The sequence below is a fragment of the Triturus cristatus genome, chromosome 2_1 (genome assembly GCF_964204655.1).
Source record: "Triturus cristatus chromosome 2_1, aTriCri1.1, whole genome shotgun sequence".
NCBI lineage: Eukaryota > Metazoa > Chordata > Amphibia > Caudata > Salamandridae > Triturus > Triturus cristatus.
In genome coordinates this window covers 374,134,189-374,206,277 of record NC_140581.1, presented here as the reverse complement: position 1 = coordinate 374,206,277, position 72,089 = coordinate 374,134,189, and positions in this window count along the sequence as shown.

Here is a 72,089-nt window from a genome sequence, read left to right as displayed (position 1 = left end):
CCTAACTCTTTCTTCTTTACCTAACTGGTCCTGTTCAGGTCTTACCACAATTGGGAACATATCAACAAGGGGTGGAGATAATATTATCGCCGCTTTAGAGCCCGGTTTCGGGCGAAAAGCGTCGATAATATTATTGCATTATCAACAAGGACACGCTAGCGCGTGTTTCCTTGCAATAGCGCCCCTTGTCAGCACGCCTTCCATCGCATCGCTAATGAGATGCAACCCAGCATATTGACAACGAGGGTTAGCGATATTTAAAATCACGTTAATTATGCCTTAACGCAGGAATTTAACATCTGTTAAATTCCTGACTAAGGCATACCTAACATGGGGGTGGATTTTGTGGCTAAGACCACAGGCCCTATCATCTAGGATATAGCCGTTTTTCACCATGGAAAACAGCGATATCCACACTATCTCTGGAATTTTTATCGCCTCGGCGATGCGCGTTGTTGATAACGCGCTAACCGGGTGATACATTCCAGAGAACGCCAGTGATAAATTTGCAAGCGCTAAGCACGCTTTGCGATATTTATCGCCGGCCCTTGATAATATGCCCCTTGGTTCTTCTGCTGCCTGAACGTGTTTTTCTATACCTGTCTGTCCCTGCTCAGGTCTTTTGATCGATCTGCTTGCCTAAGTATGTTCTTCTTTCCCTGTCTGGTCCTGCTCAGGGTCTCCACTAGCTTTATTCACTTCTTCCTGAGCGTGTGCTTCTATACCTATCTGGTCCTTTCTAGTTTCTTGTCTTTCTAATCTGGTTCTGCTTCTTTTTTGAATAATCACCTCAGGTATATCAATCACTGGTATCCAGTCCTCCTGACTTGTGCTCGGTTGTTCTTTGTCAGCCTCTTCAGAATCTGTTACTCTAGATTCTTCAACTGCACAACTTTCAGCAGCCTCAACTGTTTGTGTCAGTTGCGGTCTCTTTTCAGCAGGGGCTGGAACCCTTTTTGTGCGGCTAGCATGAATCCAATTTGGCAAACCTGCACACTTCACTGCTGTTGCAGTGACAAGTATGACTTGCCGTGGATCATCCCACCTGGGTGCTAGGCACGACTTTCTGGTGTGCTTCTTCACTGTCACCCAGTCTCCGGGATTCAAATCATGCGCCTGATCCGGCTGCCTGGCAACTGCGTCTTCTCCAACTTGGTGAGAGACAGAACGCACTAGGTCAGCCAATCTTTTGCAATAGTCTAATACCAGATCATCAGATATATTCAGCAATTTATGTCCTGCTATAAATTCTTTTCTCATTGCTCTTCCCATGAGAATCTTGTGGGGACTCAATCCTGTGTTTCTGTCAGGAATACTTCTGAGTCCCATCAGTACAAGAGGCAATGCGCCTGGCCAACTCATTGATGTGGATGCACACACCTTTGCCAATCTTGAATTGATTGTGCCATTCAATTGCTCTACCATTCTATAAGCCTCTGGGCGGTAAGCACAGTGCAGTTTTTGTTCAATTTTGAATGCTTCACAGATTAATCGAATTACTTCATTATTAAAATGAGGTCCTCTATCTGATTCCAAAGTTACTGGAAAACCAAAGCGTGGAATCAACTCTCTTAACAACAATTTTGCAACTGTTATGCTGTCATTTCTCTTAGCAGGGTACGCCTCCACCCATCATGAAAACAAACACACTATGACAAGGACGTACTTCATTGCCCTCCATGGTGGTAACTCTATGAAGTCAAGCTGTAATCTTATGAATGGTCCTTCTACCTTTCCGATTTTCCCCAACTGACCACCGTCTTCCTGCCTGGATTTATTTGTTGACAAACTAAACATCTCTGGCAAAGACTTTCTGCGACTACTCTAAACCTTGGATTATACCAATCTTGTCTAAATAGTCTGATCATAGCGTCCCTGCCTACATGAGTGACTCCATGGTACATTCTTGCCATTTGAGAAAGTAAGCAGTCTGGCATGACTGGTCTGCCATCAGGGTACACCCACACGTCATCTTCTGCTCTCCTTTCACAGCCTGATTGTATCCACTTTTCTTTTTCACTTACTTCTACCTCATCCTGAAACTGTCTCACCTCATCCCATGTTTCAAAATCTGAGAATAGCATAGGTTGGCAGCTGATTCCACTTGTTTCAATTTTCTTGTTTATAGTAGGGGTGGGCGGAATTAGCGAAATCCACTTTCGCAAATTATCGCGAAAATGTTTAAAATTATCGCAAACAAGCGGACATATCGCGAAGATGCGGAAGTTTTTTTCCCGCATGTTCGCGAGATTTTCTGCATGGTTGCGGGTCGCCAACTTACCCATGTGGTTGCTCGCGGGCGCGGCCATCTTGTTTTCAGTTGTCTCGCGGTGCATGATCGCGAGAAGAAAGACGTGATCGCGCGACGCATGACATCACTGCGGGCGCGAACTGTCGCGAGACAGCGCAAATGGCTAAAAGCAATACAACATCTCATGGAGAACGCGACCGGATCAAGAAAACTTGTCGGCGAACGCAGGGATTCAGGTAAGGCGATCGCGCGCGCGCGAGAATGTATTATTTTACAGCGCGAGCAAGAAACAAATTATCGCCAAGCTGCGGAATGCAGAAATGTTGACATTTTCGCGCTTTCCGCAGAACGCAAAAAATGTCAAATTATCGCAATTTCCGCGAACGGAACGAAATTTTCGCCCAGGCCTAGTTTATAGCCATATTATTTCTCACACAGTATTGAGCAATCTGGTCAGCGCATCGATTACCAGCCGCCACATAGTCATTTCCTGACAGGTGAGCACCGCACTTGACCACTGCTATTTCTGTAGGCAATTGTATTGCTTCCTTTACGAATTTCCCATTTCGAATGGGAGACCCTGAAGAAGTCAGAAATCCCCTCTGCATCCAAAGCTGGCCAAAGTCATGCACAACTCCGGAACCATATTGGCTATCAGTAAATATGGTCACTTTCCAATTTTTCCCAATTTTGCATGCTTTTATTAAAGCTATCAATTCGGCTACTTGTGCAGACTTGACTCCCGGTAAACTGCATGCTTCAATGACCCCAGATATTTTGCAAACAGCATAAACTGCACTCAGTCCTCCTTCCTCAAGCCTTAAACAAGAGCTGTAGACAAATAGTTCTTGGTCGGGCTCTTTCAGAGGCTCTTCCTGTATATCAGGGCGGGGCTTAGTACACATTTCTGTCACATCTAAGCAATCATGATCTGCTTCATCTTTCACTTCTTCACAATGTGAGTCAGGTAATAAAGTAGCTGGATTCACCATTGTGCACCTAATCACTGTCACATTCTCTGCTCCTAGAATTATTCTTTCATACTTAGTCATCCGACTAGGGGTAAGATGCGGTGTTCGAATTCTTGTTAACAGTATTTCAACTGAATGTGGAACATAGGGGCATATCAGCAACAACCGGCGATAATTATCGCTCAGCTCTCTTAGCGTGCGGATAATTATCGCCGGGTAACGTGGATTTTTATCGCTGAGATAGCGTGCTATTAGCAACGCTTAGCTCCTCAGCGATAAAAATCCTCACGCTAACTGCCTAACGTGAGATTATCGCTGGAAACCCAGCGATAATCTCACGTAGTTTGGCGTTAGCTTGCTGATAGGGACTCACAAACTTAGCCATGATATCCACCTTCCATAGGATATCATGGCTAAGTCAGTCCAGAAGCAGGCGTAAGGAAAGTAGCGATAACAGGGGTTATCGCTACTTTTCCTGACGCTATGCTTCATAGCGTGGGGCGACATTTCTCCTGTCATGTTAGGTCAGGAACGCCCACTTTGCATCTCATTAGAGATGCAAAGCTGGGCGTTAGGAATCCCGACGCTAAAGCAAGGATTCACGCATTAGCGTGGCCTTGCTAATTAGGCAATAAAATTATCGCCGCTTTTCAGCCGAAAACGGCCGCAAAAGCGGCGATCATTTTTTATCGCCAGCTTGTAAATATGCCCCATAGACTTTTACTGGATGTCCGAATAGCAATTGACTCACTTTGCTCCAGACTCATACAGGTAGCACATACTGCTTTTAAGCAGCCAGGTAATGCTGAAGCCACAGGATCCAAATTAGCAGAGAAATATGCGACTGGACGTCGGCTTAATCCATGTCTCTGGGTTAAGACTGAAAGCGCAAAACCCTCTCTCTCACAACAGAAAAGTGCAAATTCTTTCGTATAATCAGGCATACCTAGGGCAAGGGCCTCACATAAATAATTTCGTAACTTTACAAATGCTTCCACACTTTCATCATCCCAAACTATTGGATCTTTCACTCTTTTCCATGTCATCTGAATCAATGGTTTTGCTAGTAAGGAAAAACCTACAATCCACTGTCTAAAGTATCCCACCACTCCATGAAACATTCTTATCTCTCTTTGTGTTTGCAGTAACTGCATCTGCTTGATTGTTTTAATTCTCTCAGGGGTCACTTTCCTCACTCCCCTTTCTATCTGGTGACCCAAGTATTTAACTCCTGTTCGGCAAAATTGCAATTTTTCTGGTGAAACCTTGTGTCCTCCGTCAGCCAAATGATTCAGTAATGCAATTGAATCAGTAACACAGTCTTCCCTGGATTTCGATGCCACAAGTAAGTCATCGATATACTACACTAAGACCGAATTTCTGGGCATAATTAACTTCTCCAGTTACTTTTTCAAAATTTGATTGAAGATTGAAGGACTTTCTGTATATCCTTGAGGAACTCATGCCAAGATACGATCCTCAAATTTAAAAGAAAAAAGATACTGACTGTCTGGATGTAACGGAATGGAGAAAAAGGCTTGACACAAATCAATTACTGTAAACCATCCTGCATTCCAGGGTGTCTGATACAAAATCACTGCTGGATTTGGTACTACAGGACAAGGCACTACAATTTTGTTAATCTTTCTTAAATCCTGTACTATCCGGTACTTTCCGCTAGGCTTTTTAAGACCTATTATAGGTGAATTACAAGGACTTCTCATTATCTCTTTTAAGATGCCTTGTTTAATAATTCGCTCAATCTCGGAAGCTACTCCTGCTTTGACTTCAGGACTCATTTTATATTGTCGGGTGTTGGGGTAAACGGCACCCTCTTTCACCGTCACTTTCACTGTGTCTACATTTGCCATTAGCCCCATTTCTTTTCCAGTGAAATCCCATACTTCTGGATTCACGGTGGTTTTCAGCTCTACTGGTAAATCATCTTTTGTCATTAATGAATACATTTCATCTATCTCTGTGCCCTGTTTCGCAAGCATTATCTTGTATACAATATCTTCATCAGGGGTTTGTAAAGCAACATCATCCGGTGTGCAATAAATTGTGCAGTTCGTTTTGCACAATAGATCTCTTCCTAATAAATTCACTGGACTAGAATCGCAGACTACAAATCTGTGCATGACTTTAAAATTTCCAATATGCACCTCCATAGGTTCTGTAATTGGGGTTCTAATCTGTTGATTCGAGACTCTGAATACTTGGATTGCTTCTCCCGAGAGGGGTAGGTTTAGGATGTCTACTGTTCTCACAGTTGAACGGGTTGCCCCAGTATCCAAAGGAAAAGTGATATCATTGCCTTCCACTTTCCCATCAATAAATGGACCTGACTGATCTTCCTCCCCCCTCAGGCACCGTCATTGCTCGTTCTCACTTTCATAGTTATTCTGCAAAAGGTATTGTGAAATCACAGAATTTTTCTTACCTCTTCCTTGAAATCCAGAGTCCGCACTGTACTTTGGCTTGTTTACAAAATGTGGCATCGGGGCAGGTAGCACCTGACACTGCTGATAACTAACTGCTATGGCTGATTCATAAGCACCTCATTCTGCTTCTGTGGATTTAAATTTTGGTTTGGCCCATTATTATTCTGAATATTCTTACACTCGTTTTTCCAATGTCCAAGCTTTCCGCACCCATGACAAGGAAACTTCTTCTTTGCATCCTCTCTACTCATTCGTCCTCTTGATTTAACACCACTCGCCACATTATCATTCTGATTCTGTTCTTTCATCTGACCATCAGTCTGTCTATTTAATTTTAGTTCTTGTTGTCCTGCCAAATTCACTTGTGCCCACATCATTTTCTCTTTTAGGGGTATATCATCAAGGCCAGGCGATAAAATTATCGCCGCTTTAGTGTCCGTTTTCGGATGGAAAGCAGTGATAATTTTATCGCCTTATCAGCAATGTTAGGCTATCGCGTGAATCCTTGCCTTATCGCCCTTTCCCCTAACGCCCATCTTCGCATCTCTAATGAGATGCAAAGTAGGCATTCCACCCCAAGATAACGGGAAATATTTTGCTAAGCGACATTTCTCCTATTATCTAGCCACACGCTATACTGCAGAGCGACAAGTAAAGTAGCGATAACCGAGGTTATCGCTACTTTCCTTATGCCTGATTTTCAACTGACTTAGCCATGATATCCTATGGAAGGTGTATATTTATGGCTAAGTCTGCCTTGTCCTATCAGCAAGCTTTCGCCAAACGCTGTGCGATTATCGCTGGATTTCCAGCGATAATCGCACAGTTGGCAGCTTGGGCGTTGAATTTTATCGCTTTGGGGATAATCGCCTGGCCTTGATGATATGCCCCTTAGCTTTTTATGCCTTGCCTCAATATCATCCCAAAAATACGTTGCGTATTTTAGAATATCATCTATGGGCATTCCCTGCCAACACAACATATGCTGTTGAATCATCTGACTAATTTCTGGTTTTAGACCGTACATAAACCGATACACAGAATGACCCATATCCTTATCTCCAATGTTCTCAAAACCACTGTACTGCTCAAACACCAGCAATAATCGTTCATAATACTCATGAACAGATTCATGAACAGGTTGTTTCATGAACAGATTCATGAACAGGTTGTTCTATCTATTTTTACCCAATCTGTTTATTTAGGAGGAATTTTCCCTTTCAAGAAAGTAATTACTTGGTGATATTTCTTCATCACATCATCTGAGGGTGCTCCTGTTTTCGAGTCTCTTGGATACTCGTCACTTGGCCAATCAACTGCGATCTTACATTATGTCCATAAATCAGCAGGTACCACTATGTCAAACAGACCATCCAAGTCTTTCAAAAAAACCTTCGAAACTTTCACAAACCTTTCAACCTGTTTATACCCTTCAACTGGTTTCTCTCTCAGTTTAGGGAAATCATTTATAAACGACAAAATATCTTTTCGACTCCATGGAACATGAACATATCCACCTCCAGGTATCTCTCTCATAGCGCACAATCTCTCTACCTTCCCTGACTCTTTTAACATATATGCAGTAGATGCTTCTTTTGCCTGTGCTTCCGCCTTCTTCTTTGTCCACCTTGTCCTCCACTTGTCAATACCTCCCCATTTTTGCAAGATATTTATCAACTCCTTTACTTGTAACTTCTTTCCAGACACATTCATATTTTCTAAATCTTTGTCAGTAACTCCACTCTATATGGTTTCTGTAGCACTTTTGATCTCCCTATGTCTATTCTTATCTCAGAGGCAAGTTCTGTCAATTTCTCATGAAACAATCTTTCATTCCTAGTTATACTCCTACATATAACCAACAGCTCTACTTCATTGTAAGTGTTTAATCTATCTATTCCCACATTTCCAGCTATTATTTCTTCCAATTCCACTTTCAGTTTGTAAATATCTAAAATCTTTGGGGGTGAGCCTTGTTTTTCTATTCCCTGTGCCCATCTCTCTCGATCTTCTGGAGTTACCGCTGTTGCACTTCTGACTCCTGAGGATGTCACTGACCTTCCTTCTTTTGAACTACAAGGTGTAACTCTTTTTGGGGTTTCATTTACTGATTCCCTTATCGGCAGATCCATTAATGAAATTACTGAATCGAACTCACTGGCTTGGTCATCCGTTATTACAATTTCTTTTCTAGGATTATTCAAAGAAGTTGTTACAGCTTGTGGTTTTGGGCAATTTACCTTGTCTCCATGCAATGGAACAACAGGACCTTTAGTTACGGGTATTGTCAATGCTTCAGGGTTTAAATTTAATTGGCTTATTTTCTGTATTAACTCCTCTCTGTTTTTATTCAACGCTTCCTTTTCTTTATCATGAAGTACCCTATTAACTGATGGATCATGTAAAATCTGTGGAATCAAGGGTGTTCCTAGGACTGGTGTACTCGGGGTGACTCTACTGGGTCCTTCCTGATACGGTGGACAGTTTTTAGTAAAAATGTCCTCCATGAATTCATCATCTGATTCACCATAACCTGTCACTTTCATGTGTTTGGTTTTTTCTTTACACTTGCCCCCTGACTGTTCCTCAGCCATTAAAACTGGATATAAACCTTCCGATACCATTGCTCTTCTCCATTGCTTCATCTGTCCCTTATGTGACTCACACAAATACCTAGGAAAATGACCCATGTATCTTCCACTCCTATTTTTCTCTTGTTCATGTGATTCAGTTTCCCATTCTTCTAATGCCTCATACTGCGTCATCCTGGGTCTCGGATCTAAATCATTCATCCTCATTCTTAAATTCTGAAGAATTCTCCCATTAAACGTACCATGTTCCTGAAAAGCTAAAACACCATCACCTTTCGTGTACTCTACCCAATTCTCCATCCATACACACGTATGATATCCTCTCTCCATCATCATAAATAAAGCAGGCGTTTTTGGCGGAGGTATAGGAATTCCCTCTCTAGTTAATACTGGCATATCTTTTTTAAAGAAATTCTTAATTCTCTTTATTAGTGACATTTTTCTCTTTTCACCATGCATTCTATACCCTGAATACATAAAACAATAATCTGCAAACCCTCGAGCTTTTCTGTCAGGGCGACTCGCACCAAAAGGCAAATGAGAATCAAACATACAATTTTTCGCCAACCAATCTTAAAACAGCTTTCATCCAATTACCCAATCTGATTGCGGCACACGCTCGTGGTCTGACCAATACTAGTGCAGCCTTTTCGATGTCGTCAGTTCTGCTCCTTACTACTAACCCCTCCTTTACAATTCGCGTCAGTCACACACCTGCTGTTTCAACCTATCCCAGCGCCGCTCTCTGTGACATCAGTGCACCTCCGGCGACTGACCCTCCCTTCACAAGGTAATACGAAAACTTTATTTCTTAATACTTTGCATTCATTCTTCTTTAATAACAACATAAAAACATTCGCTACTCTGCCTGTTCCACTAAACCAAAGGATAGATTTCCGACTTATACTGGAGACTCAGATTTTCTCCTCTTCTAATGCGAGCAAAAACCTCTGTTTACCCTTCATTCAAGCTCAAGAGAACCTGTTACTCCTTCAGTGTTACCCTTTCTAGGTGATAGAAGACCAAAGTTTCACCAGCGAACCCTTTTGCTTTCACTCACAATCAACTTACATACGAAATAGTCCCTAGTTTAACACTGACAGCCCTGCGTAGCTTCTCAGTGCTATTCCAACAGACGAGTAAACTCACTGCAGTATGGCTTCTATCACCACCCGCTATTCGTCCCCCGGGGATTTTTCCGGACAACATAAAACGGGACACTAACTCTTTTTGTTAAACATAAATCAATAATCAAAATCAATACTTATCACCAAACTAGTCAATGATAACCACAGCTCTGCTACCAGAAAACAGATCCAGTGGTGAGCCAGCAACAGATACTCCAATACCATATACTCACCTGGGCCCATAAACACACCTACACACACAGCCTGGTACTAATCGCTGGAGTCAAAGGGGCATATTCTCAAGAACGTGTGATAATTATCGTAAAATTAGCTTAATGCAACTTTGCATATCGCAGTCTATCACAGGAAAACAACGCCGTGTTAACGTAGTATTCTCAACCCGGTTGCACCATGCAATAGTCTCACGATAATGCGGCAAATGACCGAGTTAAAATCAACGCGACGCCGCACAAAGGCGAAACACGAACACGAAAGAAGTTGCGATGAGGCCAATCGTGATACAAAAATCAGCGATAACCAGCGACAGGCCTGCAATTCCCACGCGTCATGCGGGAAAATTCACTATAAAAGCAGAACAAGAAAAATACACCAAAAACAAAATAAACTGCGTAGCACCATTGATGCACCCGGACCGAGTTCCCAGGTCAACCCAAACCCCACAAGCCCCACAGACCACCAGCAAGGACCCTCGGGGTCGGGGAAGGCCAAGGAGATGAGGAAGAGGAAGACGGGGTACAGTCCGCATGACAACCGGATCGTCGTCACGGAGGTGACAGAACACTAACAACAACTGTCCGTCACCTCCACCGTGTCATTGGCAACACAGACAGAAATATTGTATTCCATTGTGAATGCAGTTGGAGTGTTGAGGAGGTCAAGATGCGCTGACATGATGTAAAAAGCCAAACCAAACAGAAACCCACTGCCAACAGGAAGGCAGCAATGGCGACTGGAGGTGGGAGTCCTGCGCCACAGGAGGAGCTGGAGCAAATGGTGGCCACAGTCATCAGTGTGGAGATGGAGCAAGGAGTCGGGACTCCGGACACAGCTCAACATGACCTGACACAACATCAACAAGGTGAGTAACGACCAGGGACTGGGGGGACGGGGTGACGGGCACAATGGCACACATGCACAATGACGTGTAGCACACCGCACACCCACAATGACCCTGGATCATGTCCCTGATCCCCATGGCACACTGCAGCACACATACAAATATGAAGTAGGCACCCGTCCCTGATTTGCCCAAAGGGGTCCCACCCCACACATCACCAATTCCACAACACACACATGCACCCGTGCCAAACACAGCAAGGATGTGTATTTGTGAGCCACACTGACAATGCAAGTGACACTACATGATGAGTAGCATGGCTGGAGTACAATCACCATGACATTGTGCACGCCACAAGACTGAGGTGGCTGAGTTTGGACCACATGCGTAAAGGAGCAGGTCACACTCTGACACATCCACGTGCACAAACAACCACTGACGTCAACAATACATCTGCAGACAAACAATGCACAAGAGTACAAAAACCGTCCAAGAGCACAAATGACCCAAGTCGCCAACATCACAGCACCTTAAAAGCACAAAAGTCAAAGGCACACCGCCTCCAAGGGATAAGGGGCAGCAAAATCACAGCTGCAGGGGCGACTCTCCCACAATGCAGCACACACACATAGCAATGACAGCACATCCACATTGACGACAATGTGGTACACAGTGCAACCATTTTCTACGCACTTACGCAGGCTTGTGTGTAGAAAATGGCCAATCACATCTGACATAGCAGGAAACTGTGAGATGAAAATGTATGTGTACAACCTCACCTACATCATGTAGTCCAAATGTCCACTGTCCTGCATCAAATAGTCCGCTCCTCCTAAACAGTCACAATGTACATGCAGTCTGTATGTAAACTTGAACAATGCGTCAACATACATGTCAACACAATGTCAATAAGCATCTCCCCTTCACATTGCAGAGGGACAAACAACACCTCCAGCAGAGAAGACCAGACAACTCTACAGTGATGCTGAAGAGGACCTCCACAATTTTGACACCCATGCCCTACAACAGTTCATGGACATCTTGGGCAATCGATCTCCAGGAGCAGGGCTGAACAGCTGAATGGAGGATACCCCACCCCTGCACAGACCACACAGCTGAACGCACCCACCACCACGGCTGGCTTTCAGCTCCCCACCGAAACACACATCGCATTCCAAGGCCAGGTGTCAGACTGCCAGAAAGGGGTGGCCGAACAGGTGCGGGTGGGGTTCGACCTCATGGAAGCCGAACTAGATCTAGGTCTAAGTCCCATCAGGGACCACTTACACTCCCCAACGGAGACCCACACAGTGACAGAGAGGCATGCCTTTGCACATTTTCAGTACTGAACCACACCCAGAGCCACGGGATAATCATCCACGCTGGACTGGCGTACGTCGGCCCAGTTCACTCCGCTTGTGTATTGAGTGGGGGACGACAAAACTACGTGTGCCAGGTCTCACCCACGGCCTGCGGTGATATGGCTGCGTCTGCTGTACACGGCACAATGTAATATTGTAGGGCCTGGGGTCCTAATGCATACATCATGAGCACACGGACACACTCAGGTAGTTCGTTAAACTGTCTACAGGCACGTGCGCTCGACACCTTTATTGCCAGAGTCACATGTACAGTGACGCCTGTGCTGGATGTGTGTGGGGTGAGTGTAAGCCAGCCCTCATGGAGTCGTTGGTGTTGGCAACAACTTGAACAGTGATCACAATTAAAAAAGAAACAGAAAACACCAGCATAACAGAAACAACTGTGAAGCATCACGGTCGTAGCCGGAGAAAGTACAGTGTTCACCCAATAATATCTGTGAGTTGTGGTGCACTGAGTTAGTGGCACCTGAAGAGCTGAGCAGGGTATCAAGCTGATGATGGCACCCACGACAGGTGTGAGCAACTCTGATAGTCTGGCAGTAAGACACTTCCGACTCTGGCACCAGTTGTTTGGAGTTGGTCCTGGCGGTGGTGGCGTGTGCATCCTGTGGTGATGCGACGTCCAGGCAGGTCAGGACTCGATTTGATGTGTGAGCCCAGGTGGACCACAGTTGAGACCGGAGGCAGCGGACAGCGCAGGGCCACAGACACATGGCCTTGATGACCCCTAGCCCATCGACCCAGAGATCATCCAATGTTCTATCAGACAGGGTCCATGACTTGAGCTGCACAGAGTTAGTGGCCCTGGATGCACTGCGGCCAGCACAGGCACACCGCCACGGGACGGTGACTTGCGGTGCACTGAGGTAGGGCCACGGGAGCTGAGCGGGTTCTCGTCGATGTCGAAGGTGAATGTAGCGGAGGGTTGTGGGTGACAGTGGAAGGTGTCCTCCAGGGCATGATGCAGAGGGCAGAAGCCGGCCGGAAGCAGCAAATGGAGGAGTGGAAGGCTACAGCCTCGTTTTTGCCACAAAGTCAGTATCACCGACATGATGATGAAGACAACCCCCAGTCCATAGACTCAGTCGCCACCAAAGTTCAACCAGAAAGTGTCCATGGATGTCAGGGGACAGACTCAGGGGCACCGGAGCTGAAAGGGGATGCAGTCTGCGATGAGGCCTGTACAATGATATAAAATCTGCCATAAATAAATCAAGACTGAGTTCCAAATGTGTGACCTACTCGACCTCAGTGTAGGCCCGAGGCAGCGGTCAGCAGGGCCCACGGCTACGTGTCGTTGGGTCGCGATGCACAGAGTTAGTGACACCAGAGCAGTAGTTAGCAGTGTTTGATCATCTCCGTAACGATGATCCTTTTTTCCTCCAGACCCAAACGCGTCTTTCTCCTACACCTCTCCTTGCGTGCAATGATATGAACTCTGGCATTGAGAAATCAAGAATCAGTTCCAAATGTGTGACCTACTGGCCTGCACTGGGGGCCGAAGGCGGTAGTTAGCGAGGGACCACAGACACGTATGGTTGGAATGCTATGCACAGACTTGGTGGCAGCACATCGAAGGGAGTACAGTGACATCAAACGTCCCATGAACATATGAACTCGGCCATCAGGATATCAAGACTCAGTTTCAAATGTGTGACCTACTTGACCGTAGTGTAGGTCGGAGGCAGCGGTAGAGTACGTCAACGAGAAAGGAGTACTGGGGCCTATGTCGCGGAAGCCGTGAAGGTCTGAGGAGGCTGCCAAGGTCGCGGGCCTCGGGCATGGAGCTTGCGCCGTCACGTAGGGGGCCCTCTTTGACACACGCCGGAGTCGGCAGGTGAGTAGTGAGGCCTGGGTGTGCAGGGGCGGGCAAGACGGGTTCGGGGACCAGTGGCCCGGGGTACAGCAGGTGCACAGAATCGCAGGCAAGATCGCTGGCGGTGACGGCCTCATGGCGGGGAGGGAGGTGCCGCCCTGGCAGACACTTTGGGCATTCCGGAAGAGAACCACGCCCAGAGCTACATGCTTTTTATTCAAACCCCTACACTGGCCTGGCGTACACCGGTCCAGCCCACTCCACACACGCTTACAGGGGGGACATCACAAGCTACATTTCTGCGATCTTCCCCACTGGCTGGGGTGACATGGTTGCGTCCACTCTCCACTACACTCCAAACACCAGCAGTGCATGTAGACATGGATATGTCTGTGGTATGCATACTGCAGTCTGTCCAGCACATCTCCGCCACACTTGGCATTGTGTACATTCTCATTCATGGGTCACTTGCCTCCTTCGCACATGCCTGGTTCCCACCTCTCCCCACATTCCGCTATTGTGTGGCTGAGGTGCCATGCCGTTGGTGGCTCATGTACATGGATAGCCCAGGTTGCCACAGCAAGTTGTGCTGTCGTGTCTGGTGGGCGGGCATGTTGTTTGGAATGTGTATGTAAGTATGTGACGTGTGCATTGCCAGAGTTGTAAGTTGCATGATTGTGGAGTTGGGGGGTCTGGTGTGTTCAGTTGGTACTTACCAACGAGCAGGGCATTTCCGTAGGTGCTATCCTGGAAGTGCCGGTTGATGATGGACTGTTGGAAGATGAAGGAATCATGCACACTGCCTGGGTAGTTGACGATGACATTGGTGAAGAGTCACCGGTGGTCCACTATTGCCTGCACATTGATGGAATGCTTGTGCTTTCTGTTGCGGTAATTGTGTGCAGTGTCGGCAGGGGGCACAAGTAGGACATGTGTGCAGTCGATTGCCCCCAACGCGTGCGGGAATCCAGCTATGACGTATAGTCCTTGCTTGATCTCCAGCTGTTCCTGCACATTGTGGGGGACGTATAGGTGCTGGGGTACCAAGCTGATGATGGCATCCAGGACAGGTGTGAGGAACTTGGATAGAGCTGGCTGTGAGACTCCTCTGACTCTGGCGGTTGTTGGTTGGGAGGTACCAGAGGCCGACAGGTGCAGCACAGCAGGCAGCTTTATCTGAGGTGGGATGTTGGTTGTCCGCTGTGTTGGTGCCGTCAGCCTGTGGGCAATGATGGTCAGGATGCGGAGGTCTCTGACCCCGATGTTGAAATTGAGGGGAAGGTGGGAGAGATTCCTTGATAGGGCACTCACCGACGCAGAATGGCGTAGAGTACTAGAGTCCCCCAAGAAGATCTCCCGCAACACCCGTCTAAAATACTTGCAATTCAACTCCGTGCACGTGACGTACATGACCGCCTTCAGGCTGCCTTTGGAGGAGAGCCAAGAGGCTGCCCGAGATGTGGTCAATTAGATGTAGATTTTCTCCACATGACTTGGAGCTGTGCGTCACTACGAAGCTTCTGGCTAGCAGTACTGACCAAGATTAATGATACACTCAACCATACGCTTGACCACTCGGTAGAGGTTTGTTTACTTGGCCTATACACTAGGCCACCTTAACACAAGGTGGCGAATAGATTTATTGATCTGTCTCTGGCACTAGCTAAGAGGCGAATCGCAATAGCATGGAAACAGCCATAGGTCCGCAGGTCAGCACATAGACCCAAGAGGTATCTAGGTGGGCTGCTGCAGAGAGTCGAGCACTGTGTAGGGAGAAGCTGAGGGGTATGCATCACTGCTCAATCGCTGAAGCATGGAGAGACATGCTGTTTAACTGGGACCACCTGAGACGCTCTAATAATGAAGAAGATGAAAGTGGGACACCCACGCAGTGAGAACCTGAGAGTGCTGGGGAGGCAAAGGAGATCTGCGGGGTGGCCGATGTGATAGGGACACTCCAAGTGCTGATTCTTGACCGCCTCCTCCCCTCCCCCCACTGATACTCATGCTTGAGTATCAGTATCAGTATATGGGTCCATTTGATGTTAATAAAGATTAGATCTGACCTGCCTTGAAGAGAGTATACTAGTCTAACCACCCCTAACACCAAGACGGTTAGAAATATGGGCACTCACATGCACTGTTTGAGTCTGATGTTGTTTTACCCCCTTTTTTTCTTTTTTTGGTTTGTTAACTAATGGTAACTATGTCATGTCTGCAACATGGAGTTACTGGTGAATAAAACGGTGTTTGCTATGAGTTAGTAGGCCCCAGGGAATAAGAAACGTGGCATGTAAGGCTCATCAATGATATGAGAAACAGGTGGACGTTGATAAGCTAGAGCCTCTTTGAGATGGATGGGTGGGAGCGGCTGATTAATAAGTTATCTCCTAGCACTTCACATTGCTTGCTGCCCACAAAATACAAAGGTAATGCAATAATGCCGTATGTTACATACTGCGTGCCCAAATGGGAAGTAATCAGATAAGTCTTGTTCAGCTCCTACCACTTTATTACTTAATACTTACTGTATAATGATGTGCATGATTACAAAATGCCAATAAATATATCTTTTTAAAAAACACAGTACAGCAAAGGATCTTGCCTCGACTGTTGAAAGGGAGCTATCAGAAATGCTCCATATTTACAAAGATATGGAACATATCTGCTCTCTCCTTGTGCTGTGCACTGTGTGCCTAGAACGAAAGTGGACACCCTTGCAGCACAGTGTAACAATGCCTGCTTTACGGGCAGGATTGTTTTTTTGCAAGAACGGTCACCCTCCTGCACATTAACAATCTTTAGAGTCATATTTCTCTTTGCAGAGTGCAGAACATATGAAAAGAGGAAGAAATGAAGAGAAATAAAAATATTTCTCCTTGTTAAGCCTCTCTCAAGAAGGCACATAAATTTGGCAAAAACCCAGGTTTACAAATCTTTGAGAATCTGGGTTTGCGCCAAAATAAATGGGTGGATGCAATACAAAGTAAGGCAAGGCAGCGCTATGCGATGCTTTTACTTAACAACGCAGAGGGTCTTTGTTTGGCTTACTGAAAGCCAAAAATGATTTCTCGCCAAGCCCATGCCATAAAAGTGACACAACCTCAACACATAATCATACTAAATCTGGACCAAAATGAGGTGAATGTGAACATCTGCAGATTTAACCGATGCTCTGCTCTGACATACTCGAAAGGAGCCCTTAAGCAAAACATGTAAATGCTTTGGGGGAGGTTTTAGCCCCATAATTAAGGAATGGAATAAGTAACGGGGACATGGGGACAAGGTCCCTTCTGACTCATAATGAAAACAGAAGTGCCCTTCCTCCTTTCTTATTTTAAAGACTTAGGGATATTTTTGATGATGTCCTTGAGAGAACACAGGGTGTTTATGTTTAGAGACGCTATCTAGAGTTCCCTGTTGCATCAGTACTGATATTTTGTTTAACAAACATAACTCTTTTGCCAACACTTTACTCTGTGAGGGGTCTTGTATTTGTTTTGTTTGACTGCATCGCACTAGGGGGCATATCAGCAACAACCGGTGATAATTATCGCTAAGCGCACTTAGCGCTAGGATAATTATCGCCGGCTAGTGTGGATTTTTATCGCTGAGATAGCGTGCTATTAGCAACGCTTATCTCAAAAGTGATAAAAATCCTAGCACTAACTGCCAAACGTGAGATTATCGCTGGAAACCCAGAGATAATCCCACGAAGTTTGGCGATAGCTTGCTGATAGGGCCTCACATACTAAGCCATGATATCCACCTTACATAGGATATCATGGCTAAGTCAGTTTCAAAGCAGGCGCAAAGAAAGTAGTGATAACAGAGGTTATCGCTACTTTTCTTGTCGCTATGCTGCTTTGCGTTAGGCTTGATAATAGGAGAAATGTCGCTTAGCGACATTTCTCCCGTTATCCTGGGGAGGAACACCCACTTTGCATCTCATTAGAGATGCAAAGATGGGCGTTAGGAATTCAGGCGCTAAGGCAAGGTTTCACGCAATAGCATGACCTTGCTGATATAGCGATAAAATTATCACCGCTTTTCGGCTGACAATGTCCGCAAAAGCGGCGATAATTTTATATCGCCGCCTTGTAGATATGCCCCTAGGTCACATATTTGTGATGTCAATCTGATAGATAAAGTCAACAGTGCACCTGTCCAGCACAAGTAGCCAACAGACACAGCACTAGTTGTGTTATGCTGCGTTGATACAAGCCAATTGGTTCTGCCTTAGAGCTATAGTGTTACCAGTTGCTTAGTAACTGTATACACAAGATATACATTTCTTATATATTAAAGCATAGAATGACAAAAGACAAACACCACATGGGCCTGATTACCATCATTAGGTATATTCAAACAGTTTTAAAGTGAATGTGCAAAGCATACACAAATTAATAAATAATGTAGTTTCCATGTAGGTTGCTTTGTAAGTGCAAAGTGAAGGTGCTCGTGCACTGCATCTGGTGAAACTAGAGTAAACAGAGTATTTACAAACAAGAAGAAGGTTGGACTTCTCAAAGTCAGTACATATAAATGTTATGGTGAGCCTGTTCAGGATCATACATTTGTAAGTCTCAGTTGCCAAAAACAATGGGATATGACTCCACTGTCGTATGCTGGGCTTTTTTATTAGGTACAGGCAAAATAATTCAATCATCGATGTTTCGACTAGCCCTGGGCCAAAATTCCGTTCCGCTCGCGGAAATTGCGATAATTTGGCATTTTCGCGTTCCGCGGAAAGCGCGAAAATTTGAAAATTTCCACAATCCGGATCTTACAGGTAATTTTTTTCTTGCTCACGCTGTAAAAAAATACATTCTCGCCTGCGCGCGATCGCCTTACCTGAATCCCCGCGTTCGCCGACAAGTTTTCCCGACCCGGTCGCGTTCTCCATGAGATGTTGGATTGTTGGTAGCCATTTTGCGCTGTCTCGCGACAGTTCGCGCCCGCATTAACGTCATTTGTTGCGCGATCACATCATTTGTCGCGCGATCACTTCTTTCTTCTCGCGATCATGCACCGCGAGAGTATGAGAAGATTGAGATCTCGAACACATCATTCTCCACCGCGAGCGAGAGTGTGAGGACGCGGGCACGTCTAATCGAACGCGAAAAGGAGAAAGAGACCCCGAACACGTCATATCCAACGCGACAGGGAGCGAGAGAACGCAATCAAGTCATTTTGGACACGCCATCGACATCCGGCGGAAGTAATGTGAAGCTCGAGAACTCAAACATGTAAAATTTTCAATTTGGAGAAGAATATCAGCTCTAGCATCATGAAACCTTCTGCAAATGATGATTTTGGATGAAAACAACTCCTCAGATTGACATTTGGCTGTCCTTTTTTTTGCAAGGAGTCCTTTTTTAAAAAGGTGGGGAGAGGGAGGAAGTGCCACAGAATCTCCAACTTCCTGTTCCTATCCAGCAGGCTCCTCCCAGTGCTTTGTCCATCTCCTGCTCATTCTGCCTTTGGATTTCGAGCTGTAAAGATCACTCTTTTCGTCTGCTGCATCATTGCAATTGGATTTGAGGATTTTTTAATTGGATATTTTACAAGTAAGTGGTTGTTGTGTCTGTTTGATTGGGGGCATTGTAGTTGTTGCAACTACAATTTATTTTTGGTAACTATCATCATTCCTTTTTTTTAAAATGTTGTGGGTAGTAGTAGTCATGGCCTCATGGGTGTGTGCATTATGAAGCAACTGTTCCTTTGGTGTTTTTTTAATGTATTTCATTTTCAAGCATCATTTAGGGCCTGGATGGCTTCGGAATTAGTTGGGAAATGTGTTTTTTTGGGGTGGGCTTTCTGATGTTGTTGGGCCTGGCCATGTGGCTGGTGGCCATTTTGAAGCCTAGGCCTGCAAGCTTGCCTGGCCTTGTCTGCCAACAGGCCTGCTTACATCCAGTAGGATCAGAGCAGGTAGCCACAGCTTTATTAATCAAGTGGTTTCTGTGTGGTCTGTTGAATTTAGACATCATTTAGGGCATGGATGGCATTGGATTGAGTTGGTGAAGTGTGCTTTTTTGGGGTGGGCTTTCTGATGTTGTAGGGCCTGGCCATGTGGCTGGTAGCCATTTTGAAGCCTAGGCCTGCAAGCTTGCCTGGCCTTGTCTGCCAACAGGCCTGCTTTCATCCAGTAGGATCAGAGCAGGTAGCCACAGCTTTATTAATCTGGGGGCAGATTTATGTTAACTGGCGCATCCCTGCATATCAGCAGGGATGCGCCAATTATCATGCGCCACAGCTGCGCCACCATGGATGCGCCGCATTTATAATGCGGCGCACCATGGGGCAAAAACGGCACAGATGCGTGACGCATCTGTGCCGTAAAAGTGGCGCATTGCTGGAGTTGCGTCGCAAGCGCGACGCAGCTCCAGCAATGTTCTGGGGGGCCCTATCTGTACAATGCTGCGTCAATCCTTACGCCTGCTTCAAGCAGGCGCAGGGTTTTGACGCAGCATGGGCCTAAAAGTGACTGAGTGAAATCTTGTAGATTTCACTCAGCCACTTTTAGGAGGCGTTCCTGCGCCGGAACGCCCCCACCTGCCCTGGAACGCCTACATGTGGCGCAGGGCTTTACAACGTGACGCATCTCCCAGATGCGTCACGTTGTAAATACCCCGCACCATGGCGCAGGATTTGCGCCGCTGCTGCGTCACAAAAGTGACGCAACGGCGGCGCAAAAGTGGCGCAAGTGCAACATAAATCTGCCCCCAAGTGTTTTCTGTGTGGTCTGTTGAATTTAGACATCATTTAGGGCATGGATGGCATTGAATTGAGTTGGTGAAGTGTGTTTTTTTGGGGTGGGCTTTCTGATGTTGTTGGGCCTGGCCATGTGGCTGGTAGCCATTTTGAAGCCTAGGCCTGCAAGCTTGCCTGGCCTTGTCTGCCAACAGGCCTGCTTTCATCCAGTAGGATCAGAGCAGGTAGCCACAGCTTTATTAATCTAGTGTTTTCTGTGTGGTCTGTTGAATGTAGACATCATTTAGGGCATGGATGGCATTGGATTGAGTTGGGGAAGTGTGTTTTTTTGGGGTGGGCTTTCTGATGTTGTTGGGCCGGGCCATGTGGCTGGTGGCCATTTTGAAGCCTAAGCCTGCAAGTTTGCCTGGCCTTGTCTGCCAACAGGTCTGCTTTCATCCAGTAGGATCAGAGCAGGTAGCCACAGCTTTATTAATCAAGTGTTTTGTTTTGTGTGGTCTGTTGAATTTAGACATCATTTAGGGCATGGATGGCATTGAGTTGGGGAAGTGTGTTTTTTTGTGGTGGGCTTTCTGATGTTGTTGGGCCTGGCCATGTGGCTGGTGGCCATTTTGAAGCCTAGGCCTGCAAGCTTGCCTGGCCTTGTCTGCCAACAGGCCTGCTTTCATCCAGTAGGATCAGAGCAGGTAGCCACAGCTTTGTTAATCAAGTGTTTTTTGTGTGGTCTGTTGAATTTATACATCATTTAGGGCATGGATGGCATTGGATTGAGTTGGGGAAGTGTGTTTTTTTGGGGTGGGCTTTCTGATGTTGGTTGTTTTAAAGACATGCTTTTGTTGTGTGTGTCCGGTGTGTGTTGGTGTGCAATGCATGCACCCTGCAGCAGACCTTTTTGGGGCCTGTGAATGTTCGTATTTGCATTTTGTTGCATTAAAAAGGCAGAGCAGTGTGCTTTAGCATGCATCCTTTACCTGGCTTTTATAGGCCTTTTGTCAGCTCCTGGTGTTTTCCAGGCCCCCTGCTTGTTTGTGATTTGTGAGTGTCCATGTGGCTGGTGGCCTTTTTTGTGTTGGGAGTTATTACTGTCCTGCTTTTGCCATATAGGCCTGCATGGTTTTCCTATTGGCTTACTGCTTCCATCCATCCACCCCCTTTGCCAGCAGCAGCTCCACGGATGCTGAGATGCTCAAATAATTTAATGGCAAATAGGGTCCACCCCACTTCCATTACATTTTTATTTTGGTGGTTCTTATTAACTTTCCTATCCTTCCTGAGAGTGTAGTGTGTGACTGTACACAGTAGTATAACATAGCCCTTGATGAAAAAAAGTCCTAAATGGCTAGACTATCTTTTGTTTGCACTAGTACAGTACTAAGTAACTGAACCACAACAACAAATGCAACATTTCACTGATGTTCTTCTCCTGGCTTTTTTGCATTTAGGTGCACAAAAAGCCAGAGGAGGAGGTGTCATCAGCATCACCTGGCTACCCGTTGTACTGCCAGCCAGACAGAAGTCCTGCTGCGCATCACGTCCACGTGTGACTAGAACTTGTTGTGCATCTGCATCCTGCCTGGCATCTGAAGAAGATGGCCCCTAAGAAAGGTACCAGGTCCAGTACCAAGAATGTTGCCGGTGAGAAGAAGGAACAGAAAAAGGAAGTGCCATTAACCACGACTGGTGGTGTGCCGGCCAATGTTTTTTTTGGCACCAAAAAAGTTACGCCTGAAGCAGCGTTGTCCGGGAACCAAGCTGGAAGCAGCACCTCAGCACCAGCGGTCCAACCCCACCAACCTAGGCCCAATGGCTTTAGTGTCGCAGAGGTAGCCAGTCTACTAACGAGCAGCGATGTTGAAATATCATTATCGCAAAGTAGTACACAATCAACGCAGGCGCAAACTCAGCAGATAAGTGTGCAGCCGCAACAAGAACAGCAGCAGCCGCAACAAGAACAGCAGCAGCCGCAACAAGAACAGCAGCAGCTGCAACAAGAACAGCAGCGGCCGCAACAAGAACAGCAGCAGCCGCAACAAGAACAGCAGCAGCCGCAACAGCCCATCATAGTAGTTGTTGCTCCTGACGTAGGGGCATTTCAGGAAATCGAGCTTCCTGCAGACAAAGTGGAGCAAAGTCAAACCACTGTTTCAGAAGATATAATTTCTTCCAGACCACCACCATCATCTTCTTCTTCAAGCCCCGCTTCTGATGATCGTGATGCCACTTGGCACCCACCAGCTCAGTCTGAGAGTGATATACGCCACAAGACAATGCTTCTGAAAAGGAAGGTCCCAGAAAAACTTAGAGTTATGGAGGTAGATGTAGAAGAGGGGGGTGATGTTGATGAAGACGAGCCAGTCATCACGCACATTACTCCCGCCCCAAAGGGATTGGAGACCAACATTCTCACCCTATCCAGAAAGGCTGCTACTGAGCGGGATGTAGCACGGATATCACCAACACAGGTTACACCACCACTACCTCCAGCTGCCATATTTTCCAAGGCCCGGCAGGGACCTACATCCAGCTCAACCATCTCAGTAGGTAGTGGTAGTAAAAGTCACAGTCTAGGTGCACAGGGTCACATTCCAAGCACACCCTCCAGTTCATCTAGTATTGAAAGTGGCACATCCAGCAGTGTCAGAAAATTCTCCTCCCCAGTTTGGGACTTCTTTTCTGTTAGCACCAAGGAGGAGAACGTTGCTATATGCTCAATTTGTCGACAAGGTGTTCGGCGGGGAAAGCTTGGTACAAACTATGGTACCGGAGGCCAAGCAAGTCATCTCAGAATACACCACACTATCGTGTAGGAGAATCACCTGCTTCAGTTAAAAGAAAGTAGAAAAACTCAACCCAGTGAAGTTCGTCAGGAAGAATCAGGGAGCAATATTATTACGGTGGAAGGTGAAGAAGAGGGAGGCATTTCTAGCCCTGTCCCCAGTAGTGCAGTGGTACCGCCCACATCCTCCTCAGTAACATCTGAGTGGCACCGCAGTAAGAGCCATACTCAGAGTCAGGCTAAAACACCAAGGCGACCGAGTACCACAATGAGACAAACTGTGTCGTTGAACCTAAGTGGGTTAATGAAAACAGCACCACAAAGGAAAGTAATCCAGCCTACCATTGAGAGCATGCTTAGGTTAGAGGGGCAGTTCCAACGCAACCACCCAATGGTGCGGTTGTACAATGCAAAGCTGGCTAAAATGTTAGCGCTGGACCTTCTTCCTTTTTCATTTGTGGAAGGGGTGGGTTTCCTTGAATTTGTGTCAGCCATCTGCCCTAAATGGAAGGTTCCCAGCCGGTCTTATTTCGCAAGAATTGCTGTTCCGGCACTACATCATGATGTGCTGGAATTGGTTGGACAAGCTTTGCAGCAGAGTGCTGTTCACAATATCCACCTGACAACAGACATGTGGACCAGTTGCCAAGCCACCGATTACATGTGCATCACTGCACACTGGGTCTTTTTGTGGGGGTTAGAGATAAGCTATCTGCACGAGGTGCTGTTGACACAGCTGCGATTTTTAAAGGTACTCGGAAACATGCAACTGTAGCCATGTTCGCCATGGAGAAATCTCATACGGCTGTAAACATTTTGCAAGAGTTTCGCAGTAAGGTTTTTGAACGGCTGCGCCCAAGAGCCCTTAGTATTGGTTTTGTTGCCACAGACAATGGCAGTAATGTACTTAAGGCCATGGATCTTGGTTCCTATTTCAGGGTTCCGTGTTTGGCGCACTGCATAAACATTATAGTTCAAGACTTCCTGAAAAAAAAAACCATAGTCAGCAACTTACTGGCCATCTGCCGAAGAATATGCACTCATTTCAGCCATTCTTTTAAAGCTCCTGGAACTCAACGTATTACATGCTTGATCGTCTGTATGAGCAGTACAGGTCATTCCATGAATATGTCTGGAAAAGAGGGGATGCTACTGTTAAAGGCATGAACCTTGAGATGGAGCAATGGAGCCTAATTAAATGCTTCGTCCTTTTGAGGTCTTCACACGTGAAGTCAGCAAGGAGGACTGTACAATGGGACAAGCTATCCCATTATTGCAAATGCTAGAGCATCAGCTGAAGAAGGTTTCTGAATCATACAAAGGTGTAGAGGACAAAAGGGAAGCCTATGACTTGGTGGAGAGCTTAGCCCGTCGCTTAGCTGAAAATACAAGGATAGAAAATAAAATGTTGTTACAAGAACATTACTTTTGTGCCACAATTCTGGATCCACTTGCAAAATTTGGACTGAAGACATTCTTTGCTTTTTCAGAGATTGATGTTTCCCGCTACAAAACTTGTATAGCTGAGGCAGCCAGTAAGTTGGAAAACGAACAGCTGCTAATTAAAAGCCCGCAAGATCAACCCACAAGAAGTACTGCAGCAGGGCATGCAGGATCAAGTGCAACTTCGTCGGCTGAGGGCAGTGCGTTTGGATCACAACACTCACCATCACTATCGACAACAGCAACAATAACTGCATCATTAGGCCCAGTAGAATCGTTACACAATTGGTATGTACAGTTAGGCATTAATAAGCACAGTGCTGATGCACAGAGAAAAGAGCCCGAAAGCTTACCAGCAGCACCCCTGAACATTGACCGGATGGTCCAGGCCTATCTGGACGACCCAACAGAGGTGTACATTGATCAAAACCCATTGCAGTATTGGTATAGGAAAAGGTCTGAATAGCCACTGCTCAGCAGGCTGGTGATAAGCTATCTGGCTTGCCCTGTCGCAAGTGTCTCTTCCGAACGTGTTTTCAGTGCTGCTGGTTCCATTGTAACATTGAGAAGGACCGGTCTCTCGCCCAAAAACGTGGAGAGGTTAACAATGATCAAAATGAATCAGCACTTCATACCACCGAATTACACAATACATGAATCAATTGAGGAAGATGAGGACAGCGGCTCAGGTGACGGAAGTAGTGTGTCACATCATGATTACCTACTACTGGCTGACCCCCCAGAGTTTGAGGACGAGCTATACTTCCCTGACAATTAGGCTTGCACTTACTGTCTTCCTCCCTTTTTTCCCCCTTTATTTGTGTGTCTGTCGTTCCGGTTACAAACTTGTGAATCACCACAAATCCATTACCACCGTCTTCTACTCTTCTTATTTAATATACAAGTTTCAGGTGTCTGCAATTTGACAGTACAGTCCTCCGAATCCAGCTCCTCCGCTCCATCATACTGAATCTCCCGCCCAAATCCATTGCCCTCACGAATGATTATTGGATGATGGTAAATAGAAGAAAAAATGTAAACTTTCCTAGTCCCGCCAAAAGAAGTGGAGCATGAATCAGATGACTACTATAGCTATCCTCCTTTCAGAGCCGAGAGAGACTGCCCATTAACTGAAAATAAGATGGAACAGGTAATGATTGATGCCATGCATTGGACGCAGAGTCGCAGACTGAGTGATTTTGTTGTGTTTGTTGTGCATGAAGTTATGTAATTGTGCACTAATCATCTTTCTTCAGTACACACTAAACTTAACTCAAGGTGAATTTTCCCCTTCTTGCAAATAAGAAATTTGTACTTCTCCTGCAGCTTGGTGATACGTTGCTTTTAATTCAATACAGGAAGGGGACTCACTCAATCTGCGCAATGAGTATGATTGACACAACAGCACCGTCCATGATGATGATGGTGAAATAGACGGCCCGTTAACTTAAGAGGAGAAGGAAAAGGTAATGAAAATTAATGGCATGCTTTGGACACCTAACTCTGAGCGATTGGTGTTTGTGTTTTCGTTGTTTGGTTGTTGTGCACAAAGTGAAGTCAAAGTGTACTAGTAATCTATCTTTCTGTACACACTAAAGACAGACTCAAGTCAATAATATTTCTACTCTTGTTGTGTAATATCAATTTTACTTCTACTGCAGGCCGATCTTCACAGTCAATCAGTAGAGTATCGGAGATGATGATTGATGGAATAATAACAAGTCAGGAGGACGTTTCATGAGTGGCATAAAACTTAAAAGCCTAAAGGTAAACACGTCAACAACAACCACAGCAGACCCAAATGTCTGTGTAGAAGTGGAGTCAAGTCTAGCGGTGGGATGACTGCGGTGCATTGATTTACTAACTTAAACTGTAAAATGCTATGTTTGGAATGGATAATGTGCTTTGCCTTTGTCCAACTCTTTAAAAAAAAAAAAAGTACTCTAAAGTCTAAACGTAGGATGTGCTACTGCTAAGCAACGTGCCGTCAGGCCTGTCACTGTGGGCCTGCTCTCTCCTGTTATTGTTGAAGGTCAATGCTGGAAACAGACTAGAGTAGAGATGATGCATGCATGCCACCTCGGAAAGTGTTCTTGTTGCACTACACCATAACTTGTGCATTTGTTTCAACTTTGTTTCTCAATATCCCCTTTGTTTTTCCATCTACAATTACAGGCTGGGCCTTCCCCTATACTTGGGAAAACATTACAATGCACACCTACCTTACCAATAAATCGAGAAAAAAAATTCCAGCCGGGCAGTGGCGAGTGACGACACCCAAGATTGATGGACGAGAGGACCAAGAGGAATGCCGAGATGCAAATCCAGTCCACATTTTTTACCAGGATAACACAGTAACAGTATCAACTTTTATCTTCTTTTAAATAATTTGAATAATTTTTTTGTCTACAATCTTTACAACAGTGTGTTCTTGTTGTTGTTATTATCATCATTAGGTTTGCTCTCTGTTTACGATTCTTCCCTACCAATATTTAAAATTTCTATTTGCTATCTGTAAAAGTATTAAGGCCGGAACAACAGAACAAGAAGTGTATGTAATCCGGGTCTCTCATCATCATGCATGCATTTCCTTTTTCTCCCTTAACATATGGATATGGTAGTCTTCAAAGATTGTCGTTTGTTTGTCCATGCATACTGTTTTTCAATGTCAAACCTTTCCCAAAACCCCCTTCCCATCCATTCAACAAACCCTAACCCTCTTCCCCCGGGCTGTGTGACTTATTGTCGAGGTGTGACCAAATTAAATGTACACCAATACTTAATCACACGCTTGCTGGGGCGGATGTAGCGAAAGCAACAGTACTTCAATTTCAAGGCAGAGCGATGATCTTCTTCTGCTTGCCCACCCATGAGTAGGATATTTTAGAGGTTATTTTATTTAACAAAGGAACATATACCTCAGCATTAATTGTCGGCATTGATTGGATTTGTTTTTTGTCATTCTTCATACACAGCACTAACTGTTAGGCTGTAGGCCTAGCCAAGTGACTCGACACAACTATAGTTTGTAACTCTGTCTAGTAGGCTATCCCAACCACCATTATGTTTTGTTGTAAAATATTTTAGCATATTATTGTTGCTCGGTAAGTTCTGTACTGTACTTCATTCTACTACCCCTCTAACTGTCTCTCAAAGGAGAATGACTGTCTCCTTTTCTTTTTTTGCAAATGCTGCTGCCCTGCCAGTGTTTACTACTACTACTATACTACCACCACCACCCCAATCATGGCATGTTAGAAAAAGGAAACCATCTTCACCATGCAGCCATTGCTGTGCCTAAGTTAAACATCAAGCACAGGTAAGAGAGAAGTTTGGGGGAGGCAGAATTAATAATGGACGTGTTTTCAATGAATTCAATTTCACACACCCCTTTGAGTCCAGATAAAGAATGCATAGACTAGAGGAGAGACTGAAAGTACTAGTAGGACAAGTCAATCAGTAAGGGGTGTCGCATCTATCTGTTTGTGTCTTACACAGTCAGCCAATTATTTAAATCAAACACTGGCTATGGGCGGTCCTGCACCAGCAAGGAAACAGTGTGATGTAAAACAGTAACCCCACCTACAAAACATTAACAACATTGCATGTAACGTAGAAAAATATATTTAATTTACCCTAACAAAAATAAACTAAAAACCCACAAAAGCTGACCCACCCCCCTCCCTAACCCCAACCAATGTCCGTAGGAAAGTCCAGTTCCCACCCACCCAAACAAGAATTAAAAAAGGGGCAGAAGACAGGGACTAAGGTGTGGGGTGGGATTGAAAGAGGACACGCATCTGCTCATCTAAATGGGCGACGCGGCGACTGAGGGCACGCCAGTTGTAGCAACAGTGGGGGGGGGCACCAGAGATGGCATTGCGGTGGCGGCGGGCAGCTGCCAGACGGTGGCGGCGTACCGCTGGAGGGCGGTGGCTGGGGCCCGGGGCACTGGAGAAGGCTTCAAGTGCTGCTGCAGTCTCCTCCTCCTCTGCCAAGACCACCAGCCGCCGGTATTCATGCTGGATTGCCTCCAGCTTCCGGCGCCGTGCCTTGGCGGCCAACTCCTTATGATTGACTTTAGGAGTAGCTGTGTATCAAAAAGAAAAAAAACAAGACATTTGTAAAATATACTCTTAGAAAAACAGTAAGACAAGTTAATTATTTATACACATAGTGGCATGGTAGAGTAGCACTATAAAGCACAGTAGTACATAACATTTTAAATCTCGCCCGTCCTTCTTCCTTCCACCCGTCTTTCACTTTTTAGTTGAACAGTGCACCATGTGCTCTTCTCCATAAAACTTTCAATGCGGAGTTGAAATCAGATAGATGAGGCCATTGGTTACTCAATACTCCCGCTCCTATGCCAATTAAAGGGATTCTAGTCTTCTAGTTCACTCTTCAAACGTTCACAACAACTCATACTTACTTAGGACATCGGATGGCGGGCGGACTTTGTCCGCCCGCCATCCTCACACTAAAAAGGGTGGGGGTCCCGTAGGGACAATTAGGAGGAGGCGCCCGGCACAGTGGCGGGCGCATCCTGTTTTTTTTACATTCTGGTTGGTGGTGCCGAATGCAATGCTAAAAATACATGTTGTGCTACTTTTCCAAGCACAACATGACAGGCCCCGCGTGCAGCCTGTCACGTTTTGCTTTGAAAGGCAGGGGGGGTACCATAGCATAGGTACCCTCCATGGGGGCCCCCTGCATGCCTTTCCGTGGCGGGCGGAAATGCCGCCACGCAAAGGCATTCCAAAATGCAGATTATATGGCTGGCGTTGTGTTCAGAGAGACACCACCACCATATTGAACCCTTTTCCGTCTGGTCGACATGTGGGGGGTCTGACTCTTTTCTACAGGGATGGCGGGAGGTTTGCCCCTGTGGTGTCGGCGGTAAATACCGCCAGCCCAGCGGGGGCAATACGCCCGCCATCCTAATGGGGCACTAAGTCTCAACAGTACAGTATACATACAGTACACCCTTGCAGTGAGTGTACTGTCAACAATAGTTGATGATTATGAATCGAACTTACCACCACCTGCCACTGGTGCTGCCACTCCCCCTACCGCTCCATCGTCGGTATCTGCAGCAACTGCCGCATCCTCTCCCTCCATGTCGCCTTCGGTGGCCCCGGCAATGGTGCTCGGTAGTGCGCCTAGAAAACATTACACATTTATTAGGCGTCATATACACCTCCCCCTATTGATCAGTTGCAAGATTGAAAAATGAGTTAATACTAACATACATCACTAGTACAAATCAGGTAGTAGTAGAGTAGACACTAATAGTTATATATGGTCCCCCCTAGGGTCATTCTAGCCTTTGCTTAGTTAGCCCGAGCCATGCAACCATTTTACCTTTGTGTCTTTTATTTTTGCACATGTGACGTTACCTTGCAGCTTTTTGTATCAGACACCTTTGAGCCCACATGACCTGCCTCACACTGCTAATGTCTACGCGCTGCGTACAAGCAGTCAACAAAAACATTAACAAGCCATTTTTTTATGAAGTACTGGTGTACTGTTAGTCCATATTGCTTATCCATAAATGCTACACTTTTTGGCACGGCTGAGAAATGCTTGCAAGTTGCAATATACTAACGTGCACCATTTCCTTTTTCGCATTACAGACGGAATATTCCCTTCTATGAACCAGAGCTTTGCAGAGCTTATGAATGATGCAACAACTACCAGTACTAGGTTCTTCTAAGGTGAGGGGTCCCTTCAGAGATCTTCATTTATAAATTTATATAAACTAAATTCCTAGGGGATGGTGGTGCTGCCTGTTCAGTTATCATGATTTAATTCCCAACTGTAAGTAAGTGTAACAATGTTTATTGTTTTAATGTTATTGATTTTCTCAATTCAAAACAAACATTTTGAACTTACATAGACTTGGTGGTATGTGGTGTGGACTAACTTACACGAGTGAGCAAATTAAAGGAAGGGTGTGCATGTGCATTGCTTCCACGACTGAAAGGTTGGGTGTGTTATGTTATGTTCTGGGTTGTCTACTTGTTGGGTATCTTGGGGGGAGGGTTCGGTGACCTAATGATTATGACAAGACAGTACTATAGTCGAGCAGGGGATTGTTGTGGGTTCTGAATTTCTGATTGAGGTGTGTGAGGAAGGTCCAACCTACCATCACCAACATCCTATTTTCTTGTGCAAAGGTCTGTATGTGCAAGATCCCTACAACAGTAGTAGTATGTCCTATAGGCTATCATATAAAAATAGTAATACATCTGGTTGGGCATTTGTTGCTGTGAATTGTCAAAGCCTCAAGATTAACAAAGACTCAAGATCAATAAGACTAGAAGTAGTACAAGAGGACGACCCAAAGGACTGGACTCAATGGCTAGAGCTACTGGTGAATCTGAGTTTTATTACAACCTTTCAAATAAAGAGTGGCACTGGCCAACTTGGCAAGCTTAGCTACTACAGTACAGACAGACTAATAGTAGTAGTAGTACAGAGAGTCATCATAGCAGAGGCAGGGATAACAAGATGTTTGAAACCGTACAGATCGAAGGATAATTGTTGGTAAAAAATAGCATTGGGAAACTGAAACAATAGTTCGTGAAAAATATGGTGCAGTAAAAGTTATGGAATAAGAAATATTATTAAAAACAAGAAGACTTACTGGGGCCAGCAGAGGAGCCCTCGTTGGTGTCCTCCTGGTGGTGGTGTTCTGACTGTTGTCCCGCCGACTGCCCACTCCCTGTCTGTCTGCCCCTGGGTGCTGATCAACAGGAAAGATATAAGAAAGAGACAAACATTGATGGATGGTGTCAAACAAATACAGTATTTTTAAAGAACGGTCAAAAAACACTTATGTAAACAACAATTGCAATAACTAAATTGACCGATCTCATCTGGTCAACAAGTAGTATCGGGGGATTCGCGGATCGACTACTTAAGTTACTATTTATCAACAGTAATCCAGTCTTCCATTCTGATTCCAGAATACTAAGTTACAACTAAGCCTAAGTACGACGTACCACCCGACCTAGCCCACCTATTCCAGGCATGCCAATTGTACATTAACATTAAGTATGCGTTTCCACTTCTTTTATTCCTCCACAATGCATATGGTCAAATGGAGGACACATGACTACATTTTTTGTATACACCAAATTTTGGGTTGATTGATTGATGCTGATGTTCTGCTAGTGCTAAGCCAATTACCACCACTCATTGAACAAACTAGAAAAGGTTCTAATAAAGACTGGCGTACTAGCAGCACGTCACGTAACTGAGGGGGCATCACGCATACCACTAACAAATTAGAAACTCATACAGAGGGGCTTATTTATGAGCCCTTGCGTCACTTTTGCGCCGCCGGTGCGTCACTTTTCGTGACGCACCAGAGGCGTAAAAAATTAGCCTTGTTGCACCATATTTACAAAGTGACGCATCTAAGAGTAGATGCGTCACTTTGCAAACCTCTGCGCCACATTACACCTGCGCCAGGTATAATGTATGCAGGGGGGGGCGTTCCTACGCAAGAAAGGGTCGTAGAAGTGACGCAGTGAAATCTATAAGATTTCACTGCGCCACTTCTAGGACCCAAATGCGTCAATATCTTACTCCTGCCTCATGGCAGGCGTAAGACTGACGCAGGCACATTTCACATGAGACTTGCCCATGTGTAATGACCCATTGCTGGAGTTGCGTCACTTTTTTGACACACTCCAGCAATGCGTCATTTTTGCGCCTCCAGATACGTCAGAAATACTGACGTATCTGTAACTCCTTGCAACATGATGCATCATACTGTAAATATGACGCATCATTTGTGTCGCAAGGAGGGCGCATTGAAAAGTGACGCATCGCTGTTTTCTTGCAGCGATGCGTCACTTTTCATAAATGAGGCCCAAAGTACCTAAACCTAAGTATCAATTCGCCCCTATCTCTTAATGACAGGACAAAGTAAGGAGTGGACTAGAGTCACTGTAGCATTACGTAACTTAATTTCTCTAAAATAAACTCTTAAAGAATCACGCTAAGCGAGCGCAAACGCAAAGCTGCAAACAAGTAAGATTAGTAGTAGCGCAGAGGAGCACCAGTGGCATAATCACAGAAGACTTTTAAACGTAATTAACCTGGAATGTAAGCAGCAACATTCTAGCTGGTTGGAAGCAAAAAAAAGATATTTGCAATATATAACACAGAGCAGAAGAACAGACACAGAGTAGTAATAATTAAATAGTTACTCATCAAGACCCGGGACCTCCACTCCTAGCAGGTCCAGCAGGTCCTACTCACGGTCCAGGATGTCGGACCATTGTTGCGTCAACTGCGTCTGGGTGCGCCGGACCCCAGAGCAGCGCAACACTGCCCGGCGCACCTCTCCCCCCTGCTGCCGACGCTCCCGGAGGCCATACCCGGACCCAGGCCTGCCACCTGCTGCCAGGGTTGAGGGGAGGTGGCGCTGCACAAAGAAAATGAGTGCAGCCAACTCCACCTCCCCAAATAAGGCCCGTGCCTGCACCCCTTGTGGGCGCCGCCTTCCGCAAGAAAGGCGGTCGCGGCTCTGGCTGCGACGACGAGCCCTACCCTTTGACATGGTTCTGGGATGGGGCGGGAAAGAAAAGGTAATAAAATTAAAGAAGTAAAGGAAATAAATAGCAGGCAATAGAAAGAGTGAAAAAGTAGCTAAAACACAAAAAAAGTAGACAAAAACGAAAAATATAGAAGCAGGAAAATAGTTAGAGAAATAATAAATAAGAAAGATAAAAAAAAAGTGACTTCAAACAAAGGATTGAAAAGATGCAGGGAGGATTCAAAATCAGGCCCCAGAACCATGCAATAGAGTGAAAAACAAGATGGCCGCGCACATTGCGACCACGTGCGCAAGTTCGCGCGATATTTTCTTCCCGAGCAAGCAAAAAGCAACGCGATCAAGTAAAAGCGTTCGAGAACAGGAAATATCTACCGCGAACGGGTGCGAACATGCATTGCACGACCCGGAACAGGAAGTAAGCATCGCGAGAGGGCAGGACAAGTGAAAACAAGATGGCCGCGCCCGTGAGCAACCGCATGGGTAAGTTGGCGAATACCGCGAACAGGCAGGAAAAATCTTCTGCGTCTTCGCGATATTTGCGGCGTGTTTGCGGAGATTTTCAATATTTTCGCGATAGTTTGCGAAAGCGAATTTTGCAAATTCCGCCCACCGTGGTGCTTGTACAAGATCATAATGGGTCTTTATCAGGACTGGGAAGCAAAGCAACCTGGAGTCAAATTGGAAAAGATATCATAAATAATGCCCTCTACATTTATAGGGTCTCCTGTGGACATCTAAGTTGCTCGCCTAGATATAGGGTCCTCTATGTAGAGTGTCTCCTAGCATGTGTAACCGTTGCACATTTTGGCAGGTGAATGCTGTTTTCAATATCCTCGATTCGCATCAATGGCCTTGTATTTTGAACTCGTTGGAAGAAATGGGGTTATATCTCATTATAATTGGCAACCAAGACTTACAAATGTAATCATCCTAGACAGGCTCACCATAACATCTATATGTCCTGAATTTGCAAAGTGCAACCTTGTTCTTGTTTATATCTAAATTGTTTACACATGTTTCACTTGATGCATTGCAAGAGCACCTTCACATGGCACTTACGAAGCAGCCTACATTAAAACTAATTTATTATTAATTTATGTATGCTTTGCACATTCTATTTAAAACTGTTTAAATATACCAAATGGTTGATACAAGAGCACATATCCAGGCTGGCTTTTCTTTGTCCCTATAAGTCCTTGATGAGCATGCCTTGAAATCGAGGTGGGAACAGCAACAACAATCTCCGCATCTGAGGTGGAGATCTCCCTATAGTAAACTTTATAGGGAAGTTTCCCATGCACTCTGCCTCCTACATATACTGCTAAAACGTATACATACATGTTTGGTGATCTCTGCAAAGAACAGATAGGGGGTGTAGGAGGAGATCTTTAACAGTGGGTTTGTGATTTACATTTTGTAGGAGTACTGCTGGAGTATTACTTTACATACTCCAAACGATTTTTATGAATCAAGTCCCTAGGTTTAAAAGTATCCTTATTAGTCTTAAAGTGGTTTGCTTACATGTACTGCATAACATTTAGGGACCTATTTACAAAGACATTTTGGAGTACACAAAATAGTACTTCTGCAGTGCTCTTTTACATACTTTTACAAGCCTTTGTGAACTCGCCCAAAACATCTAAAATAGGAATGTCCATTTCCAATTAGTAAAAATAGAAAAGGTATTTTGTCCTTTACCACGTTTACTAATAGGAAGTTGGACGTTCTAGGGCCAATTTAGAAAGGTATGTCAGAGTAAGTAAATAGGTACTCATGTAGTTCTGTTTCCTGTACTCAAAAACACATTTGTGAATCTGTCCCTGAGAGCATAAGATCTGCTCAGTGTTCAATGGATATTACTCCTCTGAACGGCAGTACTCTGAATACAAACATGGAGCATAAGATATAAATAGTTTTTACATTAAAAGGAAGCAGTTTTTCAGTAATTTTCTCATATTTATAATAGTAGCAGTTTATTTTTGGGGCAGAATGATCTGTGATTTGGTTGGCCTCTCTGTTTCAGATGGCATGCCAGCAAACACATTAGGAAGGCTGGTCAAGTTGTCACACACCATGCACCCTTCAAGGTCCTGGAAGCAGCTGCCACCAAAGTAGAATCTTTTCGACAACATTCCAGCCCTCTCCCAGTGGAAGAACAAAGGCATTCTGGCTGCCACATAACTGCGGAAGTGCTGTTGCAGCTGTAAAGGATCTAATTTTGGCGGTCATATTTCATTAAGGACTTGTTTAAAGCTCTCAGAATAGTTTTTTCATTGGCGTGACAGTAACATCATTGTCTTAAGTTACCCAGGTGCAAAAAAGCACTGTCGTTTTTCAAAAGTAAATTAGTGAAGGGAATATGTTTTATATTGCAATAGAACGTGTATTTCCATATAGAAAATAAGTAAAGCCTTTTTCAAATTCGGACATGTATAAAGGAATCACAACAAATGTGCAGGATGCAGACAAGCTATCAGTTTATTAGACTTTAAAAACAAATACGGTCTTCTTTGGTAGATAACACTACTTAAGAAATTACTGAAAACATAATGACAAACTATTGTTAGACATGTTTAAGTTATATAGTATGTCAAGATGTATTAGCTTGTTACTTCTTTCTTCTTCATCAGTCGATTTATTGGTTATTTGATGGATTTGCTCATATTCTCAGCATTATGTCTTTGTACCATGTTTTCTTTCTTGCTTAACAAAGCTTTCTAAACTTAAGTTATATAGTTTAGGTTGATTTCCTGATAATACTGTAGTAAGAGTGCAGTCAATCTATTGACTGGCAACCCAATAAACATGGCCCATGCAATAAAGCCCTCTGAGGCCTTTAGAGGGGACAACCTATGAATGATGTCACAGTAGTCCTCAAATCCCTGCTGACATCACCAGCAAAGCAAAGTACTTGAATGGTTCTTGTTGGTGATTGTCAGACCTGTCAGGCTTAGAGTGGTCTTGCCCAAGACTTTTTGCCTTCATTTCTCCTATTTTTCTGAATACGTTTTTGTTAGCCTTAGGGCTCAGTGCAATTTACCCCAGTTAACAGGGTTAAAGGGCTTGTGCTTTCTCCCTAAGACATGGTAAAATTGGCCTACACCTGATTGGCAATTATAATTAATTATAAGTCGTAACTAAAGTGATATACAATATGCTTTTTCTTCTGTTTTCATATAAATACACTGTAGAAATAAAGCAAAGAAGACAATCTACGTAATAATTTTACCAAAAACATACAGTAACTCCAGCCAGGCTGTAGGTGGTGTACCAGTTCTGCACCCATTTCTTTGACTTGCCGGAGAAGGTTTTCAAGTGGTAGATGAGACTGTGCGGCTTCATCCTTACACGCCGCCTCGGAGGAAGTCGGACTCCTCGTACAGTGAGGTGGCTCGGAAGCAGCCCAAGTTGAAGTTAAAAGGGAATAGACACTCCAGGTCCAGACGTCGATCTTAGTCGTGCGGTGCTTCTTCCAGGGCTGGGTCGGCCAATCTACAGCACACATCGGTGGCCTAACGAATGGAGGTGATCGTAGTCCCATGGGTCTTTGACATTTTCGCCTTGACCGGAGAAGCACAAATGAGGGCCGGTATCTCTGTTGGACCTTATCTGACAGGGAGAGTGCCAGCTGACAATGGGCTGTAAGTTGGGGATCCATTGGCGGGTGCGGGGTAGGACCTCCTGTTGGGGTCTGCTGGCCACTCCCGCCGCGACAGGTACTTCACTGTTTTTGAGGTATAATGTGGGGATTGATGGGTTGTTTTGGAGGTTTCTGCCCTCTGATCGCACAGTCCTAAACTAGTTGAGAGCCGCCTTACACATACCATACACTGTTACATGCATCAATGACCTACATCAATACCTCACATGGCAGCTCTGTTAGGTAGCCAACGGGATCCCTCCGGGATCCTTCGGATAATCAGCTGGAATATCAGGGGGGCGCTGCCCAAAATCAAATGCGGGGCTTTCCTCAAGCAGACAAAAAGGGCCCACGCCGACTTTCTCATGCTTCAAGAAACGCACCTCATGGGGACTAAGGAACTGTTGTTTCAATGTTTTGGCTACACCCAGGTATTTCATTCGGGGTTTCTAAGGAGGTCTTGGGGGGTTGCGATCTTGATTCATCGCCAGGTTCCCTACATGCATGTCAAGACATGGGGAGATACTCAGGGCAGATATCTGTTCCTTCAGGGTACAGTGGGTGAAGAAACTATGGTACTGGGATGTGTTTATGCCCCCCACCACTCTCCTGGGGTATGGTAGAGGGACTTATGACCCTGTGGGCGGGTATATCAGATAGCCTGTCCGTTGTGGGGGGCGGGATTGGAATGACGTGATGAATCTGGCCAGGGACCGCTGAAGGCCCGGGGGATCTACAGATGGCCGACAACCTACCAAACTGCACTCCCTGGTGATGGGGCTTGATTGGGTGGACCCTTGGCGCCGACTGCATGGGACAACACAGGGATAAACATACCTCTCGGCGGTTCATAATTCATATTCCTGCCTTGATTATTTATTTGTCCCCTGGGTGGCTGAAGGCAGGGTGGTAGAGGCAGATATCCTTCCACGGGGCCTATCGGACCACTCGCCGGTGGCCCTCACCTTGCAGGTGGACTGGGCGTGTCAGCCTTTTCGGTGGCGCCTTTCGGCCTGGAATCGACAAAAAGATGACTATAGGGAACATATGGAGGGTGCTATTGATCAATACCTGACACTTAACATAGGTTCGGTGGATGGGGCTGAACCTCTATGGGAAGCAATGAAGCCCACACTATGTGGTGTGGACATTTCATTCTGCACTGCAGCCCGCAGAGCGTATAGGGAGTCCCTTGTACAAGCTGAGGCTAAGATTATCGATCTGGAGAACCGCAGTTGGGATGACGGGGCAAGCAGGTTCGTCGACAATTGCTACTGGCACAACAGGGCTATTAAGATCTCCTGCTGAATGAGGCCCGCCAGGCTTGGTTAGCGACCCGTGGCAGGATTTACCAGTGGGGAGATAAATCCAGTAAGTTGCTCCACAGACTGTGTCAGGGGACACTGTACCCCCAGGCCCTCCCTGATGTTGTGTGCCCGGATGGGTTTCCCCTTACGGATTCCTCTGCAATCGCGGAAAGCTTTGCTACGTATTATGAAGAGTTATATGCCCCCAGAGAGTGTTTGCATGCAGTTGTGATAGGCCGCTTCTTAGATGATCCAACGAGGTGAGTGTGGAGCTGGATCTCCCACTCACAGAGGAAGAATTGGGTACCACTCTAGGGAACATGCATACAGGAAAGGCCCCAGGACCAAATGGCTTTCCCTGTGAATTTTTTGCAGTTAGGGCCCCATTGCCGTAGGGTGGTGGAGGAGGCCAGGGAGCAGGGCTGTCTGCCTCGAGATTGGAGACACGCAGAAGTGGTGGTGTTCCACAAGCCTGGTAGACCTCCCAATCAACACGCGTCATACCGCCCTATCTCTCTCCTTATTGTGAGGGCCAAGATTCTCGCTAAGGCATTGGCCAACCGCCTTTGGTCTCATATTACTTCCCTAGTCCATCCCGATCAGGCCGGGTTTATGCCCCAGCGGGCGACTTGTCACAATATTCGCTATGCACATGTTGCTCTTGCGACCGTTCAGGGTTTAGGAGAACGAGCAGCGTTGTTACTAGCAGATGTGGATAGGGCATTTGACTACCTTAGTTGGGTATATCTATTCACGCTCCTACGTAGACTGAATATTGGACCTCGCTTCCTGTCCTATCTGACATTGCTCTATACTGACCTCACTGCATCTGTGCGTGTAGCGGGCTCTATCTCCACGTTTTCCATTGGACGAGGCACCAGGCAGGGTTGCCCATTGTCTCCATACCTGTTCGCGTTAGCTATGGAACCCTTAGCTGCCTGGGTGCGGATCGACACTGAAGTGACGGGTTTTGAATGGGCACATGGACTGACAGATCGTATTGCTCTGTACGCCGACGATGCGCTATTCTGCTTCACCAATCTGGAAATCGGGAAGTGATGGGCGGGACCACGGCTGCTTCGCATCATGCAGATTTTCGGAGAGAGACCTCTGGCTTATACATGAACCCTCGAAAGTCCACTCTCTGGGTTCTCGGGGATGTTGCAGGTCTCGGCTCCTAGGCATCCTCCATTCAGGTAGTTTCTTGGGGGATGAAATATTTGGGGGTGTTTTTATCAGACTCACCTACCACATCTTGGGATAGAAATCTGGCTCTGGTATGGGACCGTGTGCGGGAGGATTTTAAGGCATGGTCTCATATGTCTTTGTCTATATATGGCAGGTTGGCCATCTTCAAGATGGTCTCGCTCCCACACTTACTCTATCATCTGCAAAATCACCCCTATCCGATCCCTCCCAGATGGTTCTGACAGGTCAACGCGGCCCTGGGACAGTTTCTGTGGGCTGTTGGAGTGGCGAGAGTTGCCCTTCGGACTTGTTTTCAATCTACATACTGTGGGGGGCTGGCGACCTCTGATATCTTATCGTACTATATGGCCTTGCAACTGCTAGTCCTCAATGAATGGTGGTATGGGGATAGGGCTGACCCGGCGTATGCTGTCGAACGGAGGTGGATGGGGGATCTTTCTTTGCACACTATACTATATTCTGCACCGCTGCGCCACTCCTTGCCGTCTGTCACAAAGCTTATATTCCAAATCTGGCAGCAGGCTCTACGGAGGATGGGCTGGTGGAATAGGTTGACGGGGGAGACTCCTTTCTGGCACAATGGGTGACTGCCGGGATTAGCTACTTTACCTGGGTTTCGTGGTTGGGACAGTATTGGTATCTCTACCCTGGGTGACATAATGCGGGGGGTGGTCCTGAAGTCCTTTCAAGATCTACAGACGGATTTCCATATGCCAAAACCCCTATTCTACAGATATCTTCAATTCAGGCACGCAATTTCCCACAGCTTGGAGGGCTTAGAGTCATTGGCCGAGTTTAGCCCGAAGCGAAGGTGTTCATGGGAGATCACCAAGACCACAAGAGCTAAAAAATTTACCAGTCCCTGGTTACTCATAGCTCCCCCATGATGCATAACCTTAGGGAGGCCTGGGAGGGTGACATGGGCCCGCTGGAAGAGGACTGGACGGAGGCACTGGCCTCCCCGAGGGGGGCTGCCATAGCCGTAAGTCTATGCCTTATCCAGTTCAAGTACCTTCATCGGGTATATTTCACTAGGGTTAGGCTGTGGAGGGCAGGTCTGGTGGCTTCCCCTGTGTGTCTCAGATGTGAGCGGGAGGAGGGTGCTCTGCTGCATACAGCCTGGCACTGCTCTGGTGCGATTTTGGAGGGCAGTTATGGCCTGCCTCTCTGAAGTGTTGGGTTGGGACCGTCCCTGCTCGCCGAACCTGGCACTCCTACATTATATGGACGGGGTGGGGGACAACATATACAAACGTCATCTTATGCTGCTAGGGTTTACTTTGGCTAAAAGAGATATTGCCAGGGCTTGGAAGGCACCGGTGGTGCCCTCAGTGTCCACATGGATGAACGTCCTGGACTTCTGCATGGTTTTGGAGATTCCCATCTTCACGGCAAGAGGGTGCCCGCTTAAACACTTTAAAATCTGGAAGCGATGGGCGGACTACCGTGGCTTGGAGTTGGAGCTCATTTCAATGGCAGGCCCCTCGAACCAGCTTAACTTTCTACTTTGTTGGTACAGGTCATAGTCTCTTGTGCGACGACAGACCATGCTTCTTGCAGACGATGCCTTTGCTTTCAATGTGCTGCTCTGGAGTGGACGTTAGTGCGATGGGGGATGGGTTTGTGGGGTTATTGTTATTCTGTTGGTTATTCATTTGTATTGCTCTTCATTTTTCCTTGCTTTACTCATGTAAACAGTCAAAGTCAGAATGATGTACGTTTCATATGCAGAAGTTTCTGGGGTACAGAGCTCTGCTCTATATGTGCTATTTGACAAAGAAAATCTGTTTTAAAAGAAAACATACAGTAATTGTAAAATTACTGAAGGTGCTGCGTGATTGGTGCAAAAGTGGTCATTCAGTGTGTCAATTAGTGTACAATACATGAACTGAAAATATCCCACAATATAATAATTCTTCAATAACTTTTAAAAAGCCTGGTCTGACACCAAAGTTTATTGAAAGCATGTAATATTGGGGCTATGTACTCAGTTCACAGAATCAATAGTCCAATCTAATGTATCTGGGATCCAGGCACAGAATTTGCCGACTTTTGCCCCCAACAAAAGATCGTGTCCGTTGTACATCAAAGAGGGGTCTTCATCACAACAAAAGAATACCCAGTCATCTCTGTGGCGACAAATAACTAAATGAAAGATTTACTGTGGAGGCAATACTAATCTTCATTATTGAACAGACCAATATACGAGGGAAACATTTGTTTAAAGTCCCCGTAGGAAAAACATCCTGGAACAGTACAAGGGGATGCGCAGGTAGATACTTATATGTGCACATAAGCTGTCGTATTCCACAAATGAGCTGAAGAAAGCGGACTGCTGCTCCCAGCTGACACCGGCGGGTAACCCCACACACCGCTCTATTTAATAATGAATCATTAAAAAGGAGCCCCCTATTTATACTAGGACACAGAAGGCCATAATATATTAGTACACATCACCATTCAAGACAGCCCCATTATGCTACTTAATACCTATGTCCCAAACATGGACTCCCTGGCAGTCTTCCTAAATATAGTATATGTCATGGCAAAGGTGCCTTTAAGTATATCAATATTGGGAGGTGACTTTAGTAAGACATTGGACCTTAACATAATGTAGCAGCAGCTCCCAAAACCCTACTTCAAATGCTACTCATGCACAGCCTACTCCACCTATAGTGAATCCATACCCAAAGTTACATTAACACACTTACTACTCAGAAGTTCATGACACCGCCTCAAGAACAGATTATGGGTTAAGTACTACACTACAGACATTAGTTCCTGGGATACGGAGGTAACATAGCAAGCCAGGAAACTATTGGAGAACACCCAGTCCTAGTCACACATGAAGACCACTGAGCATGGAGAGACCCTTCTGAAGCTCTGCTAGCTCAAGTGTTTAGAGCGGAGATCAAGCCTAGGCGCAAAAGGGGAGTCCTTCAAAGGTTGTGCATAGCAAAGAATGTGGGTGTCCTTAAATCCATATGCAGATGCCTATGCAAATACCATGCAGAATATACCATTTCAAGAGTACTGACGAAATAAATGATTAGCTGTTACAAAATTGCACTAAACTGAATAACGGGCAGCCAGCATAAATACCAGGCTAGATCAGGGACTGTGAAGGTCATCACCAACATCATCTAACTAATGCAAAGCAGAAGATCCCAAGGTAGTTAAATCCTCAAGATTGAGTAACCATAATGCCAAACCTGCTGGGTACATTCCAAAAAGCTATAAAGGCAGGTCAGTTCTCTTCAAACATGTGAGAAACGTTTATATAAACCCTCCTTAAGCCTGATAAAGATTCCACACAATATGGATCATACCAACCACTGTCACCTATTAGGGTTGATGATAAAACACTAGCTAAAATCCGGAAAGACAGATTAAACCCACTAATGTCTGGTATTGTACACCTAGAACAATCAAGATGTATTCCAGGAAGATCAACAAGACATCATTTATGTTCAATATTCTCCCTAGAAAGAAGCAGTAGTTATCGATGCTGCAAATCATTTTGATTCTATTGAATGGGACTTCTATAGTGGCATGAGTAAGGCTGAGTCGCAAATACATAAAATGGGCAAAGCGACTCTACTCACAGCCAAATGCTCAACTGACAGTTAACATTTTAATATTGCCCTCATAAACGATTGGACATGGGATCAGACAGGGTTGTCTCATGTCCTCACTTCTTTTTGCAATCAAATGACTGGTATGTATGCTCAGCCAACATCATTCACATAAAGGGACAGATTTGTGAGATGTTTGCCTGGCATATGCTGTCCACTAGTTATAGTGGGCATCTTGCACCAGTCCAAACAACCCTTATGGATGATAGGTTTGTCAGGAGAGTCAGGGCACATCTGGAGAAACCAGGTAAGCCCAATTAAAGTTAAAGTTGCCTTCACAGGGACCCACCAGTTGACGGACCAGGGATCGCAAAGGGACCTCGAGAGAAAACACAAAGGGCCAGCTCACGGAACACTCGTGGAGTGTAGGCGGACAATCTTCTGTGCAAATGCTGCTCTGGGTCAAGGCTACAAGTAACTCAAAGCTCAGCTGCAGGAGTCATTGGAAAGCTGATGGTTCTGCAAAGTGACGCGGTGTGCACAGGTTCGGGTTGCACGGTGGCTACGAGGGATACGGGCCTCACACTTGCTGTGGGCACTGATCAACCTCTAAAATTCTAAAATTCTTCGGAGTCCGGCTGCAGCTTCGGAGATGCAAACCGGTCAGATGCGTTGCAGGGGAGTAACTCCTTTACTCCAAGGAAGATTCTTCAGTCATCTAGTTCAATGTAGATCGTCGAAGTTTCAGGATTCAGTATCAGAGTTTTGTCCAGGTGTAATCTAAAGTCCTGTAGCCAGGGTTTCCTATCTTATACCAAAGGAAGGGGTGGGATAAACTCTAGGGACCCACCTATGGGAGGGTCAGGAAAGAGGGGTGGCTACACCCATTTCCTTTGTCCAGTTTCGCACCAGAGCAGGGGCTGGTAGCCCCTGCAACCGGTTTGAGCTGGACACCAAATGTGCCCCCAGTGCAGCCTTCAAAGCACTCTTGGAGCGCACCCACCCAGCCCCAATACACTAAAGCCTGTCTGGGAGGTGGTAACACCTCCCTGTGACAGGAAACCTATTGTCCAGGCCTCCCCTGCTGGAGTTTCATCCAGCAGCAGGAAGGCAGACTCGTGTCTGTGGCTGGCAGCATCCATTTAGTGATGCCAGGGCTCTGTTATCTGGTACTGGGTATACCGGTGCTGTCATGTCTCTCCCTCTAGAAGGGCGGGAGCATACTCCCACACCAGTTACTGGTGTGGGGGTATGATTCCAAGGTGTTTGACACCAAACATGACATGTTTCCATGCAGCCATTCCAAAGTTAGCATTTACCGTTTGGTTATAATGCACTTAAGAGTACATGATCTGGCTGCATCACAAACAACCCCGGAATAAAGGTTCCGAAAGCTGCAGAGGGGCTCTGCTCATGCATGGGCACCCTCTCACATGAAACCCAGCACTCTGCCTTCAGGATTGTTAAGGCCTGCCATGGGGTGACTGATAGGTTTACATGTGCAGTGATATGGAGAGATATAGTGAACCTATATCTCAGTAAGGGGTGCATGCACCACCTTACCCAGGCTGCAGTAGCAGACCAGTAGTGTCATTTTGGAAGGCTTACCATGGGGTGGCGTAATACATGCTGCAGCCCCTGGTAGGCCTCTGGGGTACCTATGCCATGGGTACATAGTATACCATTTACTAGGGACTTATAAGGGTACCCCAGAATCCAATCTGGAGTGTACCTAAAGTCCTGGTAATCAATTTAGAGAGGAAGCAGCTAGGCTAGCAGGGCCCCAGCCAGACTAAAGTCGAAAAACAGTCAAACATCAGCAAAAAGTGGGGGTGACATTAAGAAGCAGATACTACTCTCCTACAACTTTTACAAGCCCCTCGCGCCTCCTTGCATTGCCATTACGTCACTTTTTTTGACAAAACAGCGGCACAAACAATGCGGCCAATTTACAACATGACGCATCTAGGGAGATGCGTCACGTTGTAAAGCCCTAAGTCACATTATACCTGTACCAGGTATAATGTATGCAGGGTAGGTGTTCCCAAACAAAAATTCATGTAGAACTGACGCAGTAAAATTTTAATTTCACTGTGTCACTCTACGCCTTCACTGCGTAAAAATCCCTACACCTGCTCAGACTAGGCATAAGGAAAAGACGCAGGTATTTTTGTATGGGACTCATCTATCTGTTGTGGCACAGTGCTGGAGTTGCGTCACTTTCATGAGCAACTCCAGCAATGCGTCACTTTTGTGCCAACAGATGCGAAAGTATTTCTGATGCATCTGTTAATACTTGCTCCATGGAGCACAGTATTGTAAATACAGCGCATCCATGGTAGTGAAAGGACATTTTGCACTAGCGCAAGGAAACTGACGCATCTATGCAGATATGTCAGTTCCTGGTAAATCTGCCCCAGAGTACTCACAGGGTGGCATATCCTCATATCAACACAGACAATATAGTAAGTACTCTTTGGAAGAAAAAAAAAACCTACAGATAACGTATCTCCCATTATCACTTCATGAAATTTGGCAGTCTATCAGGCCTAACTATTAATTGACATAAAAGTATGCTTCACCCTCTAACTCCTAATACACACTTCTTATTGATGTGGCACCACACAGCAGTGAAATATCTGGAAAAACAAATCCTCCATGACAAGTGTATAGCGCTCAGGGAGAACTAAGGCAGGGCTATCACACAACTAGAGGCACAAACTGAGCTCTGGATTAAAAGCCCACAAACCTTAAAAGGAATCACACTAAAAATTGTAGTCCTTACCACGATCTTCAACTTATTTGTCAACTTCCCTATACACCCAATCCGACATTTCGTTTGCACACTTCAATCATTTCTCACCAAATGTATTTAGGCAGGCATGCAATCTAAAATCACATGGATCATGTAAACCATGCGCCACAGTGAGACTTATTTACAATGTGACGTATCTAGGCAGATGCGTCACGTTGTAAAGCAGTGCGCCGCAGGGTGGGCGTTAAGTCGCAGGAAAGCCCCGTAAAACTGACGTAGTGAAATCTACAAGACTTCACTAAGTCAGTTTTACGACGCCACGGCGTCAAACCCTTACGTCTGTGATGGAGCAGGTAAAACAAGATTTTGTATACCTCCTCTAATTTGCATGAAATTAATTACGGAATCATTCTAAAATGAATTTACATAACATGTTTGAAGTGGAAGTGGTACTAATCAATATTTGCACCTTGATAAACATAAATACACGTGAGACTAAATTGCTAATTGCATGGCAAAGTTAAATAATTAAAAATGGTACGAAACTAACCTTAGATTGTGTTAAAATAGTAAAATTTCATGGTTTATATTGCTTCGTGATTGTATTGTGGCTTAAAGTTATCGTATGGTAAGTATTATCGCTTTAAATGTTGCTGCAGCTAGGAAAATACTAAGTGTGGTTTTGAACATTAGGATCTTAGGGGCATATTATCAAGACAGGCAATAAAATTATCGCCGCTTTAGCAGCAGAAAACTGCACCTGATAACGGCGATAATGGGCTTGATAATATGCTCTATGGAATGCCAATTGAAGCTCAGGTTAGATGTCCTTAACATCAGGCTATCTGTGCACTATTACCTGGCTGTACATGATGGCAGTCTCACGCGCAGTACACACGCGTCCTTCACATCTAACATGGGCTTCAATTGGAATTCCATAGAGCATATTATCAAGCCCATTATCGCTGTTTTAGCGGCAGTTTTCTGTCACTAAAGCGGCGATAATTTTATCGCCTGTCTGGATAATATGCCCCTTAATGCCACCGTAGCGTCAATTTTTTGATGTTACTTCAGCTTTTTTTGTTGCCTTATTTACAAGTTGCCACTAACTCCAATTAGCTGCAATTTTCTGGCGTAAACGTGAATTTTCAAGATCGCCACTCCTGTTAGCAGGACATAACGAAAATGAGATGCAAGGTAGGCGTTCCCATTCAAAAATTGCAGCTAAAAACACAACGCAACGTTTACAAGGAAATCCCAGTACATCGATAAACCCCAAAAATGCCACCAAGTCCAATTAGAGGCAGTTTTTTAAGGCCAGAATAGTGCTGTGCTGCCCTGCATTAAAAAAAAGGTCAGGAATGCATCCTATCGATAAGACAGGGTGCAAATCCTGGTCCCCATTCATAAAAAGGGTTGCATCACTGTGATAAAACAGCAATTGGACACTTTTCACTGCACCCTCCTTGCGACACCATTTCTGTGCCGTGTTTACTGTACGGTGCTCCATGTTGTAATCAATGACAGATACATCTGGAATCCTGATGTATCTGTCAGTGCTAAAGTCAAGCATTGCTGCACTTGTGTTGCAAGCATCCAGCCTATCCCTATGGCACTGCATCATCCTTAGGCCTGCCATGAGGCAGGTGTAAGGTGTTGACGCTGTGACGTCCTACAATTGTCCTAGAATTGTTGCTGTGAAATCTGATAGATTTCACTGCACCACTCCTATGCGGCTTTTGTTGCACAGGAACACCCACCCTACAGACATCATACCTGATGAAGGTATGATCTGGCACAGGGCTTTACAAGGTCATGCATATGCCTAGATGTGTCATTTTGTAAATATGGTGCAATGTGGTGAAAAATTCACGCTGCTAGTACGTCAACAAAATGACACACCTGCAGCGTTAAACTGTCAAAAGGGGCTCGTGAATAAGCCCCCCTGTGTTTTTCCCCAATGTTGATGCACATTGGCTGCCATGCGCCAATGCAGGCACCCTTGCACCATGATGCAAGGGTGATTGTGGTGTGGAGTTGATTGATGTTGTGCAGGAAGGAACACCTACCTGCACAAAAACTATCAATCCAGGGTATTTCCTCTTCCCCTATCATTGACATGCTTGTGCCCCCGGGGTTCTCAATCATCAGTGAAGACAGAAAGAACCATTGAGGCGGGGGTATTGCAATCATCCACAAGAGCAAATTCTCCGTAACCGAAATGGACTCCTTCAAATATAACACATTTGAAAACCTAACCTCCACCATTAAGACGACTGACAACAAAACGCTATACTGCCATCTCCTCTACCATCCGCCAGGCAACACCCCTTCATTTGGAGAACACCTTTCCGACCTGATAACAAACTGCTCACTCTCAGACTCGAACAACATAATACTAGGCGACCTCAACCTACATTGGAATGATGAAAATAACTCTGTGATCCAATCCATTAATTAACTTCTACGAAATAATAATCTTATCCAACATTGCACAGAGCAAACCCATAACAGAGGCCCAATCGTGGATGCCATCATAGCCCACGAAGATACAGTCACCATTGACCACATTCTCCCTGTCGACTGTTCAGACCACCACATCATTCTATTTCACATCAATCAAAAGACCCAGTGCCCTCCGCGCACACAAGAATCCCCTCATTGGGCGAGAAACCTAAGACAGATTTCCATCGCTTACCTAGAAGAAAGGGTAAGTGTACTTCTTCCCTCCACCGCATGTGATCTTTCCACAACAGAACTTACTTCACACTACAATACAACAATGACTTCCATATTTGACCAAATTGCTCCCCTGAAAAAAAAAAAGTTAGGAACATTCCATCAAGATCTTGGTTCAACACAGACCTAAACTCTGAAAGAAGACAACTAAGAGCTGCAGGAAGACTCTGGAGAAACAACCCGTCCATAATTCACCTTGATCAACTCAAAACTGAACACAGGAAATATAAAAAGCACATCAAAAATGAAAAAAACTTCCTTCTTCGGTTGTGCACTAAACAATGCCAAAAAGCGTCCCAAGGAATTCTTTAATCTCATTAGACATCAAACATCCAAGCCCCCCTCAACCGCAGTGCAGGCTTCCAAAGACCTATGTGATAACTTTGCCAATTTCTTTAATGATAAAATCACCAAGATTAAGCTCTCCCTAAATGACCACCCCCGCCCACCCGACGAAACCCTGCCCCCCCCCGGCTAAAAAGACAACAACCCACCCAGGCAAGCCCCCAACAACTGGAAGTCGTTTGAACCCATCTCCGAAACAGAAATCATTGAAATGATTCCCGAATCCAATCCCTCGTCACACATTGAGGACCCTATCCCTTGACAACTGGTCAAAAAGCTAAAACTCACCCTAGCCCTGCTCTGGACAAAGATTATAAATAGCTCCCTGAAAACTGGAATCATGCCAGACTGTCTCAAAATCGGCTAAGTCACACCATTACTGAAAAAACCGGACTCTGACCCAAACGATCTCAACAACTTCAGGCCCGTCTCCAATCTCCCATTTTTAGCCAAAATACTAGAAAAATGTGTTCTCCTTCAACTTACTCATCACATGGACTTCAACACCCTTGTAGACCCTCACTAATCAGGTTTCAGAAAAGGTTGCAGCACAGAGACAGCGATCCTGAATGTCATAGATGATGTCTACAAATCAGTCGATAAGGACCGATGCTGTCTACTCATACTCCTGGACCTATCGGCAGCCTTCGACACGGTAGATCACAAATTGCTCATCAATATACTCCGAGAAAGGGTTGGAGCAGAAGAGGTGGTCCTACAGTGGTTTACCTCCTTTCGGCAAAACCGCTCCAAAAGAATAAAAATGTAAAACTTCACATCTGACCTACTCCCCATAAGCAGGGACATCACCTTCACAGTTCAACATCTACATGGAGCCCCTCACCACCATACTCAAAAAAGCCAACATCCCCTTCCACCTCTATGTAGATGACACCCAGATCTACCTAGAAACTTCCTCCATTGGTGACATTCAAAGACTTAATGACACTCTAAGAGAAGTCCAACACTGGCTATCCCACAACCACCTGAAACTCAACCAAGATAAAACAGGAATCCCTCTCAAACCATTGATGCTCTCAACTGCACTCTCATCCCGGCCGAATCCGTAAAACCACTGGGAATCACTCTGGACCCTAACCTAGACATGGTCAAACATATCAAGAACACCGCAAAGAGTGCTTTCTTCAACCTAAAACTACTCAACAAAATAAAACTCTTCATTCCTCCCAATGACCTTAAACAGGCTACACAATCCCTGGTTCTGCCCAGATTGGATTACGGGAATGCTACCCTCACAGGCACGGCAAAATCTCACTTAGCTCCCCTTGGATCAACTCTAAATGCAGCAGCCAGAATGGTCACTGCAGTAAAGAAATACAAACACATCTCTCCTGCTCTCAGAGAGTTAAAATGGCTCCCAATCGAAATGATTGCCAACTTCATAACTGCTTGTCTCACGCACAAAGCTCTGCACACTGGCAAACCTGCCTACCTGGCCTCCAAACTCAACATGGCTGGGCAGACAAGGAATCTCAGGAGCACTGACACTCTACTTCTCATCCTTCAGAAAACTCGCAAACAAAAAACCTTATCACACTCCTACTCTGGAAATGCGCCCAAAATTTGAAACGCCATCCCAGTCCATATCAGGACTGACCCATCCTTCAAAAAATTCAAAAGCCAGCTTAAAGACCTCCTCCGCAACCGAACTCTTCCGAAAGGATAGCTGCTACCCAATGCTGGATCTTGCCCATTGGAGCATACTGTCACTGTGATAAGAAGACTTTTACATCACCTACCCCTTGACTCGCTCCTTGTCCCCCCTCCTTGAACAGGATTCGTCACGAATCAATGTGTTTACTACTGTTATACTTTGTATTCGATTGCTACATGACAATTGTTGTAAATCGCTCCGATACCTGTGGGTCTGGCCAGCGATATATAAAACTCTCAAATAAATAATTCTCTGGTGCTGCAGTAGGTCAATGACGCCATGGACCTCCTACCATTGCAGCTCAGACCATCACCTCTGATATACATCGCTCACCTGAACTGCTCCGTTCCCTTTGGGTCACAACTGGACCTGACCCCTTCTAAGTGCTGTACACTGAAACTTCAGCAACAGGAAGCTGGAGACCTGGAACCGCAGAAAACTAGAGACTCTCCAGAGCTGTCTGTAATCATAGAAGAAGGAGAGACGCACAACCAGTCAACATTAAATTAGGTTATCTGCCATCTGAGGAGTCACATCCAGGGGCTGCCGGGACTCCGCACCAGATGACCACGTCCCAGTGGAGCCTTTGTCGCTGGGGAAGCGTACAGGGGAAGTGTTGGGATTCTGTCTCTGAGTGCAATCGTGCATCGTCGCCGCCACATGCAGCGCCTTCCGCCTCTCTTGTATAACCTGCTCCAGATTGGGGGTGGCTTGAAGTTGTGGCAGGGATGCCTGCTCCTCCTATGCCTCCCACTATGACTGCCTACGCTTGTTGCGCAGACCCTTCACTCCCTGTCTGCAGCTCCTGGCGACCAGTAGATTCCAGCAGTGTGTTACCCTCTCAGACCACTCACAGCCTTGCAGGGAAAAGAAGGGAGTATTTGACGCCCAACTCTCAGTGGCATCGCTTAACCACTAGAAATGACCCCCTCATCCTCTGCACCCCGTGGCATAGTCAGGGAATAAAAGTACTGTGTCGCTATCTACTATCATCTCCCACAGCTTGCGTGCCTCCCTCAGGACAGTGTCATGATCTCTGTAGGAGGCAGAAGAGAAAGGGACTAGGACCTGTCCCTGGTGGTGGATGGCTCGCTGGCACTTGATGGGCCTGCTCCACAACAAAGAATGGGGAGAGTGCAACGGCTGGCAGTAGATCATGCAACCATGTATCAGTATATGCCACTGCCTCAGCTCCTTCTGATCCCTCCAGCAGACCCACCACCCACACGTTGTTCTGCCAGGAGTGGCCCTCCACATCCTCGGCTCTTCTTTCTAGTGACTTCACATGTGCCATTAGCTGCTGTACCTCCACCGCTGCGTTCCAGGTAATAGGGTGGATTTCGGCCAGTTCTTGCTCAATGTTGTGTACCTTCTCAGTCAGCTTGCGATGATCTGCGTGCTCCAGTGTGAGGTCAACTGTGATTTTGTCGATATGCCCCTCAAGGGCAGTGTGGGTTTATTCGAGGTAGGTACCTATGTTCTCCACAGCCGCAAGTACAGAGTCCAGTTTGGCGTCCAGGGTGTCCTCTGTCACCTGCCAGCGACACAGAGGAGCTGCCAGGTGTCGACTCCACCCTTGTGTGCAGCCGGGCCATCGTTGCGCCAGATGCCCAGACACTATGTATGACAAGCGGCGCAGTGCAGTGTGGCCAGCCGGCCCTTCTCCTCCAGCCAGGTGTATGCTAGCCAGGAATCTTCATTGGGTGGCACCGAGGAAAATCAATCAATCAATTAGGGACTTATATAGCATGTCTACTCACCAGTGAGGGTTATAAGGCGCTGGGGGAGTGGGACTGCTGGTTGGACTGGGTGGAGGATCATTCGAAGAACCATGTCTTGAGGTACTTCCTGAATGGGGTCAGCGACTTGGATTGTCTGTGGTGCAGGGGCAGGGTGTTCCAGATCTTGGCAGAGAGGTATAGAATGACCTTCCTCCTGCTCTGGTCTTGTGGATACTGGGGATGCAGGCTTGTGAGAAATGGGAGGATCGGAGTTGTCTGGCAGGTACTTGGAATGTGAGGCGGTGTTCAGTTAGCTGGTCCTTCATCGTGATGAGCTTTGTAGGCGTGAGTGTGGAGTTTGAAAGTGACACTATTGTTGACTGGGAGCCAGTGGAGTTGTCAGATGTGTTGCGTGATGTGGCTGCGGCGGAGGATGTCTAAGACCAGATTGGCTGCGTTGTTTTGAACGTTCCGTAGTTTCTTGAGCTGTTTCTGGGTGATGCCGTAGTCGAGTCTGCTGGTGATAAGTGTGTAGGTGAACATTTTTCTGGATTCTGTCGAGATCCATCAGAATGTCTTTCAAAGCAGGCGGAGCGTGTTGAAGCAGGCCGAGGAAACTGCGTTGATTTGGTGGTTCATAGTGAGTGATGAGTCCAGTATGATGCCGAGGGTGCGTGCGTGGTCTGTCGGGGTGGGGGGAGATCCCAGAGCGGCTGGCCACCAGAAATCATCACAGGCTGAAGGGGTGGGTCCCAGGATGAGTAATCGGTCTTGTCTGAGTAAAGCAGGAGGCAGCGGTCTTTCAGTGGTCTTTCATCCAGGTAGCAACGTCCTTCATTCTACTGTGGAAGTTGGTTCTGGCGGTTGCGGGTTTATTGGTGAGGGAGAGGGAGAGGATCAGCTGGGTGTCTTCGGCATTGGAGACGATGTTGAGTCCCTCGCTTCTGGCGATTGCTGCGAGGGGTGCCATGTAGACGTTGTAGAGGGTGGGTTTCAGGGTGGAACCCTGGGGTACTCCACAGCTGATCTCCGTGGGTTCTGAGAGGAACGGTGGTAGTCTGACTCGTTAGGTTTGGCCAATGAAGAAGGAGTGGATCCAGTCCAAAGCCTTGTAGCGGATGCCGGATTCATGAAAGTCTTGTGATTAGGGTGCATTGGGAGACAGTTTTGAATGAGGCCAAGTGGTCTAATAGGATGAGGGCTGCACAACTAGAGAGGGGCCCTCGCCTCTGCTACACTGTCTTCTATCTCGGGTAAAAGGGGGGTCTTCCAGGACTCCTGCTTTGCTCCAGCCTTAACTGGGCTCTCCTTTGTGTGAGGACCCATTTCTTGCATCGGGCACAGGGGGTTGTGGTCTATGGGGTTAAAGTGAGTGTAGGAGTGGTGCTTCTTGCACTCCCCTCTCCCCTGTAAATCTTTAAAACACTATTGCACCGGCTCCCAGGTCATGGTGCCCCCAGGGTAATTCTTTAAAATGAGGCAGAACCCCCATGCGCTTCATTTCTCAAATGGAGTCTAAGGTTGAAATCTGGAAACATCCATATTATACTTCATTGAGCTGATATTCTCATTCTTTGGCTCATTGTACTCCTGGTGGCACACTCTAGCCACCATGACCATTTTAAACAGGCCTCCTGGCCTTTAACATGGAACTCTTTGTGGGGAGCTGGTTTTGATTGCTCCCGGTGCCAGTCTTCCCCCCACTGGTGCTCATCTCCTGCTAGTGGGGGCATTCTGCGTAGCCCTTCCACTGCCAGCCAGCAGAGCACCCTCCTGTCTACACTACTATGACCCTGATCCTCCTGACTGTCTTGCCGTGCACTTGGGGTGGCAGTGGAATCTAAAACTTCCCACAACTGGTTGTAAGGGACATAAAGGGGGGATAGTGCCACTGGCCTTGAAGAGAACAATCTAGTCCTGTGGGTCATCTGTAGACATCCCTAGTACAACAGGGGCATCAGGTTGCTTCTTCCTCCAACAGTTTATGATTCTGCTTTCATTGCCTCCCAGTTCAGGGTCTGCACCCTTGTGCAGGGGATTATAAGTTTAGGTGGAAAGTTCTAGATGTCAGGCACACTTGCCCAATCCTAAAACCACTGGCCCCACCCTCCTGCACAGCAGTCTGGGGTGGTCAAAATGTGTGGATCATCACACCACTGTGGTCATCACACCACTGTGGTCATCATCCCACTGTGGTCATCATCCCACTGTGCCCATCATACCACTGTGGCCATCACACCACTGTAGCCATCATGCCACTTTGGTCATCACCCCACTGTGGTCATCACACCACTGTGGTCATCACCCCACTGTGGTCATCACACCACTGTGGCCATCATCATCATATGTGGTCATCATCCCAGTGTGGACATCATCCCAAAGTGGTCATCATCCCACCATGGTCATCATCCTGCTGTGGCCATCATCCCACTGTGGTCATCATCCCAGTGTGGTCATGATCCCACTGTGGTCATTAAACCACTGTGGCCATCATCCCACTGTGGCCATCATCCCAGTGTGGCCATCATCCCCCTGTGGTCATCATCCCACTGTGGCCATCACACCACTGTGGCCATCACAACACTGTGACCATCATCCCACTGTGGTCATCATCCCACTGTGGTCAACATCCCACTGTGGTCATCACACCACTGTGGCCATCACCCCACTGTGGTCATCACACCACTGTGGTCATCAATCTAGTGTGGTCATCATCCCACTGTGGCCATCACCCCACTGTGGTCATCACCCTACTGTGGCCATCGCACTGCTGTGGTCATCATCCCACTGTGGTCATCATCCCACTGTGGCCATCACACCACTGTGGCCATCATCCCACTGTGGTCATCATCCCACTGTAGTCATCACACCACTGTGGCCATCATCTCACTGTGGTCATCATCCCAGTGTGGTCATCATCCCACTTTGGTCATCATCCCAGTGTGGTCATCATCCAAGTGTGGTCATCATCCCACTGTGGCCATCATCCCACTGTGGCCATCATCCCACTGTGGTCATAATCCAAGTGTGGTCATCATCCCACTGTGGTCATCATCCCACTGTGGTCATCATCCCACTGTGGCCATCATCCCACTGTGGTTATCACCCTACTGTGGCCATCACCCCACTCTGGTCATCACACCACTGTGGTCATTGCAAGAGAGTAGGATCTGCTTCTTATGGTTACCCCCACTTTTTGCTGATGTATCACTGTTTTTGACTTAGTCTGACTGGGATCCTGCTATTCAGGACCCCAGTCTAGCTGCTTTCTCCTCTAAACGGATTGCATGTACTTTAGGTACACTCCAGATTGGATTCTGGGGTACCCTTATCAGTCCCTAGTATATGGTATACTATGTACCCAGGGCATAGGTATCCCAGAGGCCTCCCAGGGGCTGCAGCATGTATTATGTCACCCCTGAGAGACCATTCAAACTGACACCACAGGTCTGCTACTGCAGCCTGTGTAAGGTGGTGCATGCACCCCTTACTTAGATATAGGCTCACTATAACTATTCTAAATCACTGCACATGTAAACCTATCAGTCACCCCTATGGCAGTCCTTATCAATCCTGAAGGCAGGGTGCTGGTTTTATGTGGGAGGATGCGCCTGCATGAGCAGAGCCCCTCTGCAGCCTTTGGAACCTATTTTCCGGGGTTGTTTGTGAGGCAGCCAACCATATATATTTAAGTGCATTATAACCTCTGCCCTGCTGATGCTGACCCAAGCTCGAGCAGGGGAAGGCTTGACAATAGGTTTCCTGTCACAGGGAGGTGTGACCACCTCCCAGACAGGATTTAGTGTATTGGGGCTGGGTGGGTGCACTCTGAGAGTGCTTTGAAGTCTGCACTGGGGGCACATTTGGTGTCCCTGTACATAGTCCAGCTCAAACCGGTTGCAGGAGCCATTTGCTCCTTCTCTGGCGCAAAACTGGACAAAGGACATGGGTGTAGCCACCCATCTGTCCTGACCCTCCCATAGGTGGGTCCCCAGAGTTTGTCACACCCCTTCCTTGGGTATAAAGTAGGAACCCTGACTACAGGACTTTAGATTTTACCCAGACTAAACTCTGCTACAGAAACCAAGAACTTCGACGATCTACACTACACTGGATGACGGAAGAATCTCCCTTGGAGTAAAGGAGTTACTCCCCTGCAAGGCAGGCACCTTTAATGCATCTGATCGGTTTGCATCTCCCGAGCTCCTGAGGACTCTGAAGATTTCTGCAACACAGGAGGTGGGTTCCTGAGTGTCCCCAAGGTCAATCAGTTCTCTCAGCAATCCTAAGACCCGTATCCCTCATGGGGACCTTGCAACCAGAACCCCTGTGCACAGTGTACTTTTGCAGCAGCATATGCTTTTTGGCAATCCATGAGGCTGTGCTTTGGGCTACTTGTGCTCCTGACCCCGAGCAGTAATTCCACTGAAGATTTCCGGGCCTACACGCCACGAGTGGTCCGTGGGCTGGTATTTTGTGATTCAGCTTGAGGTACCTTCGCGATCCCTGGTCCATTGGCCTGTGGGTCCCTGTGAAGGTAACTTTGACTTTCAGTGGGCTTTCCTGGTTGCTCCAGGCGTGCCCTGACTCTCCATTGCTTAGAGAGTCCGCAGGACCTTGCTGGTCCTCACCAAAGCTTATTTACTCTGCCCGCATGGGTTGCAGTTGCCAAGGCTTGTTAGTGTTCCATCCAGACACTGACCCCCCAGCACTCGACATCCTTCGTGGGACAGCTCACCTCCGGACTTTGGTCATCGTTGACGTCTCATGGTCCTCGTGGCTGCAGAGTCAAGCATCGCATCATCTCACCTGAAGCAACCGACATCGGTGGGTCTATCGTGCCCCTGGTCACCCACCGGACATTTTTCATCTTCCCGGCAGCAGCACTTTTTCGCATCACGCCATTGAAAACGACGAAGATATCCGACATCACTTGACCCCTATGCACCCGGCTCCTCTGGGATAGGTAACACGGGTATTTTGGTACTCTCAAGGGTGCTGGCCTTAGAACTTCTATGTTTAAAAGGGTTTGCTTAAAGAGTTCTCCGAAGTGTCCTTAATCTTTAAAATTCCAACTGCGACTTTCCCATAGGATTGTATGGCGCTCGCACCTGTGTTCACACACTGCACCGCCATCCGCGGGTCCCCTGTGTCACTACTTTGGGTGGTCCCTTGGGGTCTGAGTGATTCTACTTGCTCTAGGCACTGTGTCTAGTTAAGTCGTGGTTGTTATACCACTTTCTCAGTATATGCTTCGGTCTCCCCTTGGAGCCCGCTGTGTATTGTGCTATTTACTGTCGTTCTAGTGATTTAATATTGTGTGCTTTGTGCTCTAATCTCATAAAGAGGTTAGTAGAGAGTGTTTAGTAATAAATGCATATATTTTATATATCTCTTGTGTGGTTCTCCTTTCATTTGGTCATTCAGGAGGTTCTAATCTAGTAAAACAAGCTGCTTTACATTCCTTCAAGACTTAGCCTGAAGGCTGCTCTCCATAGCTACCACTAGGATAGCTTTCAATAAAGGTTGTGTTTAACATAATCATCAATAAGGGTTGTTTGGCCTGGTATATGCTGACCACTAAAACTAGTGGTCAGCATATACCAGGCCAACTTCTCACAGTCATCATCCCACTGTGGTCATCATCCCACTGTGGCCATCATCCCACTGTGGCCAACACCACACTGTGGCCATCACCACTCTGTGGTCATCACACCACTGTGGTCATCATCCCACTGTGGTCATCATCCCCCTGTGGCCATCATCCCACTGTGGTCATCATCCCAGTGTGGTCATCATCCCACTGTGGACATCATCCATCATCATCAGACCTGTGCGCTATTACCGGTCTGCGTACAATGGCAGTCTTGCACGCGCAGCCTGCACATAGGCACACATACTTGTACACATGTTCATTTGCAACCAGCCCAGTGCCCTTTACCCTAACTGATCTGCAGCGGACTTATCCAAAAAGACAGACACTAGAGATAAACAAGCTCAGTCCAGTTACCACGAAATTACCTTCAGTGGACTCATGGAGTGAGACTCACCAACAGTAAAGGTCCAAAAACCGGGTGATTAAAAGTTAAAAATACTGCTGGATTAAATGGGCAGAAGCCATGGGCAAGATATGTTCTACCCTAAATCCCACCTTAATTGCCACTTACACTAACCATTTTGTAGCGATTATTACCAGTTTTCGCACCACTCCACCAGTCCCTCCCACATTTACTACCAAAATATATGACAGCTCCAACATGGCGGAGTTCCCCACACCACTGTGGATAGGAAAGGCAGAAGCGGAGCTATCCACTCATAGGACTGTGAGCTGCATTTTTCGTCAGTAAATAGTACTACTGGACTACTACTTATTGCACTCTAAAATGCAATTTTCGATTAGGGACCCTAGTGTTCGACCATCATTTTGAAATATCTTTGGTGTTGGCTTGGTTTGTTTGCAGTTTTCTAATTGATTGCGTCAATGATTTTAATTGTTTTTCATTCTTTAGATGACTGCCTTGTATTTCATTGCTTAACTTGTTTTGATTGATTTGTAGTCTGCAATTATTCTATTACTTAGGTATTAACTTTGTACACCACTCATTCTGCTCTAGTTCAAGATTCGGATTTTATTAAGAGCATAAAAAAAAATAGTGACTAAACTGCAAGATTAACTAATCTTTCCCCTCAGCGCCCACTTAGCAACCTGTATTTATCAGAGTTGATTGTTGAAGCGGAAAGCGCTACCCTTCATCCTTAAAGACCAATGCAATGAGTTTCTTTGAGTGAGTGGATAAAACAAATATAATCTATGCACCTAGTTTGCGCTGTAAACAAAATAAATATTAAATATTTTTGCAATATTACTCATTGATGATACATAAAGGCACAGGGGAACTAAATATTTGCATATAATATAGTCTAATGATTAGCTAACCAGCACGAACGGCCTCCCATTACAAATGCTGTTTTGATCAAATACGAGACCCTTTTAGAAAGTAGAGTTGAGACTCGAAAGTTCACATTTGTTCTTATTTTGTCTGTAGCTGACTAAACTAGGCATATGATGCGTTAATTATAAGTTACCTATAAAAAGCACTCGTTGGAAATGATAGGGGTGCCAGGTGACGCTTGGACAGCGGCGTTCTGCTCAGGCATGTTTACAGAGCAGCTAGCAGGCGCTCCTGTCTGATTGGTTCCCACTTCAAAGGCACTTTACTGGATTTCATTCCTATCCAACTCATGTGAAAGCTAAATACGGAGGTAGGCAGCAGACTTTTAAATTATTGTTTCTTAATTGTATACTTGAAGCAGACCTCGCTTGGCTTTCCCATAGCAAAGCAAACTTCAAAAGCAACGGTGAAGAGTGGCGTAGTGCATTGTGGGGGAATAATGCAAACTCATCTGCTCTTTGTACAGACCAGCCTGGGAAAATCGTCGCAGATGGGTAACAGGCTGGCTTCAGACCTTGAAGAATAACAAATGTAAGCCCACAGAGCTGGCGAGCACGGTTTATCTAAGACAACATTTTTATATGCACTTAGAACTTGTTTTATTGAATGAACACCAGTATCTGCCTGTGAGCTGAAAAAAGGATCTAATTCATCCAGGAGGCGGAAATGTGAGAAATACATGTGGACTCAGAGGATAGTTTTAATGTACAGGAAACAATAACAAAGGGAGGCGCTCCAGTGATTAAAAAGTGTCTTAAGAGTCTAATGCCTAAAAGCCACTAATCCTTTATTATTAGCTCAGACCAAGCATGTCCTCTTAGCGAAACAGCTGCAAGGACTTAGGTTTAGCATTCGCTCCCAGTGCCCGGAGAGGTGTTTGCTCGCTTCCTAGGCCTGCTTGCTGTGTTTCTACTGCTGTAATAATATTTGGAGAGTTTGATACACTCTTTACCATGTTTGAAAGATAGGCACTAAAGCTTCTTATCACGAAATCCCTGGAATATTCTAGAAATAGTTTCAGCAGACAACATGTATGCAAATACGATGGAGCAGATTTACAAGCCCCGTGCGCCACTTTTGCGCCGCCGTTGCGTCACTTCTGTGACCCAGCGGCAGCGTAAAGCTAGCGCCATGCTGCGGGGGATTTACAACGTGACGCATCTAGGGAGATGCGTCACATTGTAAAACCCTGTGCCACATGAAACCTGCGTCAGGTTTCATGTGGGCGTTCCGGCGCAGGATGGGCGTTCTGGGGCATGAACGCCTCAGAAAATTGCCTGAGTGAAATGTACAAGATTTCACTCAGTCACTTTTCCGACCCCGCTGCGTCAAAACCTTGCACCTTGAAGCAGGCGTAAGGTGTGACGCACTATGTGGAAGATAGGCCGGGTTGGCACAGTGCTGGAGTTGCGTTGCGCCTGCAACACAACTCCAGCACTGCGCCAACCTTACGCCGTCAGATGCAACACACATCTACCTATCCTTGCGCCATGGCGCGCCGTGATGGCGCAACAATGGCATTGCGTGTTGCACGTTTCTTGGCGCATCCCTGCTGATTTGCAGGGATGCGCCAGGAAATGTAAATCTGCCCCTTAGAATATGAAGCAAATGATGGGGCAGCACTTCCGAAGCACAGGAATGCAACATATTTACAATAATATGTTGCATACCTGCGCTCTCCCCTGCGCTGGCACACAAACTGCAGCCATGTGCTGGCGCAGGCACCCTTGCACCATGATGCAAGGGTGCCTGCGTCATGGGGAGATTGATTTTGTTTCAGGAAGGGGCACCTTCCTGCACGAAAACAATCACTACAGGCATTTTCCTCTTTCAATGTGTGCTGTAGAATGCATCACGCTTTGAAAGAGGAAAAAACGAGGAGAAATGAAAACATTTCTCCTCGGTGCGCCTCGCTACGCCTCACCTGGGGAGGCGTAGAATTGACACGCATTTCCAGATTTAGGATTACTCGTAATTCTGGAAATGTGTCTCGTTCCATGGGTGTTGCGTGGGAACACCCACAGCAACACCCATAGAACACCCCTTCCACGCAGAGTGCTGCGAGTGAAGGGGCCATATTTACAAGGAGAGGAAAAGTCAGGCGGGGTGGCTTTTCCTCTCCTTGTAAATATGGAGAAGTGAAATGCGCCTCCAGTACGTCACAAAAAGTGACGTACTGGTGGCGCAGGAGGCTTGTAAATCTGCCCCGATGTATTTAGTAAATATCGTTACAAATCTGCTCTGAAAAGTGTAAGAGGTAGTGTTTCCTCTGGTGTCGCTGCTGCTTCCAAATCCCTCCGCCCCATACAACTTCCGCCAAATCCTACTATCTCATACATCACCCTACAACTTTAGATATGTGGACCTTCCATGATTTAGGTAACAGGAACATTAAATTGGAATATTTCCTCAATACACATGAGGATTATGCGGCAGATTTATGTTAACTGGCGCAGGGATGCGCCAATTATTATGCGCCACAGCTGCGCCACCATGGATGCGGCGCACAATGGGGCAAAAACGGCACAGATGCGTTATGCATCTGTGCCGTAAAAGTGGCGCATTGCTGGAGTTGCGTCGCAAGCGCGACGCAGCTCCAGCAATGTTCTGGGGGGCCCTATCTGTACAATGCTGCGTCAATCCTTACGCCTGCTTCAAGCAGGCGCAGGGTTTTGACGCAGCATGGGCCTAAAAGTGACTGAGTGAAATCTTGTAGATTTCACTCAGCCACTTTTAGGAGGCGTTCCTGCGCCGGAACGCCCCCACCTGCCCTGGAACGCCTACACGTGGCGCAGGGCTTTACAACGTGACGCATCTCCCAGATGCGTCACGTTGTAAATACCCCGCACCATGGCGCAGGATTTGCGCCGCTGCTGCGTCACAAAAGTGACGCAACGGCGGCGTAAAAGTGGCGCAAGTGCAACATAAATCTGCCCCAATGTGTCTGTGGGATTTTGTATTTTCATGATGCTTCTTTCCGTTGGTCATTGTCTATTCTAAAATTGATGTGTGTAGTCATTTGTAGATTGTTTACTGAACCATATCAGAATGCTTTAACTCATATTTTTCAATTATATTAATATACAGTTCTCTGGTGTACTCTGGACACATGGGGGCAGATTTACATTTCCTGGCGCATCCCTGCAAATCAGCAGGGATGTGCCAGGAAACTTGCGACACGCAAAACCAGCCGTGTGCCACCACTGATGCGCCGCATTTACAATGCGGCGCGCCGTGGCGCACGGATAGGCAGATGCGTGTCGCATCCCCGGCAGAAAAGCGGCGCATTGCTGGAGTCGCGTCACAAGCGCAACGTGGCTCCAGCAAGACTCGGGGGTGCCCTATGCCTAACATGCTGTGTCACTCCTTACGCCTGCTTCAAGCAGGCGCAGGGTTTTGACGCAGCATGGCCGTAAAAGTGACTGAGTGAAGTCTTGTAGATTTCACTCAGCCACTTTTGCGAGGCGTTCCTGTGCCGGAACGCCCCACCCTGCTCCGGAACGCCCACATGAAACCTGACGCAGGTTTCATGTGGCGCAAGGCTTTATAACGTGACGCATCTCCCTAGATGCGTCACGTTGTAAATACCCCGCAGCATGGCGCTGGCTTTGCGCCGCCGTTGCGTCACTTTTGTGATGCAATGGCGGCTCAAAAGTTACGTAAGTCCAACATAAATCTGCCCCATGATTGTAATGGCATTTATATAGTGGATACTACCGCTGACGAGGCATCCAAGAGCTTTTAGGGGAAGTAGCACGCTACTCCGAAACTCAAAAAGGATTTGTGGTGACTCAGTACAAGGGAATATGAAACTAATTTGAGTGGTGGACATGTGAGTCTGGTATTTGGATTGAAAAAGGATAGTGGAGGGATAGAAGTGGGAAGGGTTTGCATTTATATAGCACTTGTTTCCCCTAATGAAACACCAATGTGTTTTTTGGCGAGTAGCACGCTACTTAGGAACCCAAAAACATGATTAGTGGTGAATTAGTATGGGGAAATATGAAATTATTTGGAGTTGTGGACATGTGAGTCTGTTAGTTGCATTGAAAAGGAAAGTGGAGGGATAGGAGTGGGAAGGGTCTTGAAAATGTTATTTGGAGATCATAGCAGTAGGAGGAGATTTGGGAAGAGTAAAGTGGAGGTGGAGGAGGAAGAGTCAGAGAGAAAGGTTTGGAAAGATTAGTTTGGTAGATCTCAATAGTGAAAGAGGTTTGAGATGATGCAAGGAAGGGTAGAAGAGGGAAGAGTCTAGAAAGGGTTATTTTGGGGCACATAGTAGAAGAATGAGTTTGGGATGAGTCAGAGGGTGGAGGTAGAGGATATATTGAGAGAGGCATAGGGTGAGATATAGGGTAGTGCATTGGAGAGGCTGAATTAGGACTAACGTAATAAATATAAAGATACATAAGTACATGGAAGGTATATATGTATAAGGAAGGTAATACATCATGAGTTAAGTTGTATTTAGTAAACTCAAACTTTCAAGTGTTGCTGTACTTTAAGCTTATTTATTTGTTTTCATAATTTACAATTTTTTTAACATTCAATAGTAAAGCAATTGTAAATAAATAGTTATGATAACAAAATACTTATTTATGCAGTGACCTATATACATGTTAAACACAGAATAATATAACCATAAGTAGTATGTACCTTTCTTAAGCAAAACTAATGAATATCTAGATATTTATAGATATAATTATTATACACATTTATTCAAAGGAATACACATATCTAGGTACACATATATGATCCAAATAAATGCTTATATACAGGGATATGCTGTATATTTATGTTTTAGTATGGTGGTTATATGGGGAAGAGTCAACTCTAGAGTAGTTTTCTGAAGATAAGGCTGTTATCTCTGGATCTTATGTTCACTGGTAAAGAGTTCCATAGTTTGGCTGCTTGTACATAGAAGGATGTGCCACCTATGGGTTTTTTCTTGTATGGTGAGATTTTGAGCCGAAGTACCAAGCAAGACCTGAGGTTTCTATGTTGAATGTATTTGGTGATTTTATTCCTGATGATGAGCGGCCCTGTTCCATGTATTGCTTTGTGGGTGAAACAAAGCAGCTTAAATGTGTATCTTCTGTCAACTGGTAACCAATGCAGGGCCTTCAAGGCAGGGGAGATGTGAGCTTTTGGCTTTATATGTGAAAGTAGTCTGGCAGCAGAGTTTTGAAGCAAACACAAGAAGATGATGGACGGAGCTCTGAAACTTTTCAGACACTCAACCCCAGTCACAGATCTGGGTTGAATCCATCATAATTCTTAGCTCACTTTGCAACCTCATTTCAGACCCAGCTATATGCAAATCAGTCTTGACCCTGTGCCTCATGGGAACAGCCCAGCCCGAACTGCCAGGCCAGGTCTTCCCTGAACCAAAAACAAGCATCCTGGGACCGGTTTTTGGGTAACGCCCTTTATCAGCCAGGCTAGTTTGAATCCAGTGGCAAAGTGAGCAAGGGACCCACGTCTGGGCATACCTTGCCACCTTAGAGCAAACAAAGCAAATACAAGAAGATGATGGACGGAGCGCTGGAACTTTTCAGACACTCACCCCCAGTCACAGATCTGGGTTGAATCCAACCCAGGATACTTGTTTCCAGTTCAGGGAAGACCTGGCTTGGTAGTTCGGGCTAGAGTGTTCCCATGAGGCACTGGGTCAAGACTGATTTGTATATAGCTGTGTCTGAACTGAGGTGACAAAGTGAGCTGAAGAATTTTGAAGGATTCAATCCAGATCTGTGACTGCGGGTGAGCATCTGGAACGTTTCAGCGCCCATCATCTCATTGTGTTTGCTGAGCAGAGTTCTGAACCCATTGTAGTCTTTTCATAGTTGTTAAAGATGATCTGTGGTAGAGGCTATTGGCGTAATTGAGTTTAGGCAGAACAAGAGATAGTAGTAGCCTGGCCTTGTGTGGAAATCCCATGTGGGGGAAGATGAGTTGCAGAGTTTTTATAGTAACAAAGCTTGATCTTGCTAGTTTGTCCACTTGCGCATTCATTGATAGCTCAGAGTCTGTGGTAATTGCGAGGTATTTTACTTCCTTTGATACTTAGGCAGTGTTCCCACATCGTCAGACCAGGCGGTGAGTGGGTCACAATTTTTCCACCTGCCATGTGTGAGTATTTCTTTTTTGGAAGCATTCAATTTGAGATGGCTCCATGTCGTCCACTGGTCAACGACTCCGAGGCAATTGAAACTTTGTGATTTTCCAATGTCTTTGAGGCTTTCCCGTTTAAGGAGAATTTGTGTGTCATCTGCATAGTTATAGCACTTGTGGTAAAATTATTTTATCAGTGACGGTAATGATTTCATGTAGATGTTAAAAGGCATGGGTGAGATGATAGAGCCTTGAGCACAGGGATTTGAGAGGGCGACTGGCTTCCAATGTCATCCTTCTTTTATTGAAATAACTGGGTTAGGAGAGTCCCTAGGGCACAGGGAATCCTTGCCACCAAAGTGACAAACAGAAATGAAAAATGGCACAGACAACCCTCCAACAGAAGTGCTTTATATAGAAACTTAACAGTACCTGAGAACAATTGCAGGAGGTAGTTACATGCTGAGGATTTATTTTATGCTTTTTTATTTACTTTTGCTTTGCTATTATTTACTAGGTGATTTAACTGGATGTGTAGAGTAACCGCCCTCCCAGAGTTGTAATAGACTCCGCCATGGTAGAATTAGTGGGCTTGTTTTTTAGACTTCCAATTGGTTTTGTGCTGCCATCTATAGAATGTCCACCATGGCTTGGATCTAGTTGCATATTTAGGTCTGTCAAAAAAAACGTAATTTCTTTCATTTCGATCCCCTGATCTACTGTGTGGCTTTTAGACCATGTTTGCAAGGTATTTTAAATGAAGTGTTGTGGACTTATTTTTTATTAATTGTTTTAATTGTATTTTCTCCTGCTTCACTGGTATTTAGGAGGTTGCTTGAGAACAAACCTCTGTCCAAATGTCGTGATAGATTCGGCAACTTCCAGTAAGCTGGTTCAACTTTGAACAAAGTTTTGGAGGAGTTTTAGGGCCATTGAAGATCAGTAGAGCAAGGGGTCTAGTTGTTTTTGACTATCAATTGGTCATGTGCTAAAGGGCTGTCTAATTATGGTTGCAGTGCACCTCCACAGAAGCTGCACTCTCGGTATGCTGAAGATGTACCTATGTCCGTTTACACACGGCACCCAGGCATGCTATTCATGCTTGCAAAATATCTGAGTTAGGAAATGCTATCACATGGCTCAGGATCTTACCTCCATATCATACAATCAAGATGGATTCTATAGTTGTGCTCAGACAAGAAATTCTGTACCATTCTATTCCTCTGAATGCGGTAAATAGTGCTTATTAGAACATAACATATATTTCTATCGAAGAGCCCCTCATTGCTTGCTTTGCAGTGTCAAATTACCATAACATTAGAGATCATGATCCATCTCTTGTTTGCTTAACAGAAACTTGGATTGTTGGTCTGTTTAAAAAGATCTTGTGCCAGAAATCTACTTAGGCTTCTACGCTAACCATCAAAGAACCCGAAGAGGGGGTTTGATTAAGGGTTTGTTTGATTTTCTAGCCAGCATCCGTGATTGGAAACTATATCTATCAAAGTCACTGTTGACCACTAGTTTGTAAAACGTTTTGTTAGCTTATTGACCTCCCTGCGCAGACCACGCTTCCTTTGATTTACTAACTGATCATTTATCTTGAATCCTTGATAACTTTGACAGTGCTCTACTTGGCAATCCGAAAGTTTAACTCTGTCAACCTTCCCAAATTATGCATCTGTGCCATCTGAAGACGTTTTCTATTGATGTATTTAGTGCTCAAGACTACTCACACGCTGAGAAGGACATTTGCTACATATTGGGTAGGTCAAAATGGCTTTGTGTGTCATTGGTGCACCTGTAGCTCTTCCTGGGACTGACCACATTGCTGTCTCCTTTAAATTGCAAGAGTACACAGCTGCTAAACCAACTGATTGTTTTAGAAAGGTGTCCGTTTATTGGAATTGGAAGAGGGGTTCATTGACACTATATGTCCCAAGAGTCACGTTTTAGCTTCGTGTGAAACAACAAATCCCCAACAATTATTAACTTAACACTTGGGTTTGCTACAGAGCATTGTAAACAAACTAGGTCCAGCTAAAGTGAATGTCAAGGGACACAAGGTCACCAACAAGCCATGGTATTCTCAGAGGGCTGAAGAATTAACACCAAGACTAGGAATGCTTGTACCAAAACATTACTCGTCAGTGGCTAAACCAAATTGGCTAGCATATAATCAGTCCTAGAAGGTTTCTATCACCAGGAGAAGATTCGCACCTTCACTTATTTAAAACCCACCATTTTCTCCTTCTTGAAATAAATTAAAGTGCCTTTTTCAGGTAGTAAAATATGACTTCAGAAAATAAAGTTAAACAGCAGATTTTTTTAAGGAGATGATAGTCATAATCACCATAGTATTCCACCAGTCCAAATGAGGTACAGGCATGCTGTTCAGAGCAAAGTATTACTGATTTCAAACCAGTTAGCGAGGATGATTTTCACGCAACTGTGAAAAATAGTAGCCCTTCTTGCAATTCCAAGGCCGTCCTACTACCAGGGGTCACCCAAAGGTTAGGTTTATCCAATGACTCACTGGCAGAGCTATTACTACTAATAGTACTAATTAGATGCTTTCTTAATTAAAATCAGCACTTATGGTGCCCATTCTAAAGAAACTCCCATTACATTCAAGCATTCCAGCTAATTATAGGCCAACTTCCAACTTCTGTCCCTCTCAAAATGAATGGAAAGTGTAGTCTACAATCAATTGTGTAATGCAATCATGCACCCATCAGAGGCAAAAAAATTTACGTGGATGCAGCATCAAAAAGGTGGTGGTTACTACTCTTGCTGAACAACGACATGTCACGAGTGTCTACTTACCTGCAGCCTTCATCATTTTTGATCTACTGCAGCCTTTGACACTGTCAACCACCGGGTCCTGAGATCAAGACTTGGTGGTCTCAGTGTTCGTGGAAATCAGCTGAGTGGCCATGTTCAAATTTAGTTCTTCAACTCAACAAATTGAATGTGGTGTTCCGCAGGGATTCGTTTTATCTGCACTCTTCTTTGGTGTGTACGTCATCGTACCGGTATAGTAGATTCACTCTTTTGCCTATACTTTTTTATGTATGTGGATTAAACCGTTATCATGCGGAGGCTCTTGAAAGATCAGTGCACTGGCCTTTCGGTTATGATTACAAGCAGTTGAGAGGTGGATGGGCAATACTTATCTGAAATTTTATGGAGACAAAACAGAGATCTTGGGACAACTGTATTCTCCATGGTTTCGCTCACAAACATGCAGAATCGGAGTTTGCAACTGCAAAAATAGATTTTCCAATGTATGAATCCTATTTTAGAAGATGTCATAGTCTTATTGACTCCTAAAATACAATGGCTACTGGATACTCATTTGGTATTTAGAAGGGGTGTGTTGTGGGCGTCTCTCCCAAATACCAAATTAGCATCCAGTGTATCAACGGTCTGTGACTGTTTGAGTAGCAAACCATTGAAAAGTTACCTCCAAGGTGGGTGGTAACACATTCGTAAAGAAAAAGGGGTCACTGTTGGACACCTTCCCTTTATGAAATGTATAAAGGTTTCAGCAAGAGTAGGCAGTAGTTCAAGGAAGCACTGCCAACTCTTAGTAAAACTTTTAACAAGAAAGAAAACTATCTTTTAAAAGCAGGTCATTTTTCTTTTAAGTTTTGTCTATAAACAGAATCCCAGGCATAGTGATCCGCTGACCCTGGCAGGTCACCATCCCTGTAATTATGTCAAATCAGAGTGACTCTCAATTTGCAACCTACCTCATGAATATGTGAGGAAGTCGGATTGCGACCCCCTCTAATTCAGAATTTTACAAACAGACCTAATAATACATAGGCCGGTTTGCAAATTTTCATGCTGGTCGCAAAAATACTGGTTGTATATTGCAACCACTTTTGAAACCAGAGTAATAGTGCTACTAGCTCCTTGAAGCCCTACTCTGCAAGATCTTTTGGCTGTTTTCCTGCTGGCCTAGCTCAGTAAGTGCACAGCAACAAACTGCTACTTCTGTTAAGAACCTTTGGGTAACAATGTATTCTCAGTTATCAATGGCATTGCAAATTAGTACAATAGTCACTTCTTACATTTTCTATCCAGATGTATTCAAGCTGATACTCTACTTGAGCCCATTTTCTGATAAGATCTTAATAATGAATGCTCTGATTGTCAGACTCCCAGCTCTACTGCGGGGTGCCAAAACTCCAATGCTGCTCCTTCTCACCTACCTTGTTCTCCGAGGAGGCTAATAAAAGCAGGAAAGACTATTTGAGAAAGAGACATGCTGCATAGCAGCCTCGTCTGACGTGGTACTCCTATTTTGTGGTTTAAATATCTCATGTCTCTGGTCCTACAAAAAAGTAAACAAAGGCAACATTAACTCAGGGATCTGATGGCATTACCTTTAGGTATTGCATTGTTATATACCTTTAAGAGTCACACAACCCTCTGCAGCTATGTGTGGTTATGCAGAGTTAGTGAGTATCCTCTACCACATAACACTATGTCTAACATAGATTCGAAAGCCTTCTATAGTGTCAGTGCAATATGCATGCATTATCTATGTAAAAGTCACCCAAACTGCCCGATAGTTAAGAGGCATGTTACATGGAGCTTGCGGTACGGCTGCATATATAAATCCAAAATTGCGTGACGTATTGGGGGTGTCCCCTGCTGATGGAGGGTCATCATGTCCTGTTTTTAATATCTACAACAGGCCTGGGGGGGGCTAACATATCATCTAGTACTCTGTATGCACTAGAAAATGCTTTAGATGCCCTCCCAGAGGTTGACAAGGTGATCACCGCTGGAGAGTTTAATGTTACGTTTAAGCTCCTAGGTTCCGCACCCTTTAATTTAACAGAAGAAGTAGATGCTGCCTGGGGTGCCCCATAGTTAGATCTGGTCTCAGTTAAGAGTTACTCATTGGTTGCTACTCAGCTGCTGAGTTTATCTCTTAATTTTTGCCTTTTGGCCTGTAATGCCAGATTTACTTTGGATCGGAGGGGTCCTCATGCATTTAAGCGTATGCCACAAAAGAGCTGCATTTATTATATTTTTCTGTCTCTACCACTGTGGCCCTCTCTTATGAACATAATGGTTGTTGTGGGCTTTGATAATGACCATAATGCTCTCCATTTGACACTCAGTAGGCTTGTATCTCCAAATCTAGAGCTGAACCATTACTCACAAATAAAAAGCGGCACTGAAATGGGAGATGATCTGCAAAGACCCAGACAGGTTGGCCCAGAATTATGGCCCGGTGGCTGTTACAATAAAAACAATGGATGTCTGTGGGTTGAAAACTCCTGACCCTGTGTTTATGACTAAGGGGCATATTAACAAGGCGGCGATATGAAATTATCGCCGCTTTTGCGTCCGTTTTCGGGCGAAAAGCGGCGATAATTTCATCGCCTTATCAGCAAAGACACGCTAACGCGTGTCTTGCTGACTTAGCGCCCGTTTGCAGCACGCCTCCGATCGCATCGCTAATGAGATGCAAAGGAGGCTGACAAGACTCCCTTGGGAAAATATTGCGAAGGCAGCTTCGCGATATTAATAAGGGAGGGTAGCGATTTTTAAAATCGCGTTAAGTATGCCTTAACGCAGGAATTTAACGTCTGTTAAATTCCTGACTAAGGCATACTTAACATGGGGGGTGGATTTTGTGGCTAAGACCACAGGCCCTATCATCTAGGATATCGCCGTTTTCCACCATGGAAAACGGCGATATCCCAACTATCTGTGGAATTTTTATTGCCTCTGCGATGCGCGTTGTTAATAACGCGCAGACCGGGCGATAAATTCCAGAGATAGCCGGCGATAAATATGCAAGCGCTAAGCGCGCTTTGTGATATTTATCGCCGGCCCTTGTTAATATGCCCCTAAGTCACGTGAAAAAGCGTTCAGGTCACTTGAAGGCCCACTTTGTAAGGTTGGTTGTAGGGCTCCTAGAGAACACTTGGGTTGTGCATGGTTCAACAGTCAATGTAAGAAATAATACACACCCTTATCAAAGTTTGAAAGATGGAAACATGCTTGCTATTTCTAGTGCCGGAAGGAGCACAAGGATGCATTTTCCCAGGCCAAACAGGATTGTGAACGTGAGTTGTGGGAGGACCTAGTGGCAGCCTTTAGGACAGGTGATACCAAGTCCTTCTGTGGAATAGTGGCTCATGGTAACCGTAAATCTGTCACCAGTGTTGAGTACAACCTACAGCCGCAGATTTGAGTGGACCACTTTTCGAGCATCTAATGTAGCCAAGCCCATCTGTGGAACCAGTGAATTGGTAAATGTTGTTCCCAGTCCTGGTGGCAGAAGTGCTCTTCCGTCCTTTCAGTTTAAGGAAATTGTGGAGGCAATTATGGCTCTTCCCACTCACAAAGCCCCGGGTCCTGATTCTATCTCTAGGGATTTATTTAAGGCTGAACCTTTGATTTAGGCCTCTTATTTTCAGCTGCTCATCCACTCTTTGCTCGAAGGTAGCCCTATCCCAAGATCTTGGCAAACTGCAGAGAATTTACCTATTCACAAAAAAGGTAGTAAAAACGATCACAGGAACTATAGGCCCATCAGCTTTATCAATGTCTCTCAGAAACTTTTTCCCGACTCATCCTGGGGCAGTTATCAGACAGGGCCATGGATAATTCCATTCTCTCCGAGTTCCAGGCATGCTTTCGAAACAGGCTAGTACAGCGGACCAAATTCTGTTGCCTCTGTTGGAAAACTGTAGCGCTCAACAAAGGCAATTTATATGTGGTTTTTGTAGACTTAAAATCAGCTTTTGATTCCATTCCTAGATGCAAGTTGTGTAAGGCTTTGAAGGAGATTGGTGTCCCTGACAACCTTCTGTCTCTACTAATTAGGCTCGATGCGCATAAGTCGGCCAGGGTTAG